The sequence below is a fragment of the Salvelinus fontinalis genome, chromosome 28 (genome assembly GCF_029448725.1).
Source record: "Salvelinus fontinalis isolate EN_2023a chromosome 28, ASM2944872v1, whole genome shotgun sequence".
NCBI lineage: Eukaryota > Metazoa > Chordata > Actinopteri > Salmoniformes > Salmonidae > Salvelinus > Salvelinus fontinalis.
Window position 1 is genome coordinate 41,902,937 of NC_074692.1, and position 70,682 is coordinate 41,973,618.

General features: G+C 44.7%; 3 protein-coding genes and 1 pseudogene across 6 annotated transcripts; 2 read left to right on the forward strand and 2 right to left on the reverse strand.

Moving 5' to 3' along the window:
- Window positions 1–222: 222 nt before the first annotated feature.
- LOC129826717 (leucine zipper putative tumor suppressor 2 homolog) lies at window positions 223–8,191 on the reverse strand. 2 transcript variants are annotated; one of them, XM_055887738.1, is made up of 8 exons: window positions 7,935–8,191; window positions 5,966–6,785; window positions 5,098–5,541; window positions 4,697–4,864; window positions 4,406–4,534; window positions 4,139–4,330; window positions 3,730–3,960; window positions 223–3,079 (listed from the first exon to the last, which is right to left on the reverse strand). In XM_055887738.1, the coding sequence occupies exons 2-8, from the start codon at window positions 6,665–6,667 to the stop codon at window positions 2,165–2,167; spliced, it is 2,781 nt and encodes a 926-aa protein (XP_055743713.1). In that variant the 5' UTR covers window positions 6,668–6,785; window positions 7,935–8,191; the 3' UTR covers window positions 223–2,164. The 2 variants fall into 2 exon arrangements, with proteins under 2 accessions (XP_055743713.1, XP_055743712.1); XM_055887737.1 differs by having other exon boundaries at window positions 4,139–4,534.
- Window positions 8,192–20,480: 12,289 nt separating this feature from the next.
- Window positions 20,481–28,740, forward strand: smyd1b (SET and MYND domain containing 1b). 2 transcript variants are annotated; one of them, XM_055887739.1, is made up of 10 exons: window positions 20,481–20,962; window positions 22,162–22,359; window positions 22,654–22,867; window positions 22,988–23,118; window positions 23,322–23,360; window positions 24,552–24,747; window positions 26,909–27,001; window positions 27,188–27,351; window positions 27,442–27,610; window positions 27,729–28,740. In XM_055887739.1, exons 1-10 carry the CDS (start codon window positions 20,841–20,843, stop codon window positions 27,888–27,890), a joined length of 1,488 nt encoding a protein of 495 aa, XP_055743714.1. In that variant the 5' UTR covers window positions 20,481–20,840; the 3' UTR covers window positions 27,891–28,740. The 2 variants fall into 2 exon arrangements, with proteins under 2 accessions (XP_055743714.1, XP_055743716.1); XM_055887741.1 differs by lacking the exon at window positions 23,322–23,360 and having other exon boundaries at window positions 20,484–20,962.
- Window positions 28,741–34,525: 5,785 nt separating this feature from the next.
- LOC129826720 (isotocin-neurophysin IT 2-like) lies at window positions 34,526–35,792 on the reverse strand (annotated as a pseudogene).
- A 7,168-nt stretch (window positions 35,793–42,960) lies between these two features.
- Window positions 42,961–59,038, forward strand: LOC129826719 (zinc finger protein 366-like). Of its 2 annotated transcripts, XM_055887742.1 has the most exons (8): window positions 42,961–43,138; window positions 45,294–46,322; window positions 47,446–47,613; window positions 52,819–52,969; window positions 53,276–53,362; window positions 53,706–53,897; window positions 55,677–55,851; window positions 57,823–59,038. In XM_055887742.1, the coding sequence occupies exons 2-8, from the start codon at window positions 45,298–45,300 to the stop codon at window positions 58,503–58,505; spliced, it is 2,481 nt and encodes an 826-aa protein (XP_055743717.1). In that variant the 5' UTR covers window positions 42,961–43,138; window positions 45,294–45,297; the 3' UTR covers window positions 58,506–59,038. The 2 variants fall into 2 exon arrangements, with proteins under 2 accessions (XP_055743717.1, XP_055743718.1); XM_055887743.1 differs by lacking the exon at window positions 53,276–53,362.
- Window positions 59,039–70,682: the final 11,644 nt, after the last annotated feature.

The following is a 70,682-nucleotide window of genomic DNA, read 5'->3' on the forward strand; positions in this document are numbered from 1 at the left end:
TGTTATTTTAATGGACAAAAAAAATGTGCTTTTCTTTCAAAAACAAAGACATTTCTAAATGACCCCAAACTTTTGAACGGTAGTGTATATTGACTGATATATACCGGCTGATATATCACATCCATTTTTATTTAAGTACTGTATATTTAAGAGAGAAGCATTTTATTTCCTTTGTATTGATATACAAATCCATTACAGACAAGCACCGGAGACTAAATAATGTTGATTTACTTGCATCTTTATTGATTCAGTTTGATTTAGCCAGGAAAGACTTTGTCAAGCCGTTACAGTAACATAAATATAAAAAATGTAAATAACAATTTGCTCTCTAAAACAATATATTAATTACACTGATATCAACAACATTAAAAGTCAACAAACAATGGCTTTGGAGATGGTTGATGTGGTTGTACCATGTAGCAGAGTTATATAGCATTAATGTATACAGTAAAAAACATTAAAGAAAAGCTTGTAACAACACTCTGCCGATTCACAAGAATAATAACGATGATAATAGTCACAATTAACTTTAAAAAAATATTCACACGTAGTGTCTTACTATCTTGGTATGCTGGAATAAACATGTCCACAATCTGTCTGACCTCCTCAGCAGGACATAGTGCAGTAGATCTGAACCATATCTAGGGAAGGCAATGTCTTTCTTTACCTGGTTCTCTAACTCTTTGAGCTGAATCCCACTTTGAAAACGTGCACCCAGCCTTGCTGATTTAAAAGGTCTGGACACAGTGCTCTCACTCGTCTATCTTTACATGTGAAGGCAGTTTCACCTCTGTCCTTTCTCTTTATGCTCACTATTGTCACTTTCTCATCCCACTTTTGGTCATAAAAGCATTATCTGAAAGTATAAATAACAACAATATCAGAGTAGAGCCAGTGTGCTGCCATGTCTCTTTCCCAGACCATGGAATAAAGTCATTTTCAAGTCATTTTCTCTGCTGGTGGGGAGCCCTGACAAGAGCCCGACCAACATGTTTTTTGGGGGCCGCAAAACATACCGATACAACATATCCGCCGATATACTGTTTTACATCAGGGAAATGAAAAAATGTCATTTTTCCACACTGAATTCTCATAAATAGCCATCCAAAACGGTCTAATAACTATGCTTCAAATGTTCATTTCATACATTGTGACAATAATGACACATCATGAGAATGGCTGCAAGTGTACAGATATGCATTAGATTCCCTTTTCTTTCACACTATTTCTTGAATATCGGTTATCGTTGGAGTTATCGGACGATACCAATATAGTGTTAAAAGGCCACTATTGGCAGATAATATCAGTGAACCTATATAATCGGTTGGGCTCCAGCCCTGACACAACTTAATGCTGACCCCTTGTGTTCATCTTTAGGCACCGCAGACGGTTTGCAGTGTCTTAGAGCCAGGCTCTCCAATTACCCCACAATAAGAACCATTCAGAGTCAACTACCTTTAATCTCAAGCCATTTGAGGAAATTTTCTGAAATGGAACCAACCAACTACCAATGAACTTTACCACTATTTTCCTCATTTCCTCATATTAAAAAACACTTGTGAGTCTTCATCCCCAATTTTAACCACTGTCTCCAAACCATCCCGTCACACACCTTCTGAGAGTAACATCACCCCAGAAATGCAAAAGACAAGCACATTCTCCAAAACATCACTCCTGATTATCATCTAAAATCTTCTTAAATATAATTTTGCTATCCCCCGACCTCATGTCTCATTACCATAGATATGCAATTTGGCAAACTACCCTCCAGGTTGGCACTAAACCTTCCAGAGGAATAACGTTATCAAACTACAATGTTATTGTCTTGAAACTTTTGGTGCCATCCTTGCTTCCCTGCTTCCCACCAAGACTGCCTGGATTCTTTACATTAAAGGCAAAGAATTTCAATATTTAATCTAATCTAATAGTTTATATTGCATTCTACAGTGTAGCAGTTCAGCTTATGTTCTTTTGTACTTCTATGTTCTTTATAGTTTGTGTTCATAGTCTAAACTCTTTTGTATGGTTCTCTGCTGTTCAGTTTGCATTGGTTGTTTTCACTATATATTGTGCAGTTCTAACTGTGTTGTAGTTTAATCTGTCTTGTAGCCTATCCAATTGTGTAGTTTGTAATCAAGTTGATATTAAGTAAAATGGAGCCTCTCTAAATCTCAGTGGACTCTATCCTCTCTAGACGTGAGGGTCCGGCCCAGGGGGTGGGCAGCTGGAGGAGGGAAGGGGAACCTTTCACGTCCTCACAAGGTGGTGGGGAGAGGGTTAGGGCAATGGGAGCAGGGAGAGGGACTGAGGGCAGGGGCGGGAGGGTTGACAGAGTCGGTGGTGGGGGAGGGGAGCTGGAGGATGAGGGGGTGGGGGTGGGTTTGGACCCCAGCTGTCCCACCTGTTGCTCCAGAGCCTGGTTCTTCTGTAGAGTCTCCACATAGCTGACCTGAAGCTGTGCCTGATATTTCAGCACACGCTCCTTCTCGTCAATCCAGGTATGTCGTTCCTGGTCGAAACTAAGGGTCTGGCGCTCTCTCTGTTGACGTTCTAGACGTAAGGCCCCCTGGAGCTGATCCAGCTGCTCACGCAGGTTCCCTGATTCCACCTGGGCCTCTTGGCACTTAAGCTGGGCCTCCTGGTGGAAGTGGGCCTCCTGACACAAGTGGGCCCACTGATGAAGTCGAGGTTCCTTGCGCAGTTGGGCTTCCTGGTGGAGATGAGCCTCCTGATATAGATGGGCTTTCAGGCGCTGGTGGGCCTCCTGGCACTGCTGCATGTCACGCCACTGGGCCTCTTCACGCTGCTGCCTCTCTTGTCTCTGCACCTCTTGCCTCTGGGCTTTTGCCTCGTCACTCTGGAGGCTGAGCAGGGCATCTGAGGTGGGGGTGAGAGGGGTGGACGAGGGCTCTGGGGGGGTGCGGGGGCAGTAGAGAGCCCCCCAGGGTGGGAGTAGCCCCACAGCTCCTAGGGTTTGGGTTATGGCAGGATCAACCCCTCCGCCCATCTCCCACAGAGCTTGTTTAAGACCCAGCACCTCAGCCTCAAACACACCCAGCTTCTCCCTCAGGATAGACACCTGACAAAGGGAATGAGGAATAGTATGAGTCTGTCAATATGTGTGTGCATGGTTCAGTTTCACTTCCTTCCCTAACTCTGAACGGACAGGATAACTCTACTGTAGTGTACACATTAGTGTCATCAGATAGGTGACTTACAGGTTTCTATGTGTATGGGTTGTTGGAATCAGCTAAACTTTGAACATTGAGATATTAAATAAATTATAGAGAAGAAGCCTTGAATAGAAAGAGTGGAAGAGAAAGGGTTTTTATGTCAGAAGTTAAGGGTTCTCTGTAGAAAGCCAGAAGGCTTTGGAATATGTTTGATGGAGGAGAGGAGAGCGACGTGTTGATATAGGGAAGACAGATGGATATCTGTGGATTAGGTGAAGGAGGGGTTAAGGTCAGGAGGTGAGGGGTGAGGTCAGTTCCCCTTAAGGGAGTAATCAGGGTTTAGTATCTGGTTACCTTCTTCCTGTTGGGCATAAACTGTAAGGATCGGAAAGAGGGCGTGTCTTAAGTAGGATGTATATAACTGTGATGGAGAGAAATGTTTTGCTGTCTGATTACAGCTGTACAGTACCTTTGGGAAGAATGAAACTTGTTTAAAGCTTCTCTGGTGTCCGTGGGTTATATACTGAAAAATAAGAACCTAACAGGGTGTAGGTACCTCGGTCAGCGTCCTCCTCAGCTCTCCCTGGCAGCGCTCCAGCTCCAGGCTCTTGGAGCTATATGAGTTCTTGAGGCCCAGCATGGCCTCCTCCCGATCCCTAAGCTGGGCATTGGCCTCCTTCAGCTGGCCCATGAGGGCCACCATCTCCCCCGCCCGCTGGGTCACCTCTGCCTGGCTCTCCCTTAGCTGCTGCTTCAGCAGGGAGATCTCCCCTGCCTTCTGACACACCTGGACCACACATAGTAGGTCAGTGTTATGGGGAGGCTGTTCACACAGTCGCACACATTCGCACACACACACACACACACACACACACACACACACACACACACACACACACACACACACACACACACACACACACACACACACACACACACACACACACACACACACACACACACACCTCCCACTTGGTCTCATCCAGGCGTGGCAGTATGTCAGTCTGTTCCATCCTGAAGTGCAGACACTTCCTCTCCAGATCCTCTCTCTGGGCCAGCAGGGCAGCCATCTCCTCCTGCAGACGTCGCTTGTCCTGCGACAGATGGGTGATCTGGGCCTGCAGGGCATTCTGGGAGCGCTGGGCGCGACGGGTCACCTGCACACAGAGGAAGAGAGTATCAACATTTGGTAGACTGTTATTGGTTACCGCTTCTGTGGAATGTGTAGTCACCTGCTGCAGACGGGAGGCGTAGTTCTGCCCCAGCTCATCCATCTGTCTCTCCCACACACGCTGCTTCTCCTCAAACACCTGGACGATGGCGGCCTCGCTCTGCTCCAAGTTACGACGCATGTGCTGCACCTGGGAAAGGGGTTGAGAGGGAGGAGAAAATAAAAAGAGGACAGAAGAGGAGGACAGGATTTTTGGGACTAACCCAAAGCAATGACAATTGCTACATTGATGAAATCTATGAAAATAAATCACGCATGAACATTGACCCCAAAATGATCTTTCAGCTCTCACCTCTTGCTCCTTCTCCCAGAGCCGGTTCTCCAGGTCTTGGATGACATCATCAGAGGAAGGAGCGGGACGTTGGGGTGCTGGGGTGTCCCCCAGGTGGTTCAGCTGCTGATAGGACGAGGAGCTCTTTACTGAAGAGGAGCGGTCACTGTATGAGGCACTCAGCCCGTTCTGAAATAGTTGCATACATTTATATACAGTCCACTCCTGCTGTGGCTTTGGTATGATAGTGTACCAAACTGGATAGATGCAGATACCCAGAGAAAGTAAAACAAATGTACATGAATTGCTACTGGTGAGCTGCACTGCACTAAAAGGATGTTAGCACTCATCAGGAGTCGACTGCAGTTGCTTTCATTACGTTTACAAAATCCCATTTGCGGAGCAGCAAGCAATGCACCCACCTGGTAGCCTGGTTGCTCCAGCTTTTCCAAAGCCACTGCAGCTCCAACTGTGGTCCCTAGTCTGTTGATATTGCTGGTAGAAGCACTGAGAGACCCCAGGGCCTCTTGAGGCCCATAGCCCAAACCAGAGCCTGCATATGTGGGCAGGCTGGTCAGGGAGTTCCTCCCCGAAACTGACATCCCTCCATGGACCCCTCCGTTACCCTTACCCCCTCCTGCTCCCTCTGCCAGGCATCTGCCCCTCCCTGGACTGTCCTGGTCTAGGAGGAGGGCCTCTGGGACTGCCACTAGTTCTCCTCCCCCTGCTCCTCCTTCTCTCTGTCCCCCCGCACCCCTACCCTCATCTCCACTCCCACTGGTTGGGCCAAGGAGGTTCTGCATGGAATGAAAGCTCTTGGGAACCACTGGTTTGAAGGCAGAGGGACGAACCAGCCCTGAGTTGTTCTGGAGGGTTGAAGGCCAGGAAGAGGCAAAGAGAGAAAGGGAGATAGAGGGGGAGAAAACGGTTTGCATAGAGGGATATGAGTAAAGACAGTTCTAAAGAAACTGGAAAGGAAACTGTTAGCATAACAACCCATTAAAGCCTTTACATTACTGTCTTAAATCAGTAGACAATAGAAATCATTATCAAATACTATGCCAATAATTATTTGTAAGACCTTTTCACCATTCTATTTCATCAGCTGTTATAAGAAAATAAATTCTTTATGTAACTGTGTAATTATGAAGTCATAATGTAACTGCAATGATATAATGATACAGCAGCGTTTATGTGTTGCTGTGATCTAATTGTGAGCTAACCCAATATGCCAATAAGCCACAGGACCCTATACACACATACAGTACTTGTTTGACAAGAGGAACATACCTGCTCTAGTTTGCCAGAGACAGGCAGGATTTTGGGTGGGTTGTGGGTTAGAGGGTTGTTGTGATTGTCGGTTTCGTTCTCTCCAGTTTCTTTGTGTTGGTGGGGAGTCATCCCAGTACCACTGTCATTCCCCCCCAGTCCCACCACGTTACTGCATACATCCAGACTCACAAAACCTCCTTGTGTCTTTCTTTTGCACTCCACCCTGTCTCTTTCCCTCTCTACCTCAACCCTCTCCCGCTCTCCATCCCTCTCTTTTTCCCTCTGTCTCTCAGCCCTCTCCCTTTCTCTCTCCCACACTCTTTCTCTCTCCATCTCTTTGCTCTCCATTTCCCTCCTTCTACTCTTCCTCTCTCTCTCCCACTCCCTCTCCCTCCTTCCCGCTCCATTCCCGCATCCCACCCATGGATCCTCCTGGTCACAGTTGGATGCCGTTGTAGTGGTATGGTCTGTGTCAGAGTCCGGTGGCCGGTCTGTTCCAGTCCCATTTCCATTCCCGGTACCAATACTAACACTTCCTCTTTCGTCACTAGACGCGGTTCCCTCTGAGACTGTCTCTGGGGGGAGTCGTTCGGTCCTGCAGCTACGGTCAGCGGGGAAATGGCGAGACAGGGCTGGGGCGCGGGGCAGGGTGGTCCTAGTGCCCACTGATTTCATGGCAAACTCCTGCTCCCCTGCCACTCCGCTACCCACACTGCCCATGGCGAGGGGTCAGGGGTCAGAGGTGAGGAGTTAAGGGGGACAGAGAGTCACTCTGCCTCACACACTGGAAAGCAGTGTGGGTCATCATGGGTTAAAGAGGGAACCGGATGCACACACACTGAAGAGAGAGAGAGAGAGAGAGAGAGAGAGAGAGAGAGGGAGACAGAGAGAGAGAGAGGGAGACAGAGAGAGAGACAGGGAGACAGAGAGAGAGAGACAGAGAGAGAGACAGGGAGACAGAGAGAGAGAGAGAGAGAGAGAGAGAGAGAGAGAGAGAGAGAGAGAGAGAGAGAGAGAGAGAGAGAGAGAGAGAGAGAGAAAGTAGTTAAACATGTTCTGTTCATAAGTACCCTCACACACAATGTTCATCAAGATGGAAGAAGAAGGCAGAGGCAGTAATATTTACACAATGAATGGAGTTGGATCATCTGAACAATTATACACAGTGAAATGCAGTGTAGCTCCAGTCAAATAGTGTTGTAGTATGCAACATCCAATTTTACAGTTACTATTACGGTAGTTTCTGAGTTTATAAGTTACTTATGCACGCAACACGTGTGTGTGCATGTGTGTGTGTGTCTGTGTATAGGTCTACAGATGTTGACAGCTACATCAGGTAACAGCTGGCTACGATTGCACATCTCAATCTACTATGCATTCTAGATGGAGTGATTGCTGCAAAAGGAGGCAGGAGTACAGCCCTTCTCACTAACTCTCTCCTACTACATAATGTGTGTGTGTTGGTATACAGTACACTACCCTGGTGCCCTCAATGCCTTGATATGAGAGAGGAAGAGAGCGACAGAGAGAGAGAAAAAAAAGAAGGAGAGAAAGAAATAGAGACAGAGAGAGAGAGAGAGAGAGAGAGAGAGGGAGAGAGAGAGAGAGAGAGAGAGAGAGAGTTGCTCTTGCCACAGTCATAATCCCCTCCCGTGTCAATGTGTTACAATATTTACTTCCAGCGGTGAGTTGCAGTAGCAGCCTAACACACTGTCTCTCTACTGATCTGATCTCTCCTCTCACTCCCGCCCTTCACGATTCTATCCAACTCTCTCACTCCTCCCCTTCATCCCAACGCGACTATATCAGAATTCAAATCGCACCAAGACTGAATCGACTGCGTTCCCCGAAACACTCACGGTTATTAGATTGGAATTGTTATCCTTCTCAAACAGACATGTATTTATCATAGAGCGAGACGCTTTGATGTAGCCTGGGATACCGTATCCCCCAGCAAACCCGTATGTCCTGTCTACAAGATACGTACTATTTGCAACACCACAGTCGTTTGTCCATTAGAAAACAACCTTGGCCTCTTTCCGGTCGGTTATGAAGGACCCTAGGATGTGGTCAGTGGATGTTTTTTTCTCTCGATATTATCTATATTATCAACTTCAGCCACGATCGGTGTCGTATCGATGATGATGGAGGCAGCGGTGGATGCGACTATCAGCTGTAACCACACACAACTCAGACACGCCCCTCCTTGTGCACGGCAGAAACGCCACTTTTTACGCCACTCAACCACACCTGAGCAAGGGCTATATGTAGGTCTACAGTAGTGTTGCGCAGGTCAGCTGTTCGTTCACCCGCACCCCGTCCGCAATTGATAATAACCCATCTGCAACTATATGTGACAAAGTGAAAATTGGAGGCCCGCACCCAAACCTAACCCGCTAATATAGAAAATGTGGTGTAGGCTGCAGTCAGAAATGGCAGAATGATTTTTTTGACAGTTTTTTGTTGTTGTGATTTAGATATGTTTCTGCTTATAATTTATGGCATTTTGATTGTGGTTTTGTTAGACAACTTGTCTATTATTAGATACACGCAGCTTCTCTTCTGTCATTATACAGTATGTTGCCCTAGAAGACTAAATAAACCATTGAGCACCAGAAAAGCATCATAAATAGATAGAATTAATCTAATTGCCATCCCTGAAGTTTTTTCTGTAATCTCTGCTTCTTTCACCGAGCAAAAAACGCCCAGGGACCGGAAAGAAGATGCAATAGCCTAACAAAAAAAACGGGAACGATTTCCAAATGACATCAGTTTGACCGGTTCTAAGGATATATAAAGCTGTGAAACGACCTAACATGTTTCTGATAAGATTTCATATTTATTGTAGTTGAAACACTATCAACTATGATGCTGATAAAGATAGCCCCTCTACAGAGGACTGCGCATTCGCATTCTCTCAAGATGCTGAAATAAAGAAATCGTATTTCTCATCTACTTGCACACAATCCCGGATCGGGAGCACCGCCATCAGTAAAAAAGCTGACTAGCATAGCCTAGCATAGCGTCACAAGTAAATACTAGCATCTAAATACCATTAAATCACAAGTCCAAGACACCAGATGAAAGATACACATCTTGTGAATCCAGCCATCATTTCTGATTTTTAAAATGTTTTAAAGGGAAGACACAATATGTATTTCTATTAGCGAACCACGATAGCAAAAGACACAACTTTTTTTTCCCACCATTTTTTCCTGCATAGGTAGCTATCACAATTTCGACCCAATAAAGATATAAATAGTCACTAACCAAGAAACAACTTCATCAGATGACAGTCTGATAACATAGTTATTGTATAGCATATGTTTTGTTAGAAAAATGTGCATATTTCAGGTATAAATCATAGTTTTACATTGCAGCCACCATCACAACTCTCACCAAAGCAACTAGAATAACTACAGAGACCAACGTGAATTACCTAAATACTCATCATAAAACATTTATGAAAAATACACAGCGTACAGCAAATGAAAGACAAAGATCTTGTGAATCCAGCCAATATTTCTGATTTTTTTAAGTGTTTTACAGCGAAAACACAATATAGCATTATATTAGCTTACTACAATAGCCAACCACACAACAGCATATATTCAAGCCAACAAAAACGATAACAAATAAACCAGCAAAAGATATTAATTTTTTCACTAACCTTCTCAAACTTCTTCAGATGACAGTCCTATAACATCATATTACACAATACATATAGAGTTTGTTCGAAAATGTGCATATTTAGCGGCACAAATCGTGGTTATACAATGAGAATAGTAGCCAAGCTGCCAACAATATGTCGGGAGAAATCTTGGGAGAGGCACCTAATCTAATCAGTATCTAATCATAAACTTGACTAAAAAATACAGGTTGGACAGCAAATGAAAGATACATAAGTTCTTAATGCAACCGCTGTGTTAGATTTTTAAAATTAACGTTACTACGACATACAGCGTGCGTTAACCTCTACCGAGCACCTACCCCGGGTCCGGGAGCACCCCCCACCCCCCCCCCACACTGATTAGCATCGCTAGCATAGCGTCACAATTAAATAGTAGCATCTAAATATCATTAAATCACAAGTCCAAAACACCTAATGAAAGATACAGATCCTGTGAATAAAGCCACCATTTCAGATTTTTATAATGTTTTACAGGGAAGACACAATATGTAAATCTATTAGCTAAACACGTTAGCAAAAGACACAATTTTTTTACTCCAACAGTTTTTTCCTGCGTCAGTAGCTATCACTAATTCGACTAAATAAAAATATATATAGCCACTAACCAAGAAACAACTTCATAAGATGACAGTCTGATAACATATCTATGGTATAGCATAGTTTTTTTTGGAAAAATGTGCATTTTTCAGGTATAAATCACAGTTCTACATTGCAGCTGCAATCTGAAATAGTGCCGACGCAGCCAGAACAATTACAGAGACCAACGTCATATAACTAATTACTTATCTTAAAACATTTCAGAAAAAATACACAGCATACAGATATTGAAAGCCCAACATCTGGTGAATCCAAACAATATTTCAGATTTATTAAATGTTTTATAGCGAAAACAAAATGTAGCGCTAAATTAGCATAGCCACGCCAGCCAGAACCAGCTGGGCGCCCACGACCAGTTCACATGCACGACAGATATATGAAATAACATCGTAAATTGGGTCTTACTATTGCTGATCTTTCATCAGAATGTTGATCAAGGTGTCCTTAGTCCTGATGAGTCGTTCAATCCATTCATAATGGCAACTTTCCCTCTTAATTTAGCATATGTACTGGTCGACTGGCCAAAGTAAAAAAAAGTCACAGAACGGAACACGGCAAAACTCCCGAAAAAATTCAAATAATCTGATTAAACTATATTGAAAAAACATACATTAGGATGATATGGTCACATGTATCAAACAAACTTCGAGACGGAGATAGTTTTCATCCGTAACGGCAGCAAAACAGTAGACAATCGCATCTCCAAATCGCGCGATTCAGAGAACCGGAAGTTGTCGGTCACGCCAAAGAAATAGGTCTTATTTCACGTCAGTACAAGATAAACAAAAACTTTCTCCTCTGACGTCCTCTTGACACCCAGAGGAAGACGAATGAAGTGTGTTTCGGGTCATAGGTGGCGTGACCATATATAGGCAGAGCGTTGAAGCGAGCATACACATCTTGCATTCTTCTTCTTGGTCAGGGAAAGTGCTGTCAAATGACTTCTGTTTCACTCAGAGACAAAATTGAAACGGTTTTAGAAACTATAGATTGTTTTCTATCCAATGGTATTAATTATATGCATATAGTAAGAGCAATAATTGAATAAGAGGCAGTTTAATCTGTAGAGGAAATTATGCTAATGCGAAAACAGCACCCCCTGTATTCTCAAGAAGTTAAAGCGAGACCGCACCGAAATTAATGGCGGAACAGTAGGTCAACATTTTTCAACAGAACAACGAATTAACATCATAAATACTTCTTACTTTTTGATGAGCTCCCATCAGAATCTTGGGCAAGTTGTCCTTTGTCTAGAGGAATCTTTGCTCGGTTGTAGATTGTCGCCTTCAACTTTGGAATTAGCAGTAAACATTAGCCATGTGGCGAAGACGTGTCCAAATCACCATAACGCAGCACAAATAAAATACCGAAAATCGCAATATACTGATATAAACTGATATAACTCGGTTTTAAATAACAACATTATGATGTCTTTAACACCTATATCGAATAAAATTAGAGCCGGATATATCTAAGGCCTATAACGGGAGCTTCCAAGAACGCCATCCTGAGGTCTGTCTTGCGTCATGGCGAATGGTGAAAAGACTGCACCACATGTTCCAAGCCCATTTATATGGCCTCAGATCTGCCTAGCAACTCCATTCCAATTCTCACTATTTGCTGACATCTAGGGGAAGGCGTATGCAGTGCATCTCGACCAATAGAAGACATGCAAATTAATAAACTGACCTCAGAACAGCCTGCCTGATTTCAGATTTCTCACTTCCTCACAGGAAAATTGCTCCAACTTGAGTTCTGTTTTACTCACAGATATAATTCAAACGGTTTTAGAAACTAGAGAGTGTTTTCTATCCAATAGTAATAATAATATGCATATTGTACGAGCAAGAATTGAGTACGAGGCAGTTTAATTTGGGAATGAAATTTTTACAAAGTGGAAACAGCACCCCCTATTGAGAAAAGGCTCTCCTGTTCCCGAGTAAAAAATAAAACACGAATATATTTTGATTAGATAAATATTCAACCCCATGAGCCAATACATGTTAGAATCACCTTTGGCAGCGTGTGCAGCTGTGAATCCTCTTTCTGGGTAAATCTCGAAGAGCTTTGCAATCCTGAATTGTACAATATTTGGCCATTATTGTTTTAAAAATTCTTCAAGCTCTGTCAGGTTGATTGTTGATCATTGCTAAACAGCCATTTTCAAGTCTTGCCATAGATTTTGAAGCTGATTTAAGTCAAGACAGTAACTAAATCATGTTGTATTGGTAAGTCACTCCAGAGTACATTGAGTGTAGAAAACATTATAAACACCTGCTCTTTCCATGACATAGACTGACCAGGTGAATCCAGGTGAAAGCTATGATTCCTTATCAATGTAACTTGTTAAATCCACCACTTCAATCAGTATAGACGAAGGGGAGGAGACAGATTAAATAAGTTTCAAGCCTTGAGACAATTGAGACACGGGTTGTGTATGTGTGCTATTCAAAGGGTGAATGGGAAAAACAAAACATGTAAGTGCCTTTGAATGGGGAATGGTAGTAGGTGCCAGTGTCACGACTTCCGCCTAAGTCGGTGCCTCTCCTTGTTCGGGCTACTAGCCATCGCCGATCCACTGTTCTTTTTCCTTTGGTTTTGTCTTTGTTTTCACACACCTGTTTTCCATTTCACGTTATTGGTTCCTGTATTTAAACCCTCTGTTTTCCTCATGGGTTTGTGTGGGATCATTTTATTGTTCAGTTAGGTTTTGTGTATGGCTGGTTTATTTCGACGGTGCTGTGTTCACCCGTGTGTTATCGTTACCGTCTTATTTTTGTCAAGTGTAATTGTTACCTTATGCCTTATTGAGTAAAGTACGTTCCTCACTCATTCTGGTCTCCTGCGCCTGACTTCATGCACCAGCTACACTGACCATCTGACAGCCAGGTGCACCGGTTTGTGTCAAGAATTGCAATGCAGTGGGGTTTTTCACACTCGTTTCCCATGTGTATCGAGAATGGTCCACCACCCTAAGGACATCCAACCAACTTGACACAACTGTGCAAAGCATTGGAGTCAACATTACTGTGGAATGCTTTCGACACCTTGTAGTCCATGCCCAGACGAATTGAGGCTGTTCTGAAGTCAAAAGGGGGAGTGCAACTCAAGATTAGGAAGGTAAAGTTTTGTACACTCAGTGTATATTTGGCCTTGCGTTTTAGGTTATTCCCCTGCTGAAAGGCGGATTTGTTTCCAAGTGTCTATTGAAAAGTTGCCACATTTTTGCGAGTTTTACTTTAGTGCCTTATTGCAAACAGGATGCATTTTTAAGAATATTTTCTGTTCAACCTTTCTTTTCATTCCGTCATTTAGGTTGGTATTGTTGAGTAACTACAATGTTGTTTATCCTCAGTTTTCTCCTCAGTTTTCTCCTATCACAACCAGTTAACTCTGCAACTGGTTTAAAATCCCCATTGGCCTCATAGTGAAATCACTGAGCTGTTTCCTTCCTCTCCGTCAACTGAGTTTGGAAGGACGCCTATATCTTTGTAGTGACTGGGTGTATTGATCAGGGGATGGAACCGGTTCAGGGAATTTTGGGACACTGTAAAGTCCATGGAGAATAAGAGCACCTCCTCCCAGCTGCCCACTGCACTAAGGCTAGGAAACACTATCAGCACCGATAAATCTACAATAATCGACCATTTCAATAAGCATTTTTCTTCGGCTGGCCATGCTTTCTACCTACCTACCCCTTCCAACAGCTCAGCACCCCCTGCAGCAACTTGCCCAACTTGCCCTTTGTTTCTCCTTCACCCAAATCCAGACAGCTGATGTTCTGAAAGAGCTGAAAAATCTGGATCCGTACAAATCAGCTGGGCTAGACAATCTGGACCCTCTCTTTCTAAAATTATCCACTGAAATTGTTGCAACCCCTATTACTAGCCTGTTCAACCACTTTTTCATATCGTCTGAGATGGCCAAAGATTGGAAAGCTGCCGCGGTCATCCCTCTCTTCAAAGGGGGAGACACTCTAGACCCAAACTGTTATAAACCTATATCCATCCTGCCCTGCCTTTCTAAGGTCTTCAAAAGCCAAGTTAAAACTTTATAATGCAAGGGGCAGTATTCAGAAGTTTGGATGACTGAGGTGCCCAAAGTAAACTGTGTGTTACTCAGGCCCAGAAGCTAGGATATGCATATGCATGGTACTATTGGATAGAAACACTCTAAACTTTCTAAAACTGGTAAAATAATGTCTGTGAGTATAACAGAACTGATTTGGCAGGCGAAACCCTGAGGACTACCCATACAGGATTTTTTTTGGAGGCCATTGGACTTTCCAATGCTATTCTATGGGAAAGCCTAATTATTAGGACCCAGATTTCAGTTCCTATGGCTACCACTAGATGTCAAAAGTCTTTAGAAATTGTTAAATGTTTGTTTTTTTAAATGAAGAAGTATTCGTATTCTTTCTAAGTGTCACTCAGAAGGACTCTTGTCTTTTGGTGCGCGTGAATGAGTGCTCCTCGTTCTTTTTCTCCGGTATTGAAAACAGTTTATTCCGTCTTAAATTGTATAGATTATTTACATATTAGGGTACCTGAGGTTGGATTAGAAACGTTGTTTGAAATATTTGGACAAAGTTTACAAGTAACTTTTTACATTCCTTTGTAGGCATGTTGGGCGAGTTGGAACATGTGTTTTTCTGAATCAAACGCACCAAATAAACAGACCTTTTGGGGATATAAAGAAGGACTTTATCGAACAAAACGACCATTCATTGTGTAACTGTGACCTTTGGGAATGCAAAAAAATGAAGAACTTCAAAAGTAAGCGATTTATTTTATCGCTATTTCTGACTTTCGTGATGCATCTGCTTGTTTGGAAAATGTTTGTGACGCGCTCCAGTGAGGGCGCGCACTTGGTTATTTATCTCCGGTATTGAATATACTATTTTCCATCTGAACTTTTATAGTTTATTTACATATTAGGCTACCTAAGGATTGATTAGAAACGTTGTTTGACATTTTTGGACCAAGTTCATTGGTAACGTTTGGGATTCATTTTGTATGCATTTTGAACGAGGGTAAAAAAGGTGGATTGTTGAATGAAGCAGGCCAAATAAACATACTTTTTTGGGATATAAAGAAGGACTTCATCGAACAAAAGGACCATTTATTATGTAACTGGGACGCTTGTGATTGCAACCAGATGTAGATCTTCAAATGTAAGGGATTTATTTTATTGCTATTTCTGACTTTCGCGATGCATCTGCTTGGTTGGAAAATGTTTTTGTATACGGGGCGCTGTCCTCAGATAATCGCATGGTGTGCTTTCGCAGTAAAGCCTTTTTAAAATCTGACAAAGCGGCTGGATTAACAAGAAGGTACGCTTTTAAATGATGTATGACACTTGTATTTTCATGAATATTTAATATTACAATTTCTGTCATTTGAATTTGGCGTTCTGCAATTTCACCGGATGTTGTCGAGGTGGGTCGCTTGAGGCACGCCTAGCCCAAAGTTAACAAACAGATCACCGACCATTTCGAATCCCACCGTACCGTCTCCACTATGCAATCTGGTTTCCAAGCTGGTCATGGGTGCACCTCAGCCACGCTCAAGGTCCTAAACTATATCATATTCGCCATCGATAAAAGACAGTACTGTGCAGCCATCTTTATCGACATGGCCAAGGCTTTCAACTCTGTCAATCTCCACATTCTTATCGGCAGCCTCAATAGCCTTGGTTTCTCAAATGACTGCCTCGCCTGATTCACCAACTACTTCTCAGATAGAGTTCAGTGTGTCAAATCGGAGGGCCTGTTGTCCGGACCTGTGGTAGTATCTATGGGGGTGCCACAGGGTTCAATTCTCAGGCCGACTCGTTTCTCTGTGTATATTAATGATGTCTCTCTTGCTGCTGGTGATTCTCTGATCCACCTCTATGCAGACGACACCATTCTGTATACTTCTGGCCCTTATTTGAACACTGTGTTAACTAACCTCCAGACGAGCTTCAATGCCATACAACTATCCTTCCGTGGCCTCCAACTTCTCTTAAATGCAAGTAAAACTAAATGCATGCTCTTCAACTGATCGCTGCCCGCACCTGCCCGTCTGTCCAGCATCACTACTCTGGACGGTTCTGACTTAGAATATGTGGACAACCTCAAATACCTAGGTGTCTGGTTAGAATGTAAACTCTCCTTCCAGACTCACATTAAGCATCTCCAATCCAAAATTAAATCTAGAATCGGCTTCCTATTTCACAACCAAGATTCCTTTACTCATGCTGCCAAACATACCCTCATAAAACTGTCTATCCTATCAATCTTTGACTTCGGCGATGCCATTTACAAAATAGCCTCCAATGCTCTACTCAGCAAACTGGATGTAGTCTATCACAGTGCCATCCGTTTTGTCACCAAAGCCCCATATCCTACCTACCACTGCAACCTGTATGTTCTTGTTGGCTGAACCTCACTACATATTCGTCGCCAAACCCACTGGCTCCAGGTCATCTTTAAGTCTTTGCTAGATAAAGCCCCACCTTATCCCAGCTCACTGGTCACCATAGCAACACCCACCCATAGCACACGCTCCAGCAGGTATATTTCACTGGTCATCCCCAAAGCCAAAACTTCCTTTGGCCGCCTTTCCTTCCAGTTCTCTGCTGCCAATGACTGGAACGAATTGCAAAAATCACTGAAGCTGGAGTCTTATATCTCCCTCTCTAACTTTAAGCACCAGCTGTCAGAGCAGCTTACTGATCACTGTACCTGTACATAGCCAATCTGTAAATAGCACAACCAACTACGTCATCCCCAAATTGTTATTTATCCTCTTGCTCTTTTGCACCCCAGTATCTCTACTTGTACATCATCATCTGCACATCTATCACTGCGGTGTTAATGCTAAATTGTCATTATTTCGCCTCTATGGCATATTTATTGCCTTACCTCCCTACTCTTCTACATTTGCACACACTCTACATTGATTTTTCTATTGTGTTATTGACTGTACGTTTGTTTATGTGTATCTCTGTGTTGTTGTTTTTGTCGCACTGCTTTGCTTTATCTTGGCCAGGTCGCAGTTGTGAAAGAGAAATTGTTGTCAACTGGCCTACCTGGTTAAATAAAGGTGAAATAACATAAAAAAAATTAAATAAATAGACATCTGGAGCATTAGCATCTGTGGGTTCAATTACAGGCTCAAAATGGCCAGAAACAAAGACCTTTCTTCTGAAACTCATCAGTCTATTCTTGTTCTGAGAAATGAAGGCTATTCCATGCGAGAAATTGCCAAGAAACTGAAGATCTCGTACAACTCTGTGTACTACTCCCTTAACAGAACAGTGCAAACTGTCTCTAACCAGAATAGAAAGAGGAGTTGGAGGCCCCGGTGCACAACTGAGCAAGAGGACAAGTACATTAGAGTGTCTAGTTTGAGAAACAGACACCTCACAAGTCCTCAACTGGCAGCTTCATTAAATAGTACCCGCAAATCACCAGTCTCAACGTCAACAGTGAAGAGGCGACTCCGGTATGCAGGCCTTCTAGGCAGAGTTGCAAAGAAAAAGCCATATCTCTGTCCAGTGTCTGTGTTCTTTTGCCCATCTTAATCTTTTATTTTTATTGGCCAGTCTGAGATATGGCTGATATATGTATGGAGAAAAAAGTACATTATTTTCTCTAGGAATGTAGTGAAGTGAAAGTAAAATATAAATAGTAAAGTACAGATACCCAAAAACACGACTTAAGTAGTTCTTTAAAGCATTTTTACTTAATAAGTCCTTTACACCACTGTCCATGATCAATTTGATTTGACATTCAATATCCCTATTGGGCTTATTAGGGACTATCATTAAAGTACACAATACACATGGGACAATAGTAAAAAATGTCAATAGCTCCATATATCAATGACTTAAAAACCTCAAACCAACATTTTAGAAATTAATTTACAAATATTGAAATCATTAAATGGGACAACTGAAAGATCTGCAACATGAAAATATAAATGTAAATTATTGACGGTCCCTAACTAGCCCCAAAGATAGGCTATCCAATGTCAAACCAACTTTGCCACACCAGCTGCTGAAGCTAATTGGCGAAAGAAGTTGGCTTGCTTGCTAGCTAGTCTAGGCGACTTCAAGACACAAGACCTGGTTAGACTGTTTCACGTTATCTAGAAGGGTGAATGACTGTAACTTTGTACTGTTTTGGTAGAGTGAATGTACACACACACAATAGACGACCACAACTCTTGTTTGGCTTCAGTCATGGCCACTGCATTTCTTAATGACCAAGCTGAAAAACAAGGCAAAATCAGAAAGTTCAGCCACTCTTTAAAATGTATGAACCCAGAACTTAATCCAGCAGTTTACCAATTACGGAAGGATTTAGTTTTAGGTTAACCAAGATTAGCAATGATTCAATTCAAACAAGAACATGTTTGTTATATCTCTCATTTTAGCAGATGCTCTTATCCAGAGCAATTAGGTTTAAGTGCCTTGCTCAAGGGCACATTGACAGAGTTTTCACATAGTTAGCTCGGGGATTCAAACCAGCAACATTTCAGTTACTGGCCCAACGGTCTTAAGTGCTACCTCTTTCAAATCCAGTAAGTATAAAAAGTGTTACACGCTCTCCATAGACACAACAAATCGTAACATCATTTTTAAAACATAAAAGGCGGTACCACAAAAATGTAGGTTGGGTTATAACGTCCTTAGTCTAAATGACAAATTGTATACTTGCTCTTTCAAACACAGAAACAAGGTCCCATTGACAGGTAGATAAAATCCATTCTCTGGCCAATTACTGGGGCTGTTTAATGAATATTATTGTGTTGTGCTTAGTTACCATACTGTATTACTATATTCAAACATGTTTTTCAAATGTTTCCATGCTACTGTGGTTTTCCTTTGAGGAAGGCTGTCACTGATAACAGGTCTATTACCGGTACATGCATGCCTTCAGGCTGACACAGTGTCTTATGAAACCTAACCCAATGTCAAAGACAGGACTGAGACAGACAAAGGTCAAATAAGAAACAAACCCACTGAGTAACGTGGTGTAAGTCTACCCCTACAGAAAAAAAAAACATTATTTGACATGTGGAAAATCACTTGATTTCACGTGTTTTCTGAACAGTTCACATATTTTCATGTTTAGTTTCATGTTATCACATACTGCTTTACATGTTGTCACATGTTATCACATTAACTTCACATAAGATCACATCATTTTACATTAAATGTCATGTGTTTTTGGAACAGTTCATGTGGGTTTTCCTAAAGGGTAAAGACAGCTAGAATAGAAGTCTAATAGCTTTACTTCTGTTTGAAGCATTTCAAATTCAAAGCCTACTCTTTGTATCTAAAACCGTGTGCTTTTCTATAAACGGAATGTCTATTGTTATCAGACTTGAGATGTTTTCGTCTCTGTCCTGACTGCTGACTCCTGGCTAAAAGAACAGTGCACTGAACAGATCCTTCATGGTCCGTCAGATGATAGAGGCCCTTCAATGTTTTGTGTTTCAAAGTGTAAATGGGGTCACAATCAGAACGGAATCAGAATATAACCTTCTTACATATGTTGCTACAAATGATCATGTGAATTATTTGTGATGCCAAGCTCAAATGTGTTTTTAGCTAAATAGTGTTTTCTAGACACAACTGCAAACTTCAAGGAGGTGGGATCTCAAGGAATTGGTCTGTTGGGGATTTCTGGTGTCATCGGCCTTCCCCCTTGCATGAGGAACAAAACCTGTGCCATGTCATGAGGATACCTGGACCACCTATTGAAATGTGCCTTTTGTTAATCAGGTGATAAATCAGGTGATAAATTAACTGAGAAGGAGACTAGAGTAGGACTAAAGTAAGACTTTTTTTAAATAGACTTTGTCTCCTGTCAAGTTTATGAAGATATCTTATTTAATTTGTTTAAAGTAACACTGTCAATCTCATATTCTTGGACATGGTCGCCCTAAAGATCTTAAACAGGGGTTAATGATATTCACCTGGCCTTATGATATCATACTTGACACCCCACCTAGTCATAGATAGAGATAGAAAGAGACAGAAAGAGATAGAGAGAGAAAGTACCAGAACGTGGTGGAGGAAAGGAGATAGTATGGTGCTGGGTCTGACTAGTTTCCAGCAGCTGTCCAACGTCACCACAACTGACTCCTGACAGACAGGTCCAACTGAGAGACCAAAATACTCCCCAGGACCCAGGAGAGACCAACTCAGGACAATGTGTGTGTGTGGGGGGGGGCTGGGGGGGGTTCAACAGATCAAAGGAAAATAACAATAAAACCTTTATAGTAACGGTAACTTTCTCAAAAATGGTAGATGAGCTTTAAGGACATTAGAATGTGATTGTAGTGATTTTGGTCTAGGGTTCCTTCAAGACTAATTTAGTGGCACCCTTCAAACCCACACCAACCCCCTTCTCTATCTGACTTAGTTCAGCTCAAGTGGTGGAATTCTATTTTAGTAGATTGGGGTGTGGAATGTGCAGTTGTTGAAGAACGTGGAAGATATACTTTGTAGAGGACACCCATACAGTACTCGCTTCCAGTCTCTCTCTCTCTGTCTCCTGAACCTAACGGACTGTTTCTCTGTCTCTCGGACCGGACCACCACACCTGACATGGACAACATTGAGGTGTTTGACTCACCCGGAAAGGGGAGGGGCCTTAGAGCCACTAAGGAGTTGCTTTCCGGAGACGTTCTTTTCTCAGAACCCCCTTTTGCTGCAGTTGTGTTTGACAGGTAAGAAGATGCTGCAGTATGGATGGGGTTTGGCTTGAGACATGACTAACTCCTAATGCATGGGCGACCACACATGAGCCCAATATACCAATCCCGTGTTATATGTCTTAATGGCTGCGTTTACACAGGCAGCCCAATTCTGAAACTTTGCCACTTATTGATATTTTGGCCAATCTGATCAAATCTTTTGCCAATTATTGGGCAAAAGATCAGAATTGGGCTGCAACCATTAACATGTGTTATTCACAGCCACATATAATTAGTTCAAAACATTTACATAGTGTAAAATGGTGATGAGGACAGGTCACACACAGGTCCCATGCATGCTGACACATAGGCTAAAGCCTGCCATCGTTTAGTTGAAGATACAGCACTTTACCATATTACTGTACTGTATTGTTCTATACTGTACTATGCTGTAGTTCTCTCTGTCATCTGCACATGATTGGACATGACAGTTAGATGACAGCCATATGAATTGTCCTGTTGTCACACCACATGTTCTCTGGGTAGTGGGACAGGCCTGGACAGGTTAGGTCTCAAGAAGCTAAATATATTATTATTGTGGTGGAGCATTTTGTTTTTATCTGGAGAGACACAACAAACTTCACAAGATATTATAGGTACAAATCAGTTTGTGAACAACAAGATCAGAGTGCTATGACCTCAGCAGGGGACAGAGACATGGGGTCAAAGTCATCACATGAAGTCATGTGGTGATGTACTTTCCCATCCTTCTTCCCCTGCTGTGGATCATGGAACTAGCCTCAATCTCGTGTAAGTAAGTAATCATTGGACAAGTACACTTTCCTGGAGCCAGAAGGCCCAAATCTCCTATTTCTGTAGTGTGTACAACAGAAGAGGCTAGTGGGAGGAGCAATAGGAGGACGGGCTCATTGTATTGGCTGAAATGGAATTAATGGAACGGAGTCGTCAAACGTGGTTTCCATATGTTTGATGTGTTTGATATCGTTCCATTTATTCCATTCCAACCATTACAATGAGCGTTTCCTAATATAGCTCCTCTCAACAGCCTTCTCTGTTGTACAAGTACACCCCCTGTATAGAACCACAAGGCCACTGAGTTGGTTAAACCTCATGTAGCCTGCAGTAGGCCTATAGGAACTCTATATATCCCTCTCTTCCATTCACATCCTTCATACTCCCCTCACTCTCTCTCTCTTTCTCTCACTCACCAGTCTTGCAGACAAGATCTGCCACAGCTGTTTCCGCAGACAGGACAAGCTGCAGCGCTGTGGCCAGTGTAAGTTCGCCCAGTACTGTGACAAGACATGCCAGAGCGCTGGCTGGAAGGAACACAAGCTGGAGTGTGGAGCCATCAAGGCTTTCGGGGCCATCGGGGACAACTTCGGCAAGGCACCCAATGAGAACATCCGGTGAGGAGGGATTGTGTGTGTGGGTGGCACTTGTGGGTGAGGTGAGGTGAGGGGGAATAGAGGGATGAGGAGGACGTCTGGGAGATAAACAGAGAGAGAGAGAGAGAGCGCGCGAGAGAGAGAGAGAGAGAGGAGCCAAAGACTTAGGGGGGTGCATGGGGAGCGAGAGATGGTCGGATGCAGGGGGATAGAAAGTGTGCAATGTTGAATAGTTTACTGTCAATTGAGTCATTATCATGTTATGGATGAGCATTAAGGTTTGACCTAACAACTCATGCTCCGTGTCCCTGTCAGTTTGGCCGCCCGCATCATGTGGCGCCTCGATAAAGAGGGCAGTGTCATGTCAGACATGCAGATGACCTCATTGGACGATCTGGAGAACCACATCAGTGACATGCCTGAGGATGATCTGAAGGAGCTGAAGGTGGACATCCACAACTTCTTGGACTACTGGCCACGCAACAGCAAGCAACACCGTGTAGACGACATCTCGCACATCTTTGGAGTGGTAGGTTCTTCCCTCTTCTCTTTCTTCTCTCCATTTCTACCTGTTTCTCTTCCTGTTTCTTCTTATTCTATCACTTTCCTTTTTTCATCTGTCCATCTGTTCCTCTCCATCCCTCTGTAGATCAACTGTAATGGCTTCACAGTGAGTGACCAGAGAGGTCTAAATGCCGTGGGAGTGGGTCTGTTCCCTAACCTGTGTCTGGTCAACCATGACTGCTGGCCTAACTGCACTGTCATCCTCAACCATGGCAAGTATGTACTGTAATTCAATAACAATAGGGATACCATGAGCGTGTGTGTGTGTGTGTGTGTGTGTGTGTGTGTGTGTGTGTGTGTGTGTGTGTGTGTGTGTGTGTGTGTGTGTGTGTGTGTGTGTGTGTGTGTGTGTGTGTGTGTGTGTGTGTGTGTGTGTGTGTGTGTGTTTGGTGTAAACTGCTTCTTGCTTTGTCTTTCAGTCAGTCGGCTGTGAATACTGTGTATCACTCTCAGATGAGGTGGGTCTTTCTGGTACAATAGTATAACCCCAACAACTACCTAAATATCATCAATTAAAATCTCACCATCATGAATCCTCATCTCCAACATCATCAATAAAAACCTCACACCCATCCCTCCTATGATGCATCACTATCAGAGATAAACTTGAAACAGGGTTCTTCATAGACCTGACTTCAAGTTTAAAATTGAGTTGCTTCACCATATCAAAAATGGTTGCTTGTGTAAAGGACATCACACTGCTTCCTCCTGATTCGACCCATACTGAGGCTCGAACCCAGGACCTCTGCCTCGCAAAAACACATGACCACCTTCATGAAGTGTCTTACCCAGTTGTGACGCAGTGGAGACACTTCAGGTGGAGGATTTTCACAGATCCCTAACTGTTACATTCACCTCCTAAACTCACTCCGCAGCGACCCCAGCATCGATCTTAGAGCAATTGCAGATTGGGGTCAGGGCACCATTGTAAATGAGGAGTGAGTTTCACAAATCCTCATTTGCTACACTTGCTAACTTACTAATTCTGTTACAACTCCACCTACCTCTCCCAGATCCATATCTTTAGATATATATGGCTCTGCCCTCCCCCTTTCCACCACTCCAGTCCTGCAAGTCACTAGCACCATCTGTTTGCAAGCCAAGCTCAGCAAACATAAGGAATGTCCACCTGTCGTCATGTCTTCCTTCACCATTTGTGCTGTTGGCTCTTCTCTGAACATTGTGTTTGGGTTTCCCTCCGTCTCCCGCTGTCTCCCGCTGTCCGTCTATCTCTATCTGCCTCTGTCACCCTCTATCTGCCTATGTCACCCTCTATCTGCCTATGTCACCCTCTGTCTCCCTCTGTCTCCCTTTCTCTCCTTCGCTCTGTCTCCCTCTGTCTCCCTTTCTCTCTGTCTATCTCCCCCTGTTTTCTTGTCTGTCTTGAACAGAGTGCCATGTGAGTGATAGTAGATAGTAGCAAATTCTATGCTGGTATTTGGAAATATTGATGAAGAGATCTGTATAAAAATGTAACCAAATGTTGCCTAAGACCCCTCAGGTGATCTGTGCATTGTCACATGTCCGTGATCTACAACTGTAGCTACAGGTTAATCTCAGAATTCCATTTTAGACTATTGAGATGCACCCTGTCCTTTGCCTCCGGAGCACCCCACATAACCCACTCACTGCCCCTCTCCTCACCCCAGGATTGAGCTGCGTGCCCTGGGCAAGATCGAGCCGGGTGAGGAGGTGACAGTGTCCTACGTGGATTTCCTGAACGTGACTGAGGACAGACAGAGACAGCTGAAAATGCATTACTTCTTTGACTGTACCTGTGAACACTGTAAAGGTCACATCAAAGACGACCTCAAGATGGGAGGCAAGGAGGTGGACGGGGTCAAGGTAGGGGCATGTGAATGTGAAATCCACCCATGTATGTCATTTAAATTTGACCAGCAAATATCCCACTGGGTTCAGTGCATTACTTATTATGATAGGATCAAATGATGGGTCCTAGGACTGATTATTGTTTTAAGTGAAAAGAACTGAACCTTGTGTTGCTTTCAATTTATGAACATCATATCCTGTACTAGGCCTTGTGGGAATGTGTTGACTTGCTGTAGACTAAATCACTGCTAGCTGTAACATAATATCAAACCACTTTAAAGTTGCTAATAGGTCCACTCACATTCTTTCCTACATCTAGATGAGTCACTGCTTGAGAGGTCAGACTCAGGACAAAAGCCAGCCAAGACAGCTGCCCTCGACGACTACGATCATAAAAGCAATACCCTAACATTAGAGTACTGGGACTATAGAATTAGAATTCTGTTCCTAGGGCTTTTGTCAGTCAGTATGTTCACATATGGCATCATTATGAAAACAGAGAACATTATTGAGAACATTATTGAGCATCTGCAACGGTGACATTGGTAACAAGGCACAATGCATTGTCACGTGATAATAACGTGTCGTCATCGGTGTCAATCAGTGTGTAATTTTGACAAGACCAGACTGACAAGTGAGACATGTCTAGTGATACATTATATACTACCCCTACATGTATTTCAGCATACATACACTACCAGTCAAAAGTTTTAGAACACCTACTCATTCAAGGGTTTTTCTTTATTTTTACTATTTTCTACATTGTAGAGTAGTAGTGAAGACATCAAAACTATGAAATAACACATATGGAATTATGTAGTAACCAAAAAAGTGTTAAACAATTCAAAATATATTTTATATTTGAGATTCCTGAAAGTAGCCACCCTTTGCCTTGATGACAGCTTTGCACACTCTTGGCATTCTCTCAATCAGCTTCATGAGGTAGTCACCTGGAATGCAGGAATTCTCTCCTCCCCTGTCCTCTCCTGTCCTCTTCTCTCCACTCCTGTCCTCTTCTCTCCACTCCTGTCTTCTCCTGTCCTCTCCTCCCCTGTCCTCTTCTCTCCTCTCCTCTCCTGTCCTATTCTCTCCTCCCCTGTCCTCTCCTGTCCTCTTCTCTCTTCCCCTGTCCTCTTCTCTCCTCCCCTGTCCTCTTCTCTCCACTCCTGTCCTCTTCTCTCCTTTCCTGTCCTATTCTCTCCTCCCCTGTCCTCTCCTGTCCTCTTCTCTCCACTCCTGTCCTCTTCTCTCCACTCCTGTCTTCTCCTGTCCTCTCCTCCCCTGTCCTCTTCTCTCCTCTCATCTCCTGTCGTTTTCTCCTCTCCTGTCCTATTCTCATCTCCTGTCCTCTTCTCTCCTCTCCTGTCCTATTCTCTCCTCTCCTGACCTCTCCTGACCTCTACTGTCCTATCCTCTTCTCTCCTCTCATCTCCTGTCCTCCTCTCCACTCCTGTCCTTTTCTCTCCTCCCCTGTCCTCTACTGTCCTCCCCTGTCCTCCCCTGTCCTCTACTGTCCTCTTCTCTCCTCTTTTGTCCTCTTCTCTCCCCTTCTTTGTCCTCTTCTCCCCTCTCATGTGCTTTTCTCTCCTCTCCTGACCTCTCCTGTCCTCTCCACTCCTGTCCTCTTCTCTCATCTCATCTCCTGTCCTTTTTTCTCCTCTACTGTCCTCTCATGTCCTATTCTCTCATCACCTGACCTCTTCTCTCCTCCCCTGTCCTATTCTCTCGTTTCCTGACCTCTCCTGACCTCTCCGGTCGTCTACTCTCCTCTCTCCTCTCATCTCCTGTCCTCCTCTTCTCTCCTGTCCTCTTCTCTCCTCTCATCTCCTGTCCTCCTCTTCTCTCCTGTCCTCTTCTCTCCTCTCCTGACCTCTCCTGACCTCTCCTGTCCTCTATTCTCCTCTCATGTCCTCTCCTGTCCTCTTCTGTCCTCTTCTCTCCTCTCCTGTCCTTTTCTCTCCTCTTCTGTCCTCTCCTGTCCTCGCCTGTCCTCTTCTCTCCTATCCTGTTCTCTTCTCTCCTGTACTCTCCTGGCCTCTTCTCTCCTCTCACCTCCTGTCCTATTTTCTCCTCTACTGTCCTTTTCTCTCCTCTCCTGTCCTCTCCTGTCTTCTCCTGTCCTCTCTTGTCCTTTTCTCTCCTCTCCTTTCATCTCCTGTCCTCTCTTGTCCTGTAGGTACCAGAGGAGCAGGTGAAGGAGGTAACAGAGTACAGTCTGCAGATGCTGCAGAAGATGGATAAGGCTCGCTTGGAGGGGAACTACCATGAGGTACAACATAAACACACACACACACACACACACACACACACACACACACACACACACACACACACACACACACACACACACACACACACACACACACACACACACACACACACACACACACACACACACACACACTGGATTCCAAGCCTAAATCAACCCTCCCGCTCTCCTCCTCTTTCCTCCCAGGTTATTAAGATATGCAGGGAGTGTATGGAGAAACAGGAGCCAGTGTTGGCTGATACACACATCTACCAGCTAAGGATGTGGAGCACAGCCAGCGAGGTGTCAGCCTACCTGCAGTTTATTGACGAGGCCGCTGACTATGCACGCAAAATGGTGGACGGATACAAGTAAGTACAATTGACCATAAGAAACCTCTTAACAGAGTTTAGAATAAAAAATGGTGTAATTAAATGTATCACTGTATCACATTTTGACAGCAAGCTATACCATCCATGCAACGCCCACCTGGGGATGGCAACCATGAGGGCAGGAGTGACCCACTGGCAGGCAGGGAAGATAGAGGTGGGACACGGCATGATCTGTAAGGCCTATGCCATCCTGCAGAGAACACACGGACCCACACATCCCATCACCAAAGACCTTGAGGTAAGACATGAGACATGCACACATACACATGCATTCTCACACAGAAACGCACACACACAGGGAACGATCTCCAAGATTAAAGTCACCTTGACGACCTGATCCCTCCCCCTCTCCCTAGGCTATGCGTATGCAGACAGAAATGGAGTTGAGGATGTTTAGAGAGAATGAGTATATTTACAAAAGTATGCGGGAGGCTGCCCTGAAGAACCAGCCAATGAGCATGATGAACGAACCTATGGCGGAGAGCGTCAAGAATCTCTTCCGCCGGCAGAAGAAGTGATCTCACACACACACACACCACACACACAGACACACACAATAGCATAGCAGTCTACACAGTACACAACTTGATATCAGTTTACATACAGATTGTCAGAGGAATCAACCCTTCTCAGTTCCAACATCCATGGCTCCTCACCAACCATACTGTAGCTGGGAAACGCCTCACCCTCATATCCCCTCTATTTATCCCCTTGTCAGCTACACTGGTGTGAAAGAGCAAGTAAAAGCAAATTCCCAAAACACATCCACCATTGCTTTAACCCAACTTGCATTTTCAAAATCACTAGTAATTTGAGGAAGCCACTTTTAAACTATTATGGGCCCTTTAATGGAAGGATTCGAACCTATCTGGTAACCCTTATATTGCAACAGACTAGATGGATGGCCCTACCAATCCTTTAAAGCTAGAATCCTTAGTTGCTATATCTATTTTTGGACTTATAAATCAATTATATATACCTATTGATTCTTGAAGAATATAACTTATAAATGCCTCATGAGCTTAGTTCAACTGTCACTCCATGAGAACCCAAAATATAAGCTGGTTTTACTCCAATGTTTGTAAACAATGGAAATGTAAACAAACACTGTATAGCTTTAAAACGTGGGTAAAACTATAATTATTATATCGTGAATGGTCAGTCCTTGCATCCATAGCTCTGTATATCAATTTGAGAGTTGTTACATTTCTCCAAGCCCATCTATCGGCTTCATACCAAAACAGAGGAGGGGTGACTGCTTTGTTATTGGTTCAATTAAGAATTCTAGCTTTATTTTATACACTGCTGGGCTTTTTTAACTTTATATAAAAAAAGTAAAGTCACATTAAAATTGTTGAGAAAAATCAATTGTTGGCTTGTGTGCTGATTTCCTAATGCATTGAATCCCTCTAATCCACTGATCAATATTCTTCTAAATACCACCATTGGTGTCGCATTAATGCTGAATTTCAATTTTCCCTGAAGTTCTACCTAAGTATGTAAAATGCTATTACAATGCATTGCAGTGAGACCAGACTATTCCATGCCTTTTAAATTATATTAATTCACAGTGCACATTTGTTTGCTGCGGTGCCAGCTACAGTCATGATCGGAAAAGAGAAAGAGCTTCATCTAGTGGATACATTTAATCATTACACTCAATATATCCATGCCAGTAGAGTAGGCCTATAGGGCTAATAAGGCTGTAATAAGAGCACAGGTGGCGGCAAAGGGTTGAATTGCATTCATTTCACATCAGTCATAAACAATTAATTAATTCACAATTTAATGATAAATGAACCCTAAAATAGTGTTGTTAACTGAACCCCCCAGACATGTGCCCCTAGACTCACGTTGACGATGGTGTTTACATCCGCCAGATCTGTGACATTTTCGATCCCCTTCAGAGAGACCTTCAGAAAGGTCAAAAGGTTACATCTGAAATCAGTGGACACCAGCCATGGTCAACTGGTCTCTGCATCAATTTTATTGGATGGTCACGTATGGAAAATTCATTTGATAGGTGTGCAGCAGGTATGTGAGGGGATGTAATGTCCCTTTTCATAGCCGGGCATTGGCACACATTTCAGCAAATAAATGCCTGTTTCAAATAAATGCCGGGTCTAAATGAATTGTGTTAGAGTGAACTTCAGTCAGTACCGTAAAGATTGTGCAAAATAAGATAAAGGTGAGCAATTTATTTATTTATTTATTTTACCGTTATTTTACCAGGTAAGTTGACTGAGAACACGTTCTCATTTGCAGCAACGACCTGGGGAATAGTTACAGGGGAGAGGAGGGGGATGAATGAGCCAATTGTAAACTGGGGATTATTAGGTGACCATGATGGTTTGAGGGCCAGATTGGGAATTTAGCCAGGACACCGGGGTTAACACCCCTACTCTTACGATAAGTGCCATGGGATCTTTAATGACCTCAGAGAGTCAGGACACACGTTTAACGTCCCATCCGAAAGACGGCACCCTACACAGGGCAGTGTCCCCAATCATTGACATGGATGAGACGGCAGTGTGATCTGACATGTTCGGCTCAACTAGATACCTTCTCTCACTCACCCAACTACTGAGAGAATGGTGCTGTCACAGCCATGGATTGTAACCAACTGATTCCAAGGGTTGCAAGTTTGAATGCAGCGATAGAATGTTGTAGACTTAGAATGCTGACATCAAGAAGCTGTATCAATGGCTTAGGCAGCCTATGGGGTATCAAGACCTGTCACGATCGTTGTAATAAGTGGACCAAGATGCAGCATGGTATGGTTCCATACTCTTTATTTGGAAGTGAAACTCAAAGAAAACAATAAAGCACAAAAGGAAAACGTGAAGCTAATATAGTGCTCGCATAGACAAGATCCCACAAAGCACAATGGGGAAATGGCTGCCTAAATATGATCCCCAATCACCGACAACAATAAACAGCTGCCTCTGATTGGGAACCATACCAGGCCAACATAGAAATAGAATCACCTAGTTAACCCACCCTAGTCACACCCCGACCTAACCAACATAGAGAATAAAAAGCTCTCTATGGTCAGGGCGTGACAAGACCTGGCTTTTCTAGTGTAAAGGAAGTACCCTAAGAATGACCAACAAGTCCGTTTTTTTGGGTTACTTTCCACAGCAAATAATGTTATACCATAACGGGTTACTTTTAAAGGAAGTAACGTTGTAATGTATCCATTTACTTTTAACTTCTCAGCACTCTGTGTCTAACGTCTGCTTCCAACTCACACTCTCAAACATGTAGCTCCCCTAAATGCAGCTCACTTTCCAGTCCACTTTCCAGCTCACACTCTCAAACACATAGATCCCATGAACGCAGCTCACTCTCCAGATCCCAATCACCTGAATTCTGATCACCTGTTCACACACCTGTATGTCATCATCATACGCTATTTAGTTCAGTTCTTTGCACCCCATCATTGTGAGGTATTGTTTGTTTTGTGACACACTTCTATTCGGAGCGCTGGGTTTCCCGTGATTTTCTCCTCCCGTGTATGATAGTTTTGGCCTGCCTCACTAGCAACACCGTTTGCCTATTCCCTGCCTGTACTTTAGACTGCTATCAAGCTAATGCCTGATCTCCCAGATGACCTTACTAGCTTTTAACCTGCCTGTACTGTTGCCTTTTTGGACCCCCTGTTTATGACCTACTGCCTGCCCCTGGACCCAGGTTCTATAGAGAGCACTCGGGGTTCTCTATGGTGCAACCAGGACGTGACTAGGGGGGTTTCTAGGTGTTATATTTCTATGTTGGTGTGTGTGTATGGTTCCCAATTGGAGGCAGCTGATAATCGTTACCTCTAATTGGGGATCATACTTAGTGTGTACTTTTTCCCACCTGCTATGGAGGATATTGTTTTGTATGAATGCCTATGTGCGCTACGTATTTCACCATCGTTATATCTTTGTTGTTTTGGAAGTTTCACTATCATTAAAATTTGGAACTCTACTCATGCTGCGCCTTGGTCAAATTATTCATACAACTGTTGTGACAGAATATCCCCCATAGTCAGGACCAAGCAGCGTGCCCAGGAGGTGAAGGAGAGTTGGTCATGGGAAGAGATACTAGGTGGATGCGAGACCCTTCCTTGGCGGGAGTCGCCGAGGAGTAAAGGAGGACAGCAACGACGCCGGGGTCCGTGGCCATAAACAGCCCAAGGGCAAACCCAAGTTTTTTGGAGGGGACGGCACAAGTGGCGGTTGGCCGAGCCGAGGAGAGAGCCAGAGACCGTCTGGGAGTCGATGGAGCAGTTTGAAGAGGGCTACCGGAGAGAGATGTTGGCTAGGAGTATGATGCAGCGCAGGCGTTTTGAGGAGCGTGTCATCAGTCCGGTGCAACCTGTGCCGGATCCACGCACCAGGCCTCCAGTGCGCCTTCCCAGCCCGGTCCGTCCTGTGCCGGCTCCCCGCACTCGCCCTGAAGAGCGTGTCATCAGTCCGGTGCAACCTGTGCCGGATCCACGCACCAGGCCTCCAGTGCGCCTTCCCAGCACGGTACGTCCTGTGCCGGTTCCCCGCACTCGCCCTGAAGAGCGTGTCATCAGTCCGGTGCAACCTGTGCCGGCTCCAAGCACCAGGCCTCCGGTGCGCCTTCCCAGCCCGGTACGTCCTGTGCCGGCTCCCCGCACTCGCCCTGAAGAGCGTGTCATCAGTCCGGTGCAACCTGTGCCGGATCCACGCACCAGGCCTCCAGTGCGCCTTCCCAGCCCGGTACGTCCTGTGCCGGCTCCCCGCACTCGCCCTGAAGAGCGTGTCATCAGTCCGGTGCAACCTGTGCCAGCTCCAAGCACCAGGCCTCCAGTGCGCCTTCCCAGCCCGGTACGTCCTGTGCCGGCTCCCCGCACTCGCCCTGAAGAGCTCATCAGTCCGGTGCAAACTGTGCCGCCTCCACGCACCAGGCCTCCAGTGCCCAGTCCAGGCACGGCGTCCAGTCCCGCTCCATGGCCAGAGCCTTCCTCTGCGCCGGTGCCCAGTCCAGGCACGTCGTCCAGTCCCGCTCCCTGGCCAGAGCCTTCCTCTGCGCCGGTGCCCAGTTGGGGCACGGCGTTCAGCCCAGCTCCATGGCCGGATCCGCGGTCTGAGCGTGTGCTACGTTCCACACCGGAGCCGCCACCGACGCTAGTTGCCCACCCTAACCCTCCACATCTAGTTTCAGGTTTTGCAGTCGGAGTCCGCACCGCCCTGACCATAGAGAGCCCTCTGGGGTGATGATGGTGATGACTTGTCCTACAGGGAGGAGGTCATAGCCCTGGGGGGGTTCTTATTCTTTTTCTTGTGTTTCATGTGTTTTTCTTTATATCTAAAGTATTACCTTTTATTGTGCATTGTTAGTAAAGAGCTCACAAGTTAAGCATTTCACTGTACTGTTTTACACCTGCTGTATCATGTATACGGGACAATAAAACGTGAGTTTTTGAACTGCTGTTAGATGTGAGTATACTGCAAGGATATTATGTAAACTAAAGCTGAAACTAATCATGGAAAAACTATTTAGTAAACTGAAATAAAATAATTAACAAACCCATTTGAAAAACGAACTATACTGAAATAATTATGTTTGACTCAATGCTCCTGATAAATGCGTCTAGGAGAAGATGTTAAAAAAATGCCTAGTTTCTGCATCACTATCACTAGCTTTCACTGAAAATTGGCTAGGTCGCTAACTACATCATTACATATACTAGGCCTACTACAAAATTGTAAAAGCATTGTATTGGGTGTAAACATGGGCAAGAGGGTTTCCTTCCATATTTTTTTGCAGCAGTGTCTGCGTTATTCCTTTTGTACGGGGGTAGTTTCGTGCCAACAAAAACAAGGGGTTAAATGTGTCAGAGAAAACACCATTTCCTGAGCTTTTATATATGTCCTAGATACAGGACAGACATCTCTACCTTATGATGTATTATTTGACTGCCTTTTTTGCAATTTATGAATGTGTTATTCCATGCGTTTCTACGGGCAATAGTAATGAAGGCCAAATTCAACACATCAAATCATGGGATTGAGACTTTTAGAGGTTGATTATCATTCAAAAATAACCTTACAAATTATACACTTACTGTTAGCTGTTAAACCACAGATTTCCACTAAATATGTATCTATTGTATTTGTAAATCATTCTGAAAGTAGAATTTTGGCGTTTTCCAAAACCACATTGCATTTGAGTGTGTCAGAACAGATAAGCCCAATTGTTCAAATGAGAACCTTATGGCTGTATTGCCTTGGGTTCTCAAGAGCTCAGGTTAGTTTTTAAATTATAAAGAAAATCTCAATGTGACTTGGATTTAAAAGGAATAGCGTCGAGGCCAGAGCATAAAATACGGTGGAAGGAAACTCTCTTGGCCATGTTTCACCAATCCAATGCTTTTACTTTAGTAGTACAAGAATAATCAAGTTCGATACCAAGACATTTTTTTCCCTCTGTTAGCTAGTGATAGGGATGCACAAGCTAGAACTTTTTTGAAACATCGCCATCTCCTGGCCGCAGTTACCCGCCAGATTTAAGTAGCTTGAAAAGCCCCCCCCCCCCCCAAAAAAATAATATTTTTTTGAGAAGTCATGATGGTTTTATTTTAGTTCGTTTTGGAGTCAAAGATAATAGTTTCAATATAATTTTTCAAATGGGTTCATTATTTTTATTCAGTTTACTAAATAGTTTTCGTTTACTATATTAACCTTGGTAGTAGTAATGCAAAAAGTTTTATCTGGGTTTTTCATTTGAAACCTAAGGTCACTATCCCAGTTACAACCTATTTTGGATATCAAATTCAGCAATTCCAGTTCCTGTTTATGGTTCTAAATGACCTACAGGATATCCGCTCAAAGGTTTGTGTGATATTATTATTATTATTATTATATAAGGACAGCTGTGATAGTGAAGGAGAGTAAAGTCCATAGAACAGATTTTTCATGGTCCATTGTGACATAACAAAACTTTGTGCTGGCCTAAATACTGAGCCTAATGTTACAGTAAATATGAGAACTACATGATGCAGAGCACTTAGCCACTCATTTCATGTTTCAGATGGAGATGTTAAACTGGTAATTGTTTAGCTGATAGAGAAAAAGGCCTAAACCATGCACACTCTCACGCTTTATTAAAATACACATGTGGACTCTTTACACTTGTAAGATTAATCATAGCTATTCCTATACATACAGTACATAAACTATATTAGTATGCAATACAAAGGCAATCTACAGAGGAGTGCTCAGGGTCCAATCCAGTGAGGTTGCAAATAAACTGAAGAAGAATGCCAGTAAATGGGTGGGTAGGTGAAATAGATGAATTGATCGATGAACTACAACTAGGTTACTTTGAACTACAAATCCTAACAACAAATCTCTCAAGTGTCCCCCATGGAACCCTGGCATCACATTGGTGGACTCGATGAGGAGGGGTGTGGCCAGCCAAGCGAAGGAGCCTGATGAGGACGTCATCGCTGCCCTCTGATTGGCTGATTTTATTGTCGCCTTCCTCTTCTGCCAGACAGTATTGGTCCGCACTGCAGCCCTCTGAGATACAGAAAGCAAAGCATTTTATCCACCGCTCTATTAGAACCAGTGGAATAACCATAGAGATCATCCCAGAAACATGACCTTGAAGTTTCTTTCCCTGAGTCCCAACAGATGCTTGGTGCGGCGCAGCATCCTGCTTCAGATCCACAGGGTCTCCCTCCTGCCTGACAGGGGGTGGGCAGGTAGTTCTCCTCCATGCAGCGTGCCGTCTCTGGGGAGCCCATCCAGCAGCCCAGCCCTTCCCCACAGCAGATACTGGGGCCGAAGCAGCGGCCCTGCTCCCCTGGCCCACACAACATGCACCGCAGGAGAAGAGAAGGGACAATCGGGTATTAAGTTGTACCATCATTCAAAAACATAGATTCTTATCAACATTCTTACTCCCTTTTTTCACAGGGAAGGTAAAGGTTCATTGTCAACTCTCAGATTTCAGTTTCTTCAGAATTCAGTGCTTCTACAGAGCCTCACTTTCAGTTCCCACTCCTCTTGATACATAAGACAAATCATACCTGCTATTTACAATACACATAAGATTTAAATAGTGTAGATCTAGATTCTAGATCTAGCCACTCACCTTGCGTGGTGGAGAGTCCATGACGGACCTCTTGCCCCCGATGGGACAGTTGGAGATGTAGCAGGCTGAACAGAAAGACATGAGGAAGAATCAACACAAGGACACAGCGGCTCCAGTCATCTTGTCACACAGCTAGGAGTGGTGGGTGCGGAGTCAGGCGCAGAGAGCAGAGGAATAATGAGGAAAACCAAACTTTATTACGGTATCCAAACTAACGGCAAAAACGACAGGCGAAAAATAAATATGTCCAACCCAAAACTGGACACCAAACAGTCAGTGAACATAACATGCAACCAACCTAGACAAACAGAGAACAAGCCGCGCACAAAAGCAGATGGGCCTAACAGGCTTAAATAGCCCTGAAACAAAACTCAAACAAGAAACAGGTGCAACCAATAAGACATAACAAACAGAAAAGGGGATCGGTGGCAGCTAGTAGACCGGTAACGACGACCGCTGAGCGCCGCCCGGGGTCGTGACACATCTCTACTGGGAGAAGAGGAATAGAGTACAAGTCGAATATGTTTCTTCATTTCGGAGTGACTCCCAGGTGAATGTTGAAGTTCTGTATCTTCAGTAGCACCCAGACCTCTTATATACCCTCTCCCCTCTCGCCCGGGGAGTGACACGGACCCCTGACATCCACTTAGGGTTAATTAACGAGCCTGTCTTACTCCCCCTCCCTCCTGATAGCGCTGTCCCCTGGCTTGGGCTTGGCAGATGCCTGGCCAGTAGTACATTCATACAGTGAGTGGCCTGGCGCTGCCTCAGCCATAGAGACAATCATTAGTGCCTGTTTGGCCCTGTCCGGGGGTTTCTTCGGATGGGGCCACAGTGTCTCCTGACCGCTCCTGTCTCAGCCTCCAGTATTTATGCTGCAGTAGTTTATGTGTCGGGGGGCTAGGGTCAGTTGGTTATACCTGGAGTACTTCTCCTGTCTTATCCAGTGTCCTGTGTGAATTTAAGTATGCTCTCTCTAATTCTCTCGTTCTCTCTTTCTCTCTGAGAACCTGAGGCCTAGGACCATACGTCAGGACTACCGGGCATGCTGACACCTTGCTGTCCCCAGTCCGCCCGGCCTTGCTGCTATTCCAGTTTCAACTCTTTTGCCTGCGGTTATGGAACCCCTACCTGTCCCAGACCTGCTGTTTTCAACTCTTAATGATCGGCTATGAAAAGCCAACTGAGATTTATTCCTGATTATTATTTGACCATGCTTGTCATTTATGAACATTTTGAAAATCTTGGCTCTCTCTAATTTTCTCCTTCTCTCTTTCTTTCTCTCGGAGGACCTGAGCCCTAGGACCATACGTCGGGACTACCGGCCGTGGTGACTCCTTGCTGCCCTCAGTCCGCCTGGCCTTGCTGCTATTCCAGTTTCAACTCTTCTGCCTGCGGTTATGGAACCCCTACCTGTCCCAGACCTGCTGTTTTCAACTCTTAATGATCGGCTATGAAAAGCCAACTGAGATTTATTCCTGATTATTATTTGACCATGCTTGTCATTTATGAACATTTTGAAAATCTTGGCTCTCTCTAATTTTCTCCTTCTCTCTTTCTTTCTCTCGGAGGACCTGGGCCCTAGGACCATGCGTCGGGACTGCCGCCCGTGGTGACTCCTTGCTGTCCCCAGTCCGCCTGGCCTTGCTGCTATTCCAGTTTCAGCTGTTCTGCCTGCGGTTATGGAACCGCCACCTGTCCCAGACCTGTTGTTTTTCAACTCTTAATGATCAGCTATGAAAAGCCAACTGAAAATTATTCATTATTATTTGACCATGCTTGTCACTTATGAACATTTTTGAACATCTTGGCATAGTTCTGTTATAATCTCCACCCGGCACAGCCAGAAGAGGACTGGCCACCCCTCATAGCCTGGTTCCTCTCTAGGTTTCTTCCTAGGTTTTGGCCTTTCTAGGGAGTTTTTCCTAGCCACCGTGCTTCTACACCTGCATTCTAGCTGTTTGGGGTTTTAGGCTGGGTTTCTGTACAGCACTTCGAGATATTATCTGATGTACGAAGGGCTATATAAAATAAAATTGATTGATTGATTGATTGGAGGGCCTGTGTCCGTGACTATGCATGTGAAAGAGGAGAGGTGTCAGAAGAATGAGACAGACGGTGTCACGTTCCTGACCTGTTTTCCTTTGTTTTGTATTCATTTTAGTTGGTCAGGGCGTGAGTTGGGTGGGTTTGTCTATGTTTGTATTTCTATGTGGGGTTTTGTGTTCGGCCTGGTATGATTCTCAATTAGAGACAGGTGTGTATTGTTTGTCTCTAATTGAGAGTCATACAAAGGCAGCCAGGGTTTCACTGGTGTTTTGTGGGTGTTTGTTCCTGTGTCCTCACAGGACAGTTGAAGGTTAGTCACGTTTGTTGTTTTGTAGTTTGTAGTGTCTTGTTTGCTGTTTTTTCATTAAAAGATGGCTTATTTCCCTCAATCCGCATCTTGGTCCTATCCATGCTCCTTCTCGTCTAAGGGGGAGAACAACATTGACTGCCGTTACAGAAACACCCACCACAACAGTACCAAGCGGATTGAGGAGAGAGAAAAAGAACTAAGGCACTGGACACAGGAGGAATGGTCTTGGGAGATCATGGACGGAAAAGGACCCTGGGGAAGGGTTGGAGAGAATCGCCGCTCTCGGGAGGTGAAGAAGGCAGCCACAGCCCAGGAGCGGTGGATTGAGGAGGCAGCACGTATGAGAGGCTGGAAGCCCGAGAGGCTCACCCAAGAATTTCTTGGGGGGGGCTAAAGGGGAGTGTGGCGAAGCCGGGTTGGATACCTGAGCCAACTCCCCGGGCTTGCCGTGGAGTAAGAGGGCGTCGTACTGGTCAGACACCGTGTTATGCGGTGAAGCGCACGGTGTCCCCAGTACGCGTGCTTAGCCCAGTGCGGGCTATTCCACCTTGCCGCACTGGGAGGGCTAGGTTGGGCATCGAGCCGGATGCCATGAAGCCGGCCCAACGTATCTGGCCTCCAGTACGTCTCCTCGGGCCGGCGTACATGGCACCAGCCTTACAGGTGGTGTCCCCGGTTCGCCTGCATAGCCCAGTGCGGGCTATTCCACCTCGCCGCACTGGCAGGGCTACGGGGTCCATTCAACCTGGTAAGGTTGGGGAGGCTCGGTGCTCAAGAGCACGTGTCCTCCTTCACGGTCCGTTGGATACCTGAGCCAACTCCCCGGGCTTGCCGTGGAGTAAGAGGGCGTCGTACTGGTCAGACACCGTGTTATGCGGTGAAGCGCACGGTGTCCCCAGTACGCGTGCTTAGCCCAGTGCGGGCTATTCCACCTTGCCGCACTGGGAGGGCTAGGTTGGGCATCGAGCCGGATGCCATGAAGCCGGCCCAACGTATCTGGCCTCCAGTACGTCTCCTCGGGCCGGCGTACATGGCACCAGCCTTACAGGTGGTGTCCCCGGTTCGCCTGCATAGCCCAGTGCGGGCTATTCCACCTCGCCGCACTGACAGGGCTACGGGGTCCATTCAACCTGGTAAGGTTGGGGAGGCTCGGTGCTCAAGAGCACGTGTCCTCCTTCACGGTCCGGTATATCCGGCGCCACCTTCCCACCCCAGCTCAGTACCACCAGTGCCTACACCACGCACCAGGCTTCCAGTGCATCTCCAGAGCCCTGTTCCTCTTCCACGTACTCTCCCTATGGTGCGTGTCTCCAGCCCGGTGCCTCCAGTTCCGGCACCACGCACCAAGCCTCCTGTGCGTCTCCAGAGCCCTGGACGCACTGTTCCTTCTCCCCGCACTCGCCCTGAGGTGCGTGCCCTCAGCCCGGTACCTCCAGTTCCGGTACCACGCACCAGGCCTAGAGTGCGCCACGAGAGTCCAGTGTGCCCTGTTCCTGTTCCCCGCACTCGCCCTGAGGTGCGTGCCCTCAGCCCGGTACCTCCAGTTCCGGTACCACGCACCAGGCCTATAGTGCGTCTCAGCCGGCCAGAGTCTGCCGTCTGCCCAGCGGTGCCTGAACGGCCCGTCTGCCCAGCTCCGTCTGAGCCATCTGTCTGCCCAGCGCCGTCTGAGCCATCTGTCTGCCCAGCGCCGTCTGAGCCATCTGTCTGCCCAGCGCCGTCTGAGCCATCTGTCTGCCCAGCGCCGTCTGAGTCATCCGTCTGCCACGAGCCATTAGAGCCGCCCGTCTGTCCCGAGCCAGTAGAGCCGTCCGTCAGTCAGGAGCCGCTAGAGCCGTCCGTCAGTCAGGAGCTGCCAGAGACGCCCGCCAGTCAGGAGCTGCCAGAGACGCCCGCCAGTCAGGAGCTGCCAGAGACGCCCGCCAGTCAGGAGCTGCCAGAGACGCCCGCCAGTCAGGAGCTGCCAGAGACGCCCGCCAGTCAGGAGCTGCCAGAGACGCCCGACAGTCAGGAGCTGCCAGAGACGTCCGACAGTCCGGAGCTGCCCTACAGTCCGGAGCTGCCCTACAGTCCGGAGCTGCCGTACAGTCCGGAGCTGCCCTACAGTCCGGAGATGCCCTACAGTCCGGAGCTGCCACTCAGCCAGGACCTGCCGGAGTCCCTCAGCCAGGACCTGCCGCCCCTTATCCCGGTGCTGGTCCTTATCCCGGTGCTGCCCCTTATCCCGGTGCTGCCCCTTGTCCCGGTGCTGCCCCTTGTCCCGGTGCTGCCCCTTGTCCCGGTGCTGCCCCTTGTCCCGGTGCTGCCCCTTGTCCCGGTGCTGCCCCTTGTCCCGGTGCTGCCCCTTGTCCCGGTGCTGCCCCTTGTCCCGGTGCTGCCCCTTGTCCCGGTGCTGCCCCTTATCCTGGTGTTGCCCCTTGTCCCGGTGCTGCCCCTTGTCCCGGTGCTGCCCCTTGTCCCGGTGCTGCCCCTTATCCCGGTGCTGCCCCTTATCCCGGTGCTGCCCCTTCATTTAGGTGGGGTTAGTGGGAGGGTGGTCATTGGGAGGGGGATAAAGAAGCGGGGATTGATTATGGTGGGGTGGGGACCTCGTCCACCGCCAGAGCCGCCACCGTGGACAGACGCCCACCCAGACCCTCCCCTAGACTTTGTGCTGGTGCGCCCGGAGTTCGCACCTTAAGGGGGGGGTTCTGTCACGTTCCTGACCTGTTTTCCTTTGTTTTGTATTCATTTTAGTTGGTCAGGGCGTGAGTTGGGTGGGTTTGTCTATGTTTGTATTTCTATGTGGGGTTTTGTGTTCGGCCTGGTATGATTCTCAATTAGAGACAGGTGTGTATTGTTTGTCTCTAATTGAGAGTCATACAAAGGCAGCCAGGGTTTCACTGGTGTTTTGTGGGTGTTTGTTCCTGTGTCCTCACAGGACAGTTGAAGGTTAGTCACTTTTGTAGTTTGTAGTGTCTTGTTTGCTGTTTTTTCATTAAAAGATGGCTTATTTCCCTCAATCCGCATCTTGGTCCTATCCATGCTCCTTCTCGTCTAAGGGGGAGAACAACATTGACTGCCTTTACAGACGGGAAGTGTTTGGTGTGTAGATGGGGATGTGTTGAACCTGGACCTATGACCTATTATTAGAGAGATGACGAAATGAGATGGTGATTGTGAGGCAATTACTGTAGAGCAGTGTATTTCAGTGTTAGCTAACTATCTGACAGACTAGTTGGCTACATCCTGTAGATGGTTCCAGTTCAAGGATTGAGAAAACAGCATCATGTAGTAATGGGATAAGAAGACATATTTGTACCTACTGAGATTATACACCATTTCATCGACTAGATTCAGTCGCGGGACGAATTTTTGCTTGAGCAGAGGGTCGGTGGCCGGAACGTAATTACAAATAATTTGTGGACTGAAAATTGACAAGAAGCCCAAACAGATAAAATGTTTGACTAAAATGTAATCATTTCAAACCTTGTTTATATTTGTATATGATCACGTGTCTCTGTATTATGCGTGGGAATACTAAACAACTATTTCTTAAATTAAAATCACTTAGCTGATTTCCTGCTGTGTCCAACAATGAAAATTCCACACCATTTTTATAATTTTTTAAAGTGATTATTATTATTATTATTATTTTTGCTCAGAAAACTTGGGGGGCCAAATAAAACCACCCATGGGCCAAATTCAGCCCAGTTGGTGAACCCTGCACTAGGGGTTATCTTATTACTGCACTTTATGAGCTTTTATTGGCTACACACATTGGCACACTAGCACACACACACACACACACACGATATACCTGATATGTTACCTTAATAAACTTTCTAATACCTCATAGCAATTAGTACACATTGTCGAGGTCTTAGGTTAATTGATTAACCGAGTCCATTAACACAGACAACACTAATCGGCTTCCTATGAGAGACGTTCACTCTTCCAATGAGATGAGCTCAATTAGTGCCTTCCGGTTATGTCATCCTGTATTGATGCAGAAAGGCAGGGTGAATATATACTCAAATTGGGAGGGACGAGTTTACGTGGGATGATTGGTGTATACACGTGTCATAAGATGTATGTGATATCACAGTTTTCAACCTTTAAGAGCCAGTACCCACTATGAAGAGTCACTGTGAGGTAAGACAAGTAAAGGCTTGGTGTTGCTGCCAGGAACATGTCTATATGCTTGTGTATAGGCCTGTCTGAGAGATTAATGTTGGCCCAGTTCAAATATGTTGTATATGCACCCTTCATCACTTTTAAAGTATTTGAAATGGCCCAACTGAGCTCTTCTCCCATGGTGCAGTTGGGTTATCCTTCCCACATGTGGCTGTATTGACTCACTACATGTTACACTGTCATACATGAGCCAACTCAATCCTTCTGTTTATGCTGAATAAAATCTACCCATCACCCAAGAGGGTAAAGCAGACTAGTTGAACAAAGGAATACCTTGAAATACTCTAATATCCCTAGTCGTTACGTTGATACCCTAGTATATGTGTAAATCAGACAGAGCTTCACTTTGATTTAGACGTGCGTCTAAATGACTTGGAATACTGTCATGTCATCAAGACACTTAAACGTTATATCATAACCATGAGCATTCACAGAGCATACACCAGCTTCACATGACAACATATTCATTACCTTTCTGTGGTGGTTCCTAATTGGCCAATTAAATAATCTATGGAGAATTGTCTTTCCAGCATCACATTTTTTCCACACATCCTGAAGCAATTATTGCACTAACTAACGTCACAGATGTTATGTTTAAGCAGTGTGAATCTAGCATGTGAGGGGTATCTGCAGGATGGGAAAAACAGGGTTGTGAAAGTGACTCCCAGAACTGTTGGTTTTGGCAGTTGAAAACTCCTCTCCTAGACTTCCATGCTTGTTTACCAATGCACAACATTCAATCAGCATTGTACTACTATTCAATTGTTTAAAACAAGCCTAATCCAGTCTCTCCCAAAGCTGTGTAAATCCTTATTTTGTAGAGAAATTGAGATGGCTATCTAGTGTTTCCTTATTTTTCAGCAGGAAGGCTTGTTGACTTCCTCTCCCTCCCTTCCTTCCTTCTCTCCGAAGGTACTCATCTGAAAAATGAGAACAAAGCGATTGTTCCTGTTCTCTTTCTTAAGTCACATCAAATGCTGTCCGTGGACGGGTGGCTCATTGTCAGGACAGCAGCAGGCCAGAGAGATCGTTACAGGAGCTGGAATACAGCCTAACACAGCTACTGCACTACCACTGGACAGAGAGGTTAAGCCTACACTGAGCTACACTGAGCTGGTGAGTCTCTCAGGTCCAGCTGAGGACTAACAGGGCATGGCATGACAGGAGGGTGAGGGGGGGGCTTTTGTTTTATTGTCTTAGTTGTGTTGTATTGTATTCACTGGGGATATACACTAGCAGGGCAGACAGAGAGAGAGAGGAAGAGACAGAGTGGTCTTTCAATACTGCACCGTTCTGTGTAGAATAGACAGTAAGGGCATGGTTCTGGAGAACATTCTTGCATTTAAAAAATGTTGAGAAATGGTGTGTATTGCCTAAATAGAGATATTGTAAGTACTTGTGTATCTGACAGTACTGTGTGTGGAGCAGAGTAATACAGAGTAATATAGTGAACGTATTTGAGGTGATTCATAAATATCGTAATATGTTAATATCACATACTTTACATCATGATATTCTTTTCACACTGTGACTGGAATAACACATTGAAGCTTAGAGTAGCCCATTATTAAGTGTATTTTTATTAACAATAATTTAATTGTGACCTAATCTTTATTCTTGATGATGACCATCACCATCCCAATCCCTATCAACATTGGAAATCCTCAGTGGTTTTGCTCTGTAGATTGACAGCAGTTCAGAGAAATATCACACTCTGTATTTACATAACTGGCATCATTATTAATTAGCCTTTTACAGCAGTAGGCTAAAAGAAATCAACTTTGAAACAGAAGTATACACCTGACACACATGGTTATGGGCACAAACAACAAAAAAGACGACACCTGTAAAATGTCAGATATACAGTGCATTCGGAAAGTATTCTGGCACCTTGACTTTTTCCACATTTAGCCTTATTCTAAAATGGATTAAATAGTTTCCCCCCCTAATCAATCTACACACAATAACCCAAAATGACAAAGCAAAACCAGGTTTTTAGAAATTTTTGCAAACGTATTGCAAATAAAAAACAAAAATATCACATTTATGTAAGTATTCAACCCTTTACTCAGTACTTTGTTGAAGCACCTTTGGCAGCGATTACAGCCTCGAGTCTTCTTGGGTATGACTCTACAAGCTTGGCACACCTGTATTTGGCGAGTTTCTCCCATTCTTCTCTGCATATTCTCTCAAGCTCTGTCAGGTTGGGTGGGGAGTGTTGCTGCACAGTCTCTCCAGAGATGTTCGATCGGCCACTCAAGAACATTCAGATACTTGTCCCAAAACCACTCCTGCGTTGTCTTGGCTGTGTGCAGCCATTTAAGAATGATGGAGGCCACTGTGTTCTTGGGGACCTTCAATGCTTCGTCAATATGGGGTATTGTGCGTAGGTTGATGAGGGGAAAAAATTACTTAATCCATTTTAGAATAAGTCCGTAACGTAACAAAATGTGGAAAAGTTCAAGGGGTCTGAATACTTTCCGAATGCACTGTAGAGTTGAAATCTATTCAATTTTGAGGTTGCATTCCAATACTAAACTTTATTTGACATTGAAACACAGTATTTTTATCATCTTTATTAATAATAAAATTATGAAAAATATTAATAACATTCTACCCATGAGGCCAAAGAGAGCGCTTTTGGTCATTGACTGCAGGAAAGGGCTACTAACAGTATTGTCTCGTCCTCTTTTAGCCGAACTGCAGAAGTTGAACACTTCATTGTTTGATTGTCTGATTCCCTCTGTCACAGCCAATCTCCTGTGTCCAACTGTCTTCAGCTCATAACTACAAAAATGCCAACATTAATCCGATCATTCACACTCTATAGTGGATGTAGTTGGTTGGCTCGTCTTAAGCAGAGTATGCAGATCTACAAAGTGGTCAATTTGTTTGGAACTTGTGCTTCTCTAGAGCTAAGTAAGAGATCTAACACAGAGTTGTAGTGGAGGACAAAAGGAGAAGTGGCCTTCCACCAATCCATGCAAAAAGATGAACAAAGCAGAGAGAGGAGGAGAAGTGAACGTTAGTTCCTGTTTCAGAGGAATGGATGGTAGAGGAAGAAGGGATGGAGTACAGAAGCGGGAAGTGACAGGTTATAACGGCGTAACAGAGGACAGCGATTAGTGTTGTCACGGCTACCTGTGCAGTAGGTAGGTAACTCTAGAAGGACTGTTTCTCTTCCTCAGGTGTTAGAGAAGCATGGTTATGGTAATCATATTGTAATGGTTGACATACATAACTGATTTCCTCTGTATATTTCCCCATGCAGGTAAATGATGGACACAGACATTCTAGGTTTCAGACCAGACAGGAGGAGTCCTCATAGGGAAGACCTGAGACCTGTCTCTCACCACAGTCTTTATCTGAGCCCACCTCCACTCTACCTGAACCCGACCAAACTCTCCCTCTTCCCGACCAGAGAGGCCTACAGCCCCCTGACTCACCATCGGCCCCTGGGCTCTGAGGGCATGCATTACACCCAGAGGGAAGGTTCCCAAAAACGCAAAAGGAGGCCACAAAAAATGGAGGGTTCCGAATCCCCTACAGGAGACATGGAGGAGGTGGAGCGTCGAGGCAACACCAGGACTGTCGATCTCTCCCACCTTCCGTTCTCCCTCCCTCCTCGCCCACGTCTCCCTCCCTCTCCCATGCCCATTCCAGGTATGATCGACCTGAGCCGGCTCCAGCTGCACCACAGGGCTATGTCCAGATATGAGCCAACTATGGGCCTCCCATTGCAGGTGAAACAGGAACCACTTAGCCCCTCACCTTTGTGGCCTCCCTCTCCTCTCCTCCATCACCACCCTCCTCCCCTATTCTTCCCCCCTCTCCACACCAGCCTCCTCCCCTTCCCCTTCTTCATGCCTGGGCCCATCATGCACCTCTCTCCTGGAGCCTTCTACCCCAGAGAGGCACTACGACCTAGTCGGCGCAGCCCAGATGGAGGGCCCCGAGGTGGGATGACCAGCGCTGAGAAGCTGGGTCTCAACATCCGCATTGACGACAGCTACCACGTAGATGTAGGAGGAAACCAGAAGCGTTGGAAGTGCCGTACGTGTGAGAAGTCATACACATCCAAGTATAACCTGGTGACACACATCCTGGGCCACAGCGGTATCAAGCCTCACAGCTGCCATCTGTGTGGGAATCGGTTCAAGCAGCTGAGCCACCTGCACACTCACCTGCTCACCCACCAGGGCACACGGCCACACAAGTGCCAGGTGTGCCACAAGGCCTTCACCCAGACCAGCCACCTGAAGAGACATATGATGCAGCATAGTGACGTGAAGCCGTACAGGTCAGTAATGGTAATCTTTGTCTAGATTAGAGTTACTCGAGTTACTAGACTAGAGTTACTCTTTATTTAGTCTAGCCGAGAATTAAGAAAATTAGTTCAACAAGGACCTTACATTACACGCCTAGTCTGTGACTCAAACGCAGACCAAGGATAGAACAAACTTAGACCTGTCCATGAATTGTCATCAGTATGGGAGAGTGGGGTAAGTTGACAAAATTTTTCATTCAATTTTTTCATTCAGCATCACTCCATCAAGGGAAATATAGTATTCTTTCTAACAAAGGTATCTACATAGACTCCGTTTTCTCAGTTTATTAGGTACATCACCCAGTTCACGAAAATGGCTCACTCCTACAGACAGTGAGTCACGTGGCCATGGCTTTCTATATAAAGCAGGCAGACAGGCATCGAGGCATTCAGTTACTGTTCAATTGAATGTTAGAATGGGCAAAAGAGAGACCTGAGAGGATTTGAGGTATGCTCATCGGTACCAGGCGTAATGGATCCAGTATCTAAAAAAATGTCCGCCCTCCTAGGACTTTTCACGCACAACAGTGTCTAGGGTTTACCGAGAATGGTGTGACAAACATAAAACATCCAGTTAGCGGCACACCTGTGGGCGAAAACAGCTTGTTGATAAGAGGTCGAAGGAGAATGGCAAGAATCGCGCAAGCTAACAGGCGGCCCACAAACAGGCAAGTAATGGCGTTTCCATGCCCTGAAGAATTCAGTCTGTTCTGGAGGCAAAGGGGGGTCCAACCCGGTGCTAGATAGGGTGTACCTAGTAAACTGTCCACTGAGCGTGGTTCTACCTCGAACCAAAAAGGGTTCTCCTATGGGCACAGCCGAATAACCATTTTGGAACCCTTTTTTCTAAGCGTGTAGAGACCCCAACTGATGCATAGAGCAATCTTAAAATGATTTACTTTGGTTTAGATACAAGCTTCATGAAATCTCTAACACAATAAATCTGTTTGTTTTTTTAACGTAACTTGCTTATCACTTTTTCCATGTGGTTTCTTCCTTCACAGACTCCATGAAATTATGACCTCTTCTGAAATATTTGGTCAAATTATTAATTTTGTGTATGGTTTCTACTCCTATCCTCTCCTCTCCTCTCTAGTTGTGGGGTGTGTGGGAGGGGTTTTGCCTACCCTAGTGAGCTGCGGGCCCATGAGCTGAAGCATGAGAAAGGCCAGGAGAACGTGTGTGTGGAGTGTGGTTTGGACTTCCCCACTCTGGCCCAGCTCAAGAGACACCTGACGGCCCACAGAGGACCCACCCTTTACAGGTAGCCTACGTTACGTATGCCCAGATACACCCGATGCGCTTCACATTACCTCATGTGTCTGTTACCCCAATTTCTGCTTGTAGATATTTGACATGACCTCCACTGGAAGATTTGTGGCTTTGACAGTAAAAAAACAACAAGCGGGTGATCAGGAAACTGTTACTTTGTGGCTAAATCCAGGCCACAACAGAGTGTGGGTTTTCTGTATACAATTATACTTCTATTTCATTCTATCTCAATTCTAAATCTTATTCTATTTCGATAGTTTTCTGTCCAGGTGTAGCAAGTGTCTGTTTTCTGTCCAGGTGTAGCAAGTGTCTGTTTTCTGTCCAGGTGTAGTGAGTGTCTGTTTTCTGTCCAGGTGTAGTGAGTGTCTGTTTTCTGTCCAGGTGTAGCAAGTGTCTGTTTTCTGTCCAGGTGTAGTGAGTGTCTGTTTTCTGTCCAGGTGTAGTAAGTGTCTGTTTTCTGTCCAGGTGTAGTAAGTGTCTGTTTTCTGTCCAGGTGTAGTAAGTGTCTGTTTTCTGTCCAGGTGTAGTAAGTGTCTGTTTTCTGTCCAGGTGTAGCAAGTGTCTGTTTTCTGTCCAGGTGTAGTAAGTGTCTGTTTTCTGTCCAGGTGTAGTGAGTGTCTGTTTTCTGTCCAGGTGTAGTGGGTGTCTGTTTTCTGTCCAGGTGTAGCAAGTGTCTGTTTTCTGTCCAGGTGTAGTAAGTGTCTGTTTTCTGTCCAGGTGTAGTGAGTGTCTGTTTTCTGTCCAGGTGTAGCAAGTGTCTGTTTTCTGTCCAGGTGTAGTGAGTGTCTGTTTTCTGTCCAGGTGTAGTGAGTGTCTGTTTTCTGTCCAGGTGTAGCAAGTGTCTGTTTTCTGTCCAGGTGTAGCAAGTGTCTGTTTTCTGTCCAGGTGTAGCTAGTGTCTGTTTTCTGTCCAGGTGTAGTGAGTGTCTGTTTTCTGTCCAGGTGTAGTGAGTGTCTGTTTTCTGTCCAGGTGTAGCGAGTGTCTGTTTTCTGTCCAGGTGTAGTAAGTGTCTGTTTTCTGTCCAGGTGTAGTGAGTGTCTGTTTTCTGTCCAGGTGTAGTGAGTGTCTGTTTTCTGTCCAGGTGTAGTGAGTGTCTGTTTTCTGTCCAGGTGTAGTGAGTGTCTGTTTTCTGTCCAGGTGTAGTGAGTGTCTGTTTTCTGTCCAGGTGTAGTGAGTGTCTGTTTTCTGTCCAGGTGTAGTGAGTGTCTGTTTTCTGTCCAGGTGTAGCAAGTGTCTGTTTTCTGTCCAGGTGTAGTGAGTGTCTGTTTTCTGTCCAGATGTAGTGAGTGTCTGTTTTCTGTCCAGGTGTAGCAAGTGTCTGTTTTCTGTCCAGGTGTAGCAAGTGTCTGTTTTCTGTCCAGGTGTAGTGAGTGTCTGTTTTCTGTCCAGGTGTAGTGAGTGTCTGTTTTCTGTCCAGGTGTAGTGAGTGTCTGTTTTCTGTCCAGGTGTAGTGAGTGTCTGTTTTCTGTCCAGGTGTAGCAAGTGTCTGTTTTCTGTCCAGGTGTAGCAAGTGTCTGTTTTCTGTCCAGGTGTAGTGAGTGTCTGTTTTCTGTCCAGGTGTAGTGAGTGTCTGTTTTCTGTCCAGGTGTAGCAAGTGTCTGTTTTCTGTCCAGGTGTAGCAAGTGTCTGTTTTCTGTCCAGGTGTAGTAAGTGTCTGTTTTCTGTCCAGGTGTAGTGAGTGTCTGTTTTCTGTCCAGGTGTAACAAGTGTCTGTTTTCTGTCCAGGTGTAGTAAGTGTCTGTTTTCTGTCCAGGTGTAGCAAGTGTCTGTTTTCTGTCCAGGTGTAGTGAGTGTCTGTTTTCTGTCCAGGTGTAGCAAGTGTCTGTTTTCTGTCCAGGTGTAGCAAGTGTCTGTTTTCTGTCCAGGTGTAGTGAGTGTCTGTTTTCTGTCCAGGTGTAGCAAGTGTCTGTTTTCTGTCCAGGTGTAGTGAGTGTCTGTTTTCTGTCCAGGTGTAGTGAGTGTCTGTTTTCTGTCCAGGTGTAGCAAGTGTCTGTTTTCTGTCCAGGTGTAGTGAGTGTCTGTTTTCTGTCCAGGTGTAGAGAGTGTCGGTTTTCTGTCCAGGTGTAGCAAGTGTCTGTTTTCTGTCCAGGTGTAGCAAGTGTCTGTTTTCTGTCCAGGTGTAGTGAGTGTCTGTTTTCTGTCCAGGTGTAGTAAGTGTCTGTTTTCTGTCCAGGTGTAGCAAGTGTCTGTTTTCTGTCCAGGTGTAGTAAGTGTCTGTTTTCTGTCCAGGTGTAGTGAGTGTCTGTTTTCTGTCCAGGTGTAGTGGGTGTCTGTTTTCTGTCCAGGTGTAGCAAGTGTCTGTTTTCTGTCCAGGTGTAGTAAGTGTCTGTTTTCTGTCCAGGTGTAGTGAGTGTCTGTTTTCTGTCCAGGTGTAGCAAGTGTCTGTTTTCTGTCCAGGTGTAGTGAGTGTCTGTTTTCTGTCCAGGTGTAGTGAGTGTCTGTTTTCTGTCCAGGTGTAGCAAGTGTCTGTTTTCTGTCCAGGTGTAGCAAGTGTCTGTTTTCTGTCCAGGTGTAGCTAGTGTCTGTTTTCTGTCCAGGTGTAGTGAGTGTCTGTTTTCTGTCCAGGTGTAGTGAGTGTCTGTTTTCTGTCCAGGTGTAGCGAGTGTCTGTTTTCTGTCCAGGTGTAGTAAGTGTCTGTTTTCTGTCCAGGTGTAGTGAGTGTCTGTTTTCTGTCCAGGTGTAGTGAGTGTCTGTTTTCTGTCCAGGTGTAGTGAGTGTCTGTTTTCTGTCCAGGTGTAGTGAGTGTCTGTTTTCTGTCCAGGTGTAGTGAGTGTCTGTTTTCTGTCCAGGTGTAGTGAGTGTCTGTTTTCTGTCCAGGTGTAGTGAGTGTCTGTTTTCTGTCCAGGTGTAGCAAGTGTCTGTTTTCTGTCCAGGTGTAGTGAGTGTCTGTTTTCTGTCCAGATGTAGTGAGTGTCTGTTTTCTGTCCAGGTGTAGCAAGTGTCTGTTTTCTGTCCAGGTGTAGCAAGTGTCTGTTTTCTGTCCAGGTGTAGTGAGTGTCTGTTTTCTGTCCAGGTGTAGTGAGTGTCTGTTTTCTGTCCAGGTGTAGTGAGTGTCTGTTTTCTGTCCAGGTGTAGTGAGTGTCTGTTTTCTGTCCAGGTGTAGCAAGTGTCTGTTTTCTGTCCAGGTGTAGCAAGTGTCTGTTTTCTGTCCAGGTGTAGTGAGTGTCTGTTTTCTGTCCAGGTGTAGTGAGTGTCTGTTTTCTGTCCAGGTGTAGCAAGTGTCTGTTTTCTGTCCAGGTGTAGCAAGTGTCTGTTTTCTGTCCAGGTGTAGTAAGTGTCTGTTTTCTGTCCAGGTGTAGTGAGTGTCTGTTTTCTGTCCAGGTGTAACAAGTGTCTGTTTTCTGTCCAGGTGTAGTAAGTGTCTGTTTTCTGTCCAGGTGTAGCAAGTGTCTGTTTTCTGTCCAGGTGTAGTGAGTGTCTGTTTTCTGTCCAGGTGTAGCAAGTGTCTGTTTTCTGTCCAGGTGTAGCAAGTGTCTGTTTTCTGTCCAGGTGTAGTGAGTGTCTGTTTTCTGTCCAGGTGTAGCAAGTGTCTGTTTTCTGTCCAGGTGTAGTGAGTGTCTGTTTTCTGTCCAGGTGTAGTGAGTGTCTGTTTTCTGTCCAGGTGTAGCAAGTGTCTGTTTTCTGTCCAGGTGTAGTGAGTGTCTGTTTTCTGTCCAGGTGTAGAGAGTGTCGGTTTTCTGTCCAGGTGTAGCAAGTGTCTGTTTTCTGTCCAGGTGTAGTGAGTATCTGTTTTCTGTCCAGGTGTAGTGAGTGTCTGTTTTCTGTCCAGGTGTAGCAAGTGTCTGTTTTCTGTCCAGGTGTAGTGAGTGTCTGTTTTCTGTCCAGGTGTAGTGAGTGTCTGTTTTCTGTCCAGGTGTAGTGAGTGTCTGTTTTCTGTCCAGGTGTAGCAAGTGTCTGTTTTCTGTCCAGGTGTAGTGAGTGTCTGTTTTCTGTCCAGGTGTAGTGAGTGTCTGTTTTCTGTCCAGGTGTAGCAAGTGTCTGTTTTCTGTCCAGGTGTAGCAAGTGTGTGTTTTCTGTCCAGGTGTAGCAAGTGTCTGTTTTCTGTCCAGGTGTAGTGAGTGTCTGTTTTCTGTCCAGGTGTAGTAAGTGTCTGTTTTCTGTCCAGGTGTAGCAAGTGTCTGTTTTCTGTCCAGGTGTAGCAAGTGTCTGTTTTCTGTCCAAGTGTAGTAAGTGTCTGTTTTCTGTCCAGGTGTAGTGAGTGTCTGTTTTCTGTCCAGGTGTAGTGAGTGTCTGTTTTCTGTCCAGGTGTAGCAAGTGTCTGTTTTCTGTCCAGGTGTAGTGAGTGTCTGTTTTCTGTCCAGGTGTAGCAAGTGTCTGTTTTCTGTCCAGGTGTAGCAAGTGTCTGTTTTCTGTCCAGGTGTAGTGAGTGTCTGTTTTCTGTCCAGGTGTAGCAAGTGTCTGTTTTCTGTCCAGGTGTAGCAAGTGTCTGTTTTCTGTCCTGGTGTAGTGAGTGTCTGTTTTCTGTCCAGGTGTAGTGAGTGTCTGTTTTCTGTCCAGGTGTAGTAAGTGTCTGTTTTCTGTCCAGGTGTAGTAAGTGTCTGTTTTCTGTCCAGGTGTAGTAAGTGTCTGTTTTCTGTCCAGGTGTAGCTAGTGTCTGTTTTCTGTCCAGGTGTAGCAAGTGTCTGTTTTCTGTCCAGGTGTAGCAAGTGTCTGTTTTCTGTCCAGGTGTAGTAAGTGTCTGTTTTCTGTCTAGGTGTAGTAAGTGTCTGTTTTTTGTCCAGGTGTAGTAAGTGTCTGTTTTCTGTCCAGGTGTAGTAAGTGTCTGTTTTCTGTCCAGGTGTAGTAAGTGTCTGTTTTCTGTCCAGGTGTAGTAAGTGTCTGTTTTCTGTCCAGGTGTAGTCAGTGTCTGTTTTCTGTCCAGGTGTAGTAAGTGTCTGTTTTCTGTCCAGGTGTAGCAAGTGTCTGTTTTCTGTCCAGGTGTAGCAAGTGTCTGTTTTCTGTCCAGGTGTAGTGAGTGTCTGTTTTCTGTCCAGGTGTAGCAAGTGTCTGTTTTCTGTCCAGGTGTAGTAAGTGTCTGTTTTCTGTCAAGGTGTAGCAAGTGTCTGTTTTCTGTCCAGGTGTAGTGAGTGTCTGTTTTCTGTCCAGGTGTAGCGAGTGTCTGTTTTCTGTCCAGGTGTAGCAAGTGTCTGTTTTCTGTCCAGGTGTAGTGAGTGTCTGTTTTCTGTCCAGGTGTAGTGAGTGTCTGTTTTCTGTCCAGGTGTAGTGAGTGCCAGAAGAGCTTCCAGTACCCCAGCCAGCTGCAGAACCACATGATGAAGCACAAAGACATCCGGCCATACATCTGCAGCGAGTGTGGCATGGAGTTTATACAGTCCCATCACCTCAAACAGCACACACTCACACATAAGGTAAGACTGGTGGGGTTTTCATACTGTCCACTAATGTCAACATGTGTGTTTGGAGGGACGTGTCTTTACATGGCTAGGTTGTGTTGTGTTGTGGAGATTAAGTGTCTGTGGGTCAAAGGGGTGTTAAGGCAGGCTTTATCTGTTGACAGCATCAGCTGGATGGTGCCATGACACGTAGCCAACATCAAGGGCCTTTACATTTGTTGACATTAAACGTTTTTTTAATGGGATATACGTACATGACAGTATGATGACTTTCACACTACAAATTTCACATCATTGTTTCTGCTTCAAACTGTTTTTTAGTACTACATGGTGAAGCCAGGACAAAGAGCAGATCTCCTCAAAAACCTTGAGCCCAGCAAACAGACAAATGACACTTTAGAGAGAGATGTGAGTGCATGCTACAGTAACCGTAGCTACAAGTTCAGTCATGTAATATTGTGAGAATCCTATTATTCTGCCTTTTTCCGGCGATACAAGGCATCCACTCTCTTGTTGTCAAGCTAACATGCCTTTCTTGTCCTTGTTGTCCCTGATGGCCTTGCTTGTCAACATGTAAGACAATTTTCCACTATGATGGTTATTTAAACAAATTAACAATTAATTAAAACATTCTCTCTCTCTCTCTCTCTCTCTCTCTCTCTCTCTCTCTCTCTCTCTCTCTCTCTCTCTCTCTCTCTCTCTCTCTCTCTCTCTCTCTCTCTCTCTCTCTCTCTCTCTCTCTCTCTCTCAGGGGGTGAAGGAGCACAAGTGTCGTATCTGTGGTCGGGAGTTCACCCTCTTGGCAAATATGAAGCGCCACGTCTTGATCCATACTAACATCAGGTCTTACCAGTGTCACCTCTGCTTCAAGAGCTTTGTCCAGAAACAGACCCTCAAGGCCCACATGATCGTCCACTCTGACATTAAACCCTACAAATGCAAGGTGAGTGTTCTTATGGTACAATATGTTGAGGAGAGCGCTAGAGACAGTTTCATTTATGACATTTCAAAATCAACTGCAACAACTCCTTTTATTAAAGCCAGGGTATCTTTTCTCCGACACATTGGTGCGGCTGGCTTCCGGGTTGAGGGAGCAGTGTGTCAAGAAGCAGTGTGGCTTGGCATGTATCGGAGGACACATGGCTCTCGAACGTCGCCTCTCCCGAGTCCGCACAGGAGTGGCAGCGATGGAACAAGACTGTAACTACCAATTGGATATCACAAAATTGTGAAGAAAAAAATAAATAAAAAATAACACAAACAATAGTTTTATTACTATAATATAAAGTCTAGAGAAGCCAATAGACACTCTGAAGCAGCTCAACACTGTTTCTGAGTGTCTGTATGACCTTGTTCACTAATAGAAGAGTTGAGACGATGAGGAGAATGTAGACAGAGAGAAGATTTGGCAGTGAGATCCCTCCTCTTCCATAGGAAGGATATCGCTGCACAAACTGCCTCTCTAACAATGGCCCCCAGCCTCCCCGGAGATCAGGCCCCGAAAATAGATTTCATCTCGCTTTCTCTGCTGCTGGAGGGAACACTTCCTGTTTTCTCACGGTCCTCTTGGACAGTTTACAGTCCCGCTCTCCTCCTGAAGGAAACCCTAATCAAAAAGAATACAGAGGAAGGACAGCGCAGGAGTTGCCCTTCCCATCCCTCCTCTTATGGCCCTTTCTCTGTCTGTCTGTCTGTCTGTCTGTCTGTCTGTCTGTCTGTCTGTCTGTGTGTCTGTGTGTCTGTGTGTCTGTGTGTGTGTGTGTCTGTCTGTCTGTCTGTCTGTCTGTCTGTCTGTCTGTGTGTCTGTCTGTCTGTCTGTCTGTCTGTCTGTGTGTGTGTCTGTGTGTCTGTGTGTGTGTCTGTCTGTCTGTGTGTCTGTGTGTCTGTCTGTCTGTCTGTCTGTCTGTCTGTCTCGTCTGTCTGTCTGTCTGTCTGTCTGTCTGTCTCGTCTGTCTGTCTGTCTGTCTCGTCTGTCTGTCTGTCTCGTCTGTCTGTCTGTCTGTCTGTGTGTCTGTGTGTCTGTCTGTGTGTCTGTGTGTCTGTCTGTCTGTCTGTCTGTCTGTCTGTCTGTCTGTCTCGTCTGTCTCGTCTGTCTGTCTGTCTGTCTGTCTGTGTGTCTGTGTGTCTGTGTGTCTGTCTGTCTGTCTGTCTGTCTGTCTGTGTGTCTGTCTGTCTGTCTGTCTGTCTGTGTGTGTGTCTGTCTGTCTGTCTGTCTGTCTGTCTGTGTGCACACATACGTTCATGATTGCGTCCAGCTCCTATTACAGCTCTGAATGCTTTGAGGATTCGTCATCTAACACATCAGTTGTTTGATAGAGAGGAAGGTTTGATAAGTGGACACAGTTCTAGACTTGCCGTCGTTTTTCTGCCCTTGAATGGTATTTACTATACCAGGAAGTGCTATGATGTGGTTCGAGGAATAATGGAATTCACAAATTGTAATCAAGGAATGTGTACACAAACTATTTCAATAGTTGGTATTCAATGCATTTGTTTGAGGAAAAATTACAATAATTATTTGCCAAATTGCTGATTTGGGTTTATCAACTGATTGTCTGTTGCTTCCAAGCACATGCACTGCTTTCCTAGGAGCCTGGTGAAGTCTTTTAATGCCGAAAATAAATCTGTTCCACATTCTGTTTGTTCTTCAATTCATGTGCTTTATTGGTTCGTCCGTGAGCACATATCTGACAATTTTATTTTTGTTCTTCCTTGTTTTCAGCTGTGTGGGAAGGAGTTCAACAGAATGCATAACCTGATGGGCCATATGCACCTGCACTCTGACAGCAGGCCCTTCAAGTGCCGCTACTGCCCCAGCAAGTTCACTCTGAAGGGGAATCTCACCCGCCATATGAAGGTCAAACACGGGATCATGGACATGGGCCTAAATGCAAGAGGTAAGCAGTCCAGGCTATGGATAAATGCATCATATGGTTCCTCCCTTTCTGCAGTGAGACTTTCTATAACCTTCCTACCCTGAAGCTAAATCAGAATCAGCCAGTCAAATTGGGATAAACAGTTCCTTCGGAAAGTACTTTTCTACATTTTGTTAGGTTACAACCTTATTCTAAAATGTATTGAATTATTTTTTCTTCTCATCAATCTACACACAATACCCCATAATGACAAAGCAAAAACATATTTTTGCAAATGTTTGCTCATTTATATAAATAAAAAAAACGGCAATATATAATTAACATAAGTACTTTGTTGAAGGTCCTTTGGCAGCAATTACAGCCTTGAGTCTTCTTGGGTATGACTCTGCAAGCTTGGCACACCTGTATTTGGGGAGTTTCTCCCATTCTTCTCTGCAGATCCTCTCAAGATCTGTCAGGTTGCATGGGGAGTGTTGCTGCACAGCTATTTTCAGGTCTCTCCAGAGATTTTTAATTGGGTTCAAGTCCGGGCCACTCAAGGACATTCAGAGACTTGTTCCGAAGCCACTCAGGCATTGTCTTGGTTGTGTGCTTAGGGTTGTTGTCCTGTTGGAAGGTGAAACGTTGCCCCAGTCTAAGGTCCTGAGCGCTCTGGAGCAGGTTTCATTAAAGATCTCTCTGTACTTTACTCCATTCATCTTTGCCTCGATCCTGACTAGTCTCCCAGTCCCTGCCACTTAAAAACATCCCCACAGATGAGCCTTTTACTGAGGAGTGGCTTCCGTCTGGCCACTCTACCATAAAGGCCTGATTGGTGGAGTGCTGCAGAGATGGTTGTCCTTCTGGAAGGTTCTCCCATCTCCACAGAGGAACTCTGGAGCTCTGTCAGAGTGACCATCGGGTTCTTGGTCACCTCCCTGACCAAGGCCATTCTCACCCAATTGCTCAGTTTGACCCAGATGGCCAGCTCTAGGAATAGTCTTGGTGGTTTCAAACTTCTTCCATTCAAGAATGATGGAGGTCAGTGTGTTCTTCGGGACCTTCAATGCTGCAGACATGTTTTCCTACCCTTCCCCAGATCTGTGCCTCGACACAATCCTGTCTCGGAGCTCTGCGGACAATTCCTTCGACCTCGTGGCTTGGTTTTTTCTCTGACATGCACTGCCAACTGTGGGACCTTATATAGACAGGTGTGGGTCTTTCTAAATCATGTCCAATCAATTGAATTAACACAGGTGTACTTCAATCAAGTTGTAGAGACATCTCAAGGATGATCAATGGAAACCTGAGCTCAATTTCGAGTCTCATAGCAAAGGGTCTGAATACTTATGTAAATAAGTGACATCTCAATCACCAGACAGGTCCTACAGGCCCTCGTTTTGTCGCACCTGGACTACTACCTAGTTGTGTGGTCATGTGCACCAAAGAAGGACATAGGCAAATTGCAGTTGGCCCAGAACAGAGCAGCACGTATTGCACTTAGATGTACACGGAGGGCGAATGTCTTGACATGCATGTCTATCTCTCCTGGCTCAAAGTTGAGTAGAGATTGATTGCACACTATTGGTCTTTGTTGTATTATATATTGTATTCTATATTGCATTATATATTGGATTGTGTATTGTATTATATGTTGTATTATGCATTGTATTATATATTGTATTATACTATATTGTATTATGTATTTTATTATATATTGAATTATATAATGTATCATATTTTGTATTATGTATTGTATTATATATTGATTTATATATTGTGTTATGTATTGTATTTTAAATTGTATTAGGTGTGTCATGTATAATATGTATTTTATGTATTCTATTTGTTGTGTTTTGTTTCCTGTTTGGACCCCAGGAAGAGTAGCCTCTGCCTTGACAGCAGCTAATTGGAGATCCTAATAAAATACTAAATACGTACCTCTGTTGTGATATGTGTCTCTGTTCTCCAGTGTTCAGCAAATTCAGATTGTATCATGTGTCTCTCCTCCAGTGTTCAGGCGGCGGGGGCGGTTCTGCTTGTCGGCCCCTCTGGGTCTTCGGACCCGCTCCAGCCAGGAAGAGCCTTTTGACCTCTCTCAGAAGCCCCGGCCGCCGCGGCCCAGCCTGCGCCTCTCCCAGTCGGACGGGGAGAGCGTCCCGGGGAGCTCCTGCCAGGAGGAGGATGAGGAAGACAGCCTGTACAGGAGGAGCCAGTACAGCCCCGAGGTCTACCAACACCACACTGGGGGACAGGGGTACAGGTCTGATACAGATAGACAGGTGTATGGACAGGACATGGAAACAGGTGAACAGGTGTACCCGCCTAGGGCAGGTGAAGAGGTTAATCAGCCTGTGTCAGATCCAGGTGTTGCAGAGGAACAGGTGTACCAGCGTGTGACAGGTAGACAGGTGTATGACTCCGACTCCGAGCCGGGGGGCCAGCTGTATGAACAAGAGGCAGGTGGACACCACATCGGTGACAATGTGCGTTACCCTGGGTCAGGTAATACAGGTAAACATGTGTACCACTCAGATTCAGAGTTAGATGACCAGTTGTATAAGCCTGACCCTGACCAGCTAGAGATAGGTGACCAGGTTTTCCATTCTGACGCAGGTGAAGAGATGATGGACACACCTGAGCCATGTGAAAGAGACTACCACTCAGACCCAGGTGTTTATTATCAGAAACCATAGGGCCTGATAAGGAGAAAGAATAGGACATGGTGAGAGCTGGAAGCAGGGTAAAGGAAGAACAGAGGAAGAAGCATAGACATTCTCCCCACCCCTTCCAAAAGGGGTGGGGAGATAAGAATAAGCTGTGAAGCGTATTGTATTTCAGACTGATAGGACTGACAATACTTGTGCATGTGAAAATATGTGTCTTTAAGAAAATATTAGGCTTACATTTGCATGAAATTATGATGTAAATATAATGAAAATTGTTAAGAAAATATGAAAATATTTTGCCCTAAATTGTTATTTTTTAACTAGTACTTTTATAAAGCCAATCTGTAATGAATGAGCACGGGATTTCAATGGGATAATAATCATTTCTCTTTTGTAATGGTAGTTTTAAATGATTTTCTACTGAAAGTTTTCATCAGTCTGTAAATTGTGTTGTTTTGTTGTGTGGTGTAATGAGTCAACAACAGTTTAGGGAAGCCATGATTTTGTGATTTCTTGTAAACACTTGAGTGACTGACTTTGAAATAAATGAGTGTCTGTAATCTGTATTTATAAAAAATGAACGGAGATTTTAAAACACAAGGTTGTGTTTTATATTTCCACGTGTAGAGGATAGTGAGAAGGCACACCACAAAGTAGGAAGGCTATAATATATAGTCATATACCCCAGATAAATGCAGTAAAATGTATTGTTTTAAAGTGTCAGCCATAGTAGTACAGTCCTCCTGGGCCACACAGGCTACTACTCAACTCTATATGGTGCGGATACCCTATCTGTAGTCCCTTCCTGTCTTATCAACTCCACAGCAGCTTTCAATATGACTCTGTCAAAGCCTTGTGTATATGGCGAAATGTCCTGCTGATAATTCAAATCGAATCAAATTGTATTCACCTTACGGTGAAATGCTAACGAGCCACTAACCAACAAAGCAGTTAAAAAAAATATGGATAAGAATAAGAAAAAAATTACAAAGTAATTAAAGAGCAACAGTAAAATGACAATAGTGAGACTATGTACAGGGGGGTACTGGTACAGAGTCAATGTGCGGGGGCACCGGTTAGTTGAGTTAATATGTACATGAAGGTAGAGTTATTAAAATGACCATGCATAAATGATAACAACAGAGAGTAACAGCAGTGAAAAGGGGTGGGGGGAATGCAAATAGTCTGGGTAGCCATTTGATTAGTGGTTCAGGCATCTTATGGCTTGGGAGTAGAAGCTGTTTAGAAGGCTCTTGGACATAGACTTGGCACTCCGGTACCGCTTGCCGTGCGGTAGCAGTCTATGACTAGGGTGGCTGGAGTCTTTGACAATTTTTAGGGCCTTCCTCTGACACCGACTGGTCTAGAGGTCCTGGATGGCAGGAAGCTTGGACCCAGTGATGTACTGGGCCGTTCGCGTTACCCTCTGTAGTGCCTTGTGGTCGGAGGCCGAGCAGTTGCCATACCAGGCAGTGATGGAATTGCCAGTAATCTACCAGCAATGTATCCACATTTGCATTCTATAGCAACTACGGTATGGCTGACGATAAAAGAGAAAAATGACAACACTGGAATAATGAATAGTGAATTTCCATTTCTAGCCTGTCATGTGAAACAGCATAAAAATATATACATTACCAGTCAAATGTTTGGACACACCTACGCATTCAAGGATTCTTCTTAATTTTTTTTAACGATTTTCTACATTGTAGAATAATAGTGAAGACATCTAACTATGTAATAACACATATGGAATCATGTAGAAACCAAAAAAGTGTGAAGCAAATCAAAACATATTTTATATTTGAGATTCTTCAAAGTAGCCTCCCTTTGCCTTGATGACTGCTTTGCACACTCTTGGCATACTCTCAACCAGCTTCACCTGGAATGATTTTCCAACAGTCTTGAAGGAGTTCCCACATATGCTGAGCACTTGTTGGCTGCTTTTCCTTAACTCTGCGGTCCAATTCATCCCAAACCATCTCAATTGGTTTAAGGTCGGGTGATTGTGGAGGCCAGGGCACAGATTCACAAAACACTTATTATGCAAAAACTTAAGAGAAAAAATAAGAAGTTCATAAGATAGTTCATAAGTGTAATTCCTCAACAATATCTTAAGATTTTTTTGATTTTCTCACTAACTTTTCAAATATCTTCTTACAAAACTTCTTAAGATGTTTGTTGCTAGGCAAACATTTTAACTAGCTATCTAGCTAGCTATGGCAATCATGTTAGCATATTTCTTACTGAGATTACTGTTCTAAAACATGTTCTTGGGGTTAAAATAAGCAAGGGATATGAATTATTATGAATTGTGATACAGTGAATTATATATATATATACACTGCTCAAAAAAATAAAGGGAACACTTAAACAACACAATGTAACTCCAAGTCAATCACACTTCTATGAAATCAAACTGTCCACTTAGGAAGCAACACTGATTGACAATAAATTTCACATGCTGTTGTGCAAATGGAATAGACAAAAGGTGGAAATTATAGGCAATTAGCAAGACACCCCCCAAAACAGGAGTGATTCTGCAGGTGGTGACCACAGACCACTTCTCAGTTCCTATGCTTCCTGGCTGATGTTTTGGTCACTTTTGAATGCTGGCGGTGCTCTCACTATAGTGGTAGCATGAGACGGAGTCTACAACCCACACAAGTGGCTCAGGTAGTGCAGTTCATCCAGGATGGCACATCAATGCGAACTGTGGCAAAAAGGTTTGCTGTGTCTGTCAGCGTAGTGTCCAGAGCATGCAGGCGCTACCAGGAGACAGGCCAGTACATCAGGAGACGTGGAGGAGGCCGTAGGAGGGCAACAACCCAGCAGCAGGACCGCTACCTCCGCCTTTGTGCAAGGAGGTGCACTGCCAGCGCCCTGCAAAATGACCTCCAGCAGGCCACAAATGTGCATGTGTCTGCTCAAACGGTCAGAAACAGACTCCATGAGGGTGGTATGAGGGCCCGACGTCCACAGGTGGGGGTTGTGCTTACAGCCCAACACCGTGCAGGACGTTTGGCATTTGCCAGAGAACACCAAGATTGGCAAATTCACCACTGGCGCCCTGTGCTCTTCACAGATGAAAGCAGGTTCCCACTGAGCACATGAGCACATGTGACAGAGTTTTGAGACGCCGTGGAGAATGTTCTGCTGCCTGCAACATCCTCCAGCATGACCGGTTTGGCGATGGGTCAGTCATGGTGTGGGGTGGCATTTCTTTGTGAGGCCGCACAGCCCTCCATGTGCTCGCCAGAGGTAGCCTGACTGCCATTAGGTACCGAGATGAGATCCTCAGACCCCTTGTGAGACCATATGCTGACACATGCACATTTGTGGCCTGCTGGAGGTAATTTTGCAGGGCTCTGGCAGTGCATCTCCTTGCACTAAGGCGGAGGTACCGGTCCTGCTGCTGGGTTGTTGCCCTCCTACGGCCTCCTCCACGTCTCCTGATGTACTGGCCTGTCTCCTGGTAGCGCCTGCATGCTCTGGACACTACGCTGACAGTCACAGCAAACCTTTTTGCCACAGTTCGCATTGATGTGCCATCCTGGATGAACTGCACTACCTGAGCCACTTGTGTGGGTTGTAGACTCCGTCTCATGCTACCACTAGAGTGAGAGCACCGCCAGCATTCAAAAGTGACCAAAACATCAGCCAGGAAGCATAGGAACTGAGAAGTGGTCTGTGGTCACCACCTGCAGAATCACTCCTGTTTTGGGGGGTGTCTTGCTAATTGCCTATAATTTCCACCTTTTGTCTATTCCATTTGCACAACAGCATGTGAAATTTATTGTCAATTAGTCTTGCTTCCTAAGTTGACAGTTTGATTTCACAGAAGTGTGATTGACTTGGAGTTACATTGTGTTGTTTAAGTGTTCCCTTTATTTTTTTGAGCAGTGTATATGTATATATATATGGGGAAATACTGTCAGTGTGCATATATATATATATATATATATATATATATATATATATGCACACTGACAGTACTTCCCCACTTAGGCTTTGCAATGGTGCCAGTTTGTTTCTGCTTTAGACAATTCATAGTTGTATTTATTGGCTAGGCAATAGCGTAGCATTGTGACATCAGAAACAGTGAGACACCCATAATAGGAGGTGTACTTAGGAGACTAACAGACATACGAATGTAAGACTCATGTCTCCTGTTCCCCCCAGGCACTAAGTATCATCCACCTGCCACATTACCTTCTCTCTGAAACTGAACAATACAGAACCAGAGTTGATCACAATGACTTTCAAATTAGTTGCCTTTCTTCTCCGGGAACAGAGATCTCTCACTTCTCTCACAAAGGAGAGGAAGAGGAAGAGAAAACATCTATCCTCATACCTCTTTTAGGTCCTGATCAAACAATTGTTCACTAGACTCTGTGGGTGTCCCAGACAACAGGTCTCCAGAACTCTTACGTGATTCAGAATAAAGCATTTTGTTGTTGATTGTAGGAAAAGGGGAGTGTGTGCATTGTACTTGTGAGTTTAACTTAGTGTTATTTTGAAAGTCAAGGCCAGTTCTTGATCACTAACATGTTGATCATTGGACATTTGGAACAGCCAAACCACCATTTGTGATCTCAGGTAATTTGCTTGACAACGAAGTATGAATGCTTCCCTATTCTATCAAGAGAGACCACCAAATCCCAGGGATGAAACTGCAAATGGTAAGAGGAACTTCTCAGATCCTCCTCTTCTTCTCTTCTCTCTTGACCTAAATGTTTAGATCCCAACCACCAGCTAAACGACACAGAAAGGAAAGGCAGAGAAGGTTCTGGGTAGAAGTTAGTAGGCACAGATCTAGGATCAGCTCAACCTCCCCCAATCTGAACCTTAACCATGAGAGGGAAGATGCTAAACTGACATTACATCAGCCGTTAAAGTAAAGATCCACTCCAAAACTATTTTGTAATTGTTTTCATTAGTCCACTGTTGATACAGTCCCAAAATGTTTTGCATGTCAGCAGTCAAGTTTTCAAGATATTGGACTTTTAAAAAGCAGTGTGACATACCACATCATCATGATGATGTGTTTTGCATCATATGATGCATTTTGCACTTTGCTTCTTGAAAGTCCAAGACTACTGACATGCAAAACAGTGTGGGGCTGTATCAACAGTGGACTAATGAAATCAAATCCCAAAATATTGTTTTTGAGTGGAGTTTTCCTTTAAGGGCAACTTCTTGCTGGTCCAGATCGACCACAGAGAGAATACCTCTGAAAGAGGTAGTGGGGTTCACTCTAGCTCAGGTTCTGCAGAAGTGAAACTGTTGGGGGAGTCAGGACAAAGGCATTCTGGTAAATGAGTCACTCACTCTGACTGGAAAAGGTGTCCTGTCGTTGAAGAAAAGTTAATGTGGCCGTTAGTGATTGGCCCGAAAGGGTTCTGTTTTGACCTTACCAGGCCTTACCTTACCAGACCTTACGGTGTTTGTCTCATGATCACTAACGGGCCACATCAAACCAGGATCAATCAACATAACAAAGCTGAATTCCATTTCAAAGCCAGATATACACACAGTGTACAAAACATTAGGAACACATTCCTAATATTGAGTTGCACCCCCCTTTGCCGTCATAAAAGCCTCAATTAGTCAGGGGATGGACTCTACAAGGTGTCGAAAGTGTTCCACAGGGATGCTAGCCCATGTTGACTCCAATGCTTCCCACAGTTGCATCAAGTTGGCTGGATGTCCTTGAGGTGGTGGACCATTCTTGATACACATGGGAAACTGTTAAGCTTGAAAAACCCAGCAGCGTTGCCGTTCTTGACACACTCAAACCGACACACTCAAACCGCCGTTCTTGACACACTCAAACCGCCGTTCTTGACACACTCAAAACTTACCCTCTGAATAGCACATATACACAATCCATGTCTCAATTGTCTCAAGGCTTTAAAATCCTTCTTTAACCTGTCTCCTCCACTTCATCTACACTGATTGAAGTGGATTTAACAAGTGACATCAATAAGGGATCATAGGCTTCACCTGGTCAGTCGATGTAATGGAAAGAGTTCCTAATGTTTTGTACACTGTGTATTTTGGTGAATGTATTGAACCACAGCAGCTAGAGCTGTAGGCAGTTACTGTCACCATTTTGTGTTTTTCTACTTAATGTGTTATCGTTCGATTGCATCTGAAATGATTGATACAACCTCTTCTGTTTTCAAATACAGACACTTCCGCTGCCTTATTCAATGTACATTTCTACCATTCCTTTCTTCTCCCCTGGCCAGACCTTCTGTCTGTTCTCATGGGGAGGATCGTGTCCTTGCAACTTGGTTGTAATTGTCATCAGAGCCCCAAACTGGGTTGTAGATTTCCAAACTGTTATTAGAGTCCTGAGAGTGTTTCAGTGTGCAGTTTGATGTTAAATTTGGACAATATGTAATAATAGATGAGTGTATTATCAGTAATCACCATGAATGGCTCAGTTAAACTATACAGATTGTGGGGATAGATTGTACACACAAATCAGGCTACATTTAGCTTGGAATAAAGAGGAACCAGTTTACGGGATGAAAGCCACTTAAGGTACTGAAAAAGATTACTTCTGGATTCTTATCACTGCCTCACAATCACGGAGAAAACCTTTTTAGACTTGGAAGGTCAATAAAAAATAAGAGTTTGTGACTTGAATCAACGCATGTGTCGAGATATTTCTCACAGGCCTTTATAAAATGCCATAAGACATTTAAAGTTGGGTGTGTAGCTTCTCTCCCTCTTTGCATTCACTATTGCCAGGAACACACAAAGTTTCACAGAGGCAATAGTGTTTGTCTCTGGATGAGGGACAGCATTCTGTCTGCAGCCCCACTGTTGTGACCGAAACGGTTCACTTCCTGTGTGTTCTCTTTGGCACGTTTCTCAGGTAAGGACTTCCTGTTTCAGTGGTCACTGGACTAAAGTGTACAGAAATTATTCCCTCTTTTGTTTAATAACAAAGACCCACCCAGGGCACGACCTGTCACCCCCTAGATCAAGAAGTTCACATACATCGGTCATGGTTTCCCCAAGTAAGAAAACATTCCACTGTTAGTTTACACCTGTTGTTTACAAAGCATGTGAAAAATCAAATGTTATTTGATTTTGTTAACAAATAGATTACACTATGTTTTGAATATAAAAACATTGTCTCAAAGTCAAGGACTGTGATCTGACACAAATACCTTAGACTACTTTAGTAGCTATATGGTCTTTGGTTAGAAAGGCCTGCTCTATGCCTTACCTTTGGTAAATTCATTTATTCAATTGATTCAGAGAAGATTAAACCATTAAAGTTCTCTTGAATTTGAGGTAGCCTATATGTGAGTGGTGGAGTCAGGGTGGGATACATAGCAGTTACACTAACTTGTGTCAACTGCAATTCAGTTAGGGCAATGAACTAACTATTATCCTAAATTGGCTACAATGACTGGCACTGTAAACAGTCAAAAATACTTGCACTTCAGAATCAAGAGGACCATAATAGATGGAAGTACTTTACATGTATTGAATGAAATGGGTTTGTCTCCCTCTCGTTAGCTTCAAGTTTGTGGAGAGGTGGCAACTGCACTTAAATAAGTTGGTACTGATACAACTACCTTCTGGGTCCTTTTTTTTTGCAGGGGAAGAAAAATTTTGTTAGGGCAGCTGAGATCCACAGGAGAGCCTGTCGTTTCATTGGCTCATCCGCTGCCACAGTACCTGAACAGGTGACAGAGGGCAAGGTATGACATCAAGATCATAAATAGATCATAAATAGATCATAAATAGCACACAACGTAACGGAAAAGAAAAACACGCATTTCTTCTTTTTTTTATATTACATTTTTAATTGTGTTTCTCCAAACAAACATCCACATACAAACAACAATTTATTGTATCAGTGTAATGTTTATATAATAGCCATCATATAGAAGTACATTTAGAGTCATGTGATGATATGGTGTGGGGTCCTCGCACTATGACTCAGGAAACCATGCAGTTTATTAGGTTACAGAATAAATAAATACACTTCACAGGGTGCTGAAAGTGCATGGTGATGAGCTTGATGCTGCTTTCCAATAAATATCGAGGGTCTTATTCTGATGACCTGATCGATACTTGACTGCTGTTTGACAAATATTCTCTAATTGGCTATCCATAACAATCTCATGTAGACTAGCCAACCAGAAATGTATATGCGAGCTCTTGGCCAGAGCGCAGGTGCCTATTTAATGCAACGGTGTGACAAAACTATTGGTAGAGTTGAAAATGCGATAGAAACACATTGAACTTTAGATTTTTATTTGGGTACATGAAAACTTAAGCAAAAAAGTACATTGTGTGCACTGTCATCACGCACTGATTTTTATTGCAACAAGTCCGCTTAGTGGGGTTGTTGCAATAAAGGGCAGCCCCAAGGTGGTGAAGGTAGGAAACAACATCTCCACCCCGCTGATCCTCAACACTGGGTCCCACAAGGGTGCGTTCTCAGCCCTCTCTTGTACTCCCTGTTCACCCACGACTGCGTGGCCATGCACGCTTCCAACTCAATCATCAAGTTTGCAGACGACACTACAGTGGTAGGCTTGGTTACCAACAACGATGAGACAGCCTACAGGGAGGAGGTGAGGGCCCTCGGAGTGTGGTGTCAGGAAAATAACCTCTCACTCAACGTCAACAAAACAAAAGGAGATGATCGTGGACTTCAGGAAACAGAGGGAGCTGTTTCGACAGGACAATAGTGAAGAAGGTGGAAAGTTCCTCTGCGTACACATCACGGACAAACTGAAATGGTCCACCCACACAGACAGCGTGGTGAAGAAGGTGCAACAGCGCCTCTTCAACCTCAGGAAGCTGAAGAAACTTGGCTTGTCATCTAAAACACAAACTTCTACAGATGCACAATCGAGAGCATCCTGTCGGGCTGTATCAACGCCTGGTACGGCAATTGCACCACCCTCAACCGCAAGGCTCTCCAGAGGGGAGTGAGATCTGCACAACGCATCACCGGGGGCAAACTACCTGCCCTCCAGGACACCTACAGCACCCGATGTTACAGGAAGGCCAAAAAAGATCATCAAGGACAGCAACCAACCGAGCCACTGCCTGTTCACCCCGTTATCATCCATAAGTTGAGGTCAGTACAGGTGCATCAAAGCTGGGGCCAAGAGGCTGAAAAACAGCCTCTACCTCAAGGCCATCAGACTGTTAAACAGCCATCACTAACATAGAGGCAGCTGCCAACATACAGACTCAAATATCTGGCCACTTAAATCAACAGACTTAATAAAGGTACTACTAGTCACTTTAAATAACGCAACTTTAACAATGTTTACATATCCTACATTACTCATCTCATATGTATATACTGTATTCTACACTATCTATTGCATCATGCCTATTGCATCATGCCTATTGCATCGTGCCTATGCCATCATTCATCCATATATTTATATGTACATATTCTTCCCTTTACATTTGTGTGTATAAGGTAGTTGTGAATTTGGTAGATTACTTGTTAGATTTTACTGCATAGTCGGAACTAGAAGCACAAGCATTTCGCTACACTCGCATTAACATCTGCTAACCATGTGTATATGACCAAAAGCATTTGATTTAGTGGAAACAGTGTGGAAATGGTGTCACTTGGATTGAAATTTAGCTATAGTCTCCCATCCTAACATTGCAATCGATTGTCTGAAATTTAAATGGTGTGTATTTTTTCCCAAAGATTGCTTTTTTGTGTCAGCAATTAGATAATAGTTATTAGGGGGGCTAGTTAACCCCTAGTACACAATATGAGACGTTGGCTAGAGGCTACAGTATGAAGATGGGCAGAAACTTCTTCTCCAATAGAAATCCCCGATCACATTTGTAGGCATCGTCATGGCAACATTGGCTAGCTAAACTCATGCGCAGAAACAGCTAATCGGATCCAATGGTTGTCTCGCGCCAAACTGTGCATGTGCAGGTCGTCAAGTGCACTCTGTATAACGTTGTTTACGAAAATGACAGTGTCCGTTTGTCACGTTCATGTTCAACTACATAAGACTGGCTTGAATCTAGGGTGCGATATTTGGAAGAGCACCACTATTTCCTCCCTTAGCTATATTGGCATCGAACACATCCTCCCTAGGAGGGGGTGACCTTGACAATTTGTTAAAATTAGGGGCTGTCTGGATCTTTAATTTAAAGACCCGTGTTCCCTTCGGTCTCAATATAGAGTTAGAGCTGAAGCCATTTTTGTGATTGTGTTTTTTGCTATCCATTGTAAATAATGTTTGTAGGCCTATGTAGCCATTCATGCTTTTTCTAGCCTATGTTCTATTTATAAACTCAGCAAAAAAAGAAATGTCCCTTTTTCAGGACCCTGTCTTTCTAAGATCATTCGTAAAAATCCAAATAACTTCAGATTTTCATTGTAAAGGGTTTTAACACTGTTTCGCATGTTTGTTCAATGAACCATGAACATGCACCTGTGGAATGGTTGTTAAGACACTAACAGCTTACAGACGGTAGGCAATTAAGGTCACAGGTATGAAAACTTAGGACACTAAAGAGGCCAATCTAATCACTGAAAAACACCAAAAGAAAGATGCCCAGGGTCCCTGCTCATCTGCGTGAACCTGCCTTAGACATGCTGCAAGGAGGCATGAGGACTGCAGATGTGGCCAGGGCAATAAATTGCAATGTCCGTACTGTGAGACGCCTAAGACAGCGCTACAGGGAGACAGGACGGACAGCTGATTGTCCTCGCAGTGGCAGACCACGTGTAACATCTGCACAAGATCGGTACATCCGAACATCACACCTGCAGGACAGGTACAGGATGGCAACAACAACTGCCCGAGTTACACCAGGAAGGCACAATCCCTCCATCAGTGCTCAGACTGTCCGCAATAGGCTGAGAGAGGCTGGACTGAGGGCTTGTAGGCCTGTTGTAAGGCAGGTCCTCACCAGACATCACCGGCAACAACATCGCCTATGGGCACAAACCCACCATCGCTGGACTAGACAGGACTGGCAAAAAGTGATTTTCACTGACGAGTCATGGTTTTGTCTTACCAGGGGTGATGGTCGGATTCGCGTTTATCATCGAAGGAATGAGCGTTACACCGAGACCTGTACTCTGGAGCGGGATCAATTTGGAGGTGGCGGGTCCGTCATGGTCTGGGGCGGTGTGTTACAGCATCATCGGACTGAGCTTGTTGTCATTGCAGGCAATCTCAACGCTGTGCGTTACAGGGAAGACATCCTCCTCCCTCATGTGGTACCCTTCCTGCAGGCTCATCCTGACATGACCCTACAGCATGACAATGCCACCAGCCATACTGCTCGTTCTGTGCGTGATTTCCTGCAAGACAGGAATGTCAGTGTTCTGCCATGGCCAGCGAAGAGCCCGGATCTCAATCCCATTGAGTACATCTGGGACCTGTTGGATCGGAGGGTGAAGGCTTGGGCCATTCCCCCCAGAAATGTCAGGGAAATTGCTGGTGCCTTGGTGGAAGAGTGTGGTAACATCTCACAGCAAGAACTGGCAAATCTGATGCAGTCCATGAGGAGATGCACTGTAGTACTTAATGCAGCTGGTGGCTACACCAGATACTGACTGTTACTTTTGATTTTGACCCCACCTTTGTTGAGGGACACATTATTCCATTTATGTTAGTCACATGTCTGTGGAACTTGTTCAGTTTATGTCTCAGTTGTTGAATCTTGTCAAGCTCATACAAATACTTACACGTTAAGTTTGCTGAAAATGAACACAGTTGACAGTGAGAGGACGTTTCTTTTTTTGCTGAGTTTAGCTGTAAATAGACCAATGAAATCAAGACACAGACATCTGTGTGTGTCCTTTAAAACTATAGGCCAATATCTAGTGACCGGCGGTGCTTGTCATTATACGCTGAGGAAGAGAGGTTTGCTGTCAAAACGTTGGTATTAAATTACTGCATCTCAGCACCTAGTGTGCAGCTCACTTTTTCTTTTTGGAATCTAGTGTGTGCCTTCAGATTGAGAAAATTAACAAAGTCAGAATTTCTCACCTCTCCCATTGAATTCCCAAACCAGGGCCTGGTCTGCTTAGTCTGATTCACAAGAGTTCCCAGAGGTTTTGCAATGTTGCCGCTCGGGTTAGATGCTGGTTTAGGGTTTCCCCAATTCTGTTTGATTCAGTAGGGTTATGGATCAATGTTGCCATCTACTGGAAGAGCCATACAT

Coding starts and splice junctions, on each gene's coding strand:
- LOC129826717 (XM_055887737.1), bottom strand. CDS start 6,667: ATGGGCAGTGTGGGTAGCGGAGTGGCAGGGGAGCAGGAGTTTGCCATG. Junction 4,865..5,097: donor TGGAGCAACCAGGCTACCAG/GTGGGTGCATTG, acceptor CAACTATTTCAG/AACGGGCTGAGTGCCTCATA. Junction 3,080..3,729: donor TGAGGAGGACGCTGACCGAG/GTACCTACACCC, acceptor TCCCTTTGTCAG/GTGTCTATCCTGAGGGAGAA.
- smyd1b (XM_055887739.1), top strand. CDS start 20,841: ATGGACAACATTGAGGTGTTTGACTCACCCGGAAAGGGGAGGGGCCTT. Junction 27,352..27,441: donor AAAATGGTGGACGGATACAA/GTAAGTACAATT, acceptor ACATTTTGACAG/CAAGCTATACCATCCATGCA. Junction 27,611..27,728: donor CCATCACCAAAGACCTTGAG/GTAAGACATGAG, acceptor CCCTCTCCCTAG/GCTATGCGTATGCAGACAGA.
- LOC129826719 (XM_055887742.1), top strand. CDS start 45,298: ATGATGGACACAGACATTCTAGGTTTCAGACCAGACAGGAGGAGTCCT. Junction 47,614..52,818: donor AGAGGACCCACCCTTTACAG/GTAGCCTACGTT, acceptor TTTTCTGTCCAG/GTGTAGTGAGTGCCAGAAGA. Junction 52,970..53,275: donor AGCACACACTCACACATAAG/GTAAGACTGGTG, acceptor ACTGTTTTTTAG/TACTACATGGTGAAGCCAGG.